This window comes from Nilaparvata lugens, chromosome 6, assembly GCF_014356525.2.
Source record: "Nilaparvata lugens isolate BPH chromosome 6, ASM1435652v1, whole genome shotgun sequence".
Lineage (NCBI taxonomy): Eukaryota > Metazoa > Arthropoda > Insecta > Hemiptera > Delphacidae > Nilaparvata > Nilaparvata lugens.
Window position 1 is genome coordinate 11,000,456 of NC_052509.1, and position 72,089 is coordinate 11,072,544.

Below are 72,089 nucleotides of genomic sequence, written 5' to 3' on the forward strand. Positions count from 1 at the left end.
AGACACCCGTTCAGACGACAGGTCTAGGGACGTAAGAGGACGTCGCCGTCAAGCCAAATTCAACCGGTAAAAGCTCACCGCCAAAACCAAGGTACTGTAACCCCGAAGATAAAGCAACGTACAGACCAACGAAAGTGCAGTGTAGTGAAACAAAGGTTCATTCGAGAATGTCAATCAAAAGTGGGGATTCAAAATTATTATGAAATGGGTTATATGGGTTACTATCGACGAAATTTGGGTTCAACGGGTTTTTTTTCTTTCTTGAGTAATTTCATGTTGAAATTAATTGGTTATTTTATGACTGATCTTGTTTGGTTTTGTGACGTATTGCTATCTAAACGGGGATAGTAATGCGCCCCCGAATCAGATGAAGAATGTCAACAAAGTAACATGATATTGTTGTTTCTGTTGTTCGATTTTAGTTGCCACTGTTTATTGAAGTTGTTTGTATTTTTTTTTAATTATTTCAAATTGTAGTGTTATTCTATAGTATAAACCTATTAAATCAGGCATGGCAAGATTAATTGAAGTTTTCTTGACTCTAGCCCGTTCACCTGCATGAATTAGGTATAGACTCAGGTATTTTCTAGATGTGTCGGCCTATTTCTAAATTCTAAATTTTATTCAAAATTATCTTCTTTGGCACACAACTGCGCCGACTCTGCTGTCTAGAGATATTTAAATCTCTGGAATTCAAATTTCCTAAAAAAATTAAATTTTTCATAACTTACTCTAATCATACTAGATCAATTTTTCTGAGTCTATACTTAATAATTCATTCTGTGAACGTGTTAACTGTCAATATTTTGGGTTTGGAGTTGAATGAATAATTTATAGTTGCTACTCCAATTTTTCTGATGTTTAAATAATTGTAGATGAAATAGGAAAGTTATTCAGTTATGTTAAACCATTAAAATGATAATCTTTTGAAGTGCTTAAAGATAAAGTCAAGTATCATTGATGCTTAAGTTGAAAGTATTCTGAAACTTCATATTGAAATTGATTATTGAGAAATTAAAGGTTTTACGGTAGAATAAAATTGGTAGAAGAAACTAAGATAGGTGAAAAACAACTGATTCTAAGTACTGAATAAAATTTTTGTATTCTGTAATTCCGTGAATGATGATAGAAATTATTGTAATGTCAACGTACGTATTCTGGTCTCACGTCTGGTAGTGGAATATCATTATAGTAGTAGTGAAAGTGAATATTGAGATTTTAAAGGTCAACCCAAGTAAATTAGGAAAATTGGGAAATTATTATGGGAGAATGTTTGAGGAAAATAGGAAATTTTTTTGATAAGTTTAGGTAGATCGAAGGTCATCAGAGAATAAATAGGAAACTGTTTTATTAGTTATTGTTGATATGTAGTTTTGAAAAGTTGATGAGTAGTTTTGGCCTTGAGATGTTTAAACTAAATAATTGGGTATTGTAGATTAAAGTTGAAACGATAATCAAATGGGAATTTGTATGAAAATAAATTGATTCAGATGAGGCTGTTAAGTCCCTTTATCAGTAATGTTTATTCTCGAAAAGGTGAATCAGTTTTATTATTGGAAATATTTTTTTTTAGGTGTGATTTTTGCGGTAGGCATGCGTAGTTATAGTGTAAAGATCCGTTGTGTTGGTAACGTTTCCTGTAGACTGTGGGGAATTTTTTTGTTTGTTTAGTTGAGACTCAAGATTTAGAGGAGGACAAGGGGATGTCCTGCCTGTGTGTGTTGTTGTTGAATTTAGGTAATCGGCGCGAGTGTAGGCCCGTGTCCAGAGAGAACGGAGCACTGCCCGAAAGCTGTCCATGTAACAAATCAAGGAATTTAGCTGTGACTAACCTTGCAAATTTGTACGGTGGGAATTGTATAATTTTAGCGAAAGGCACCGAAGATGGTGTGAGCTAAGATTTAATTGTATCTAGTAAACGGTCTGGTTCATTCGAGAGTTATGGGGCTCGTCAGTAGAATAACGTAAACCGAAATCTAGAATATTTAGTGAGTCTTCGTAGTGATTGTAAGGAAAACAATCAGCGTAATGCAGTTTAGGAAGCCCAGTCAAAGGTTCGTTAATGTTTGGTAGGAAAGTCAGCCGCAAAAACACAAGTAAAAATTGGTAAAAAAGGGTATTATTGAGTTTAAAGTTGCTTAGAAATTTGGTATGGTAACGAAAATTGAAGGTTTTAGACAATGAATATTTAAAGTGATTAGTTAGGTATACAAATAAAATAACAGAGAAACTTTTTCGAGTACCTAGGTAATGTTAAATGGTTATCAGTGAAAGTAGAAATAAATATTGGAACACTAATGAACGGGTTAAATTAAAATAAAATTAACAGTGAAATTCTTCTAGTTGAATTTGAAATGAAAAGGGAAAAATCTATTGAGTTAAGCATGAGTTTAAATTATTCTGTAGTTGAGAGTTGAAAGGTTGATTAAAAATTTAAATGGGGATATAAGGTAGAAATATGTAGGGAAATTCGTGTCAAAAAGGAAATAGAATTTTTGTTGGGAAAATTAAATTGAGGTAATTAACAGTAGTAGGACCCTTTAGAGATAAGTAGTCAAAAAGAATTAATAAATAAAAAAAATAGGAAAATCTTTAATGAAATGATAAATTTTTTAATGATGAATAGTAAAATTGCAATCAAGTTTTCCATGTGAATAAGTTGGAATGTTTTGAGATCTAGTTAAATATGAAGTCTATAGTTGAGAAATAATTATGTGAGGCTCCAGTAAGGTTGAAAATGTCAGTGAACTTGAGAATCAGTAATAGTGTAATAGTAGTCTATTAATGTGTTAATGTATTGGTAAATTTCATAATGTTGATGATCAGAAGTCAAGCATTAGCAGTCCCAAGCTAGTTGATCGAGTTGAATTTCCATATTATTAAATCATACGATGAAAAGTATGCTTCCAGTGTTTAGAGAAAATGTCACGTACTCTAGTGAGAAGCGAAATACAGAATTATTATTGTCGATTAAAGCCTGGCACCCGATATCATAGTTTTGTTTTGACTGGCGTTCTGTGGTAAAGGTTTCCTACTGGAATATTATAATGAAAAGTGATTTTCTCATGATTGTGGAATGCAAAATCGCGCTTGTGTCATATAGCTCTCGCGTTGATCTAATAATGCAATTTCAATCATTGTTATCTTTGAATCGTAGCCTATGTAGAATAGTATTGCCTACTGAATTGCTTTATATTGTTGAAAATATATTGCACTCTCAACTCTATAGTAATGATAGTTAGATTTCAATACATTCAGCTGAGTGAAAAAGTTTCATCCTTTACTATTATGATCAAACGTACTTCATATTTTACAACAGCAGAGTAACATAGAACCAATTAAAACTATGATGTCTTTTAAACGTTTTCCCTTGTTAGAGTTTGCCAAGAAAAACCAGGGACTCAATAAGTGATTGAAGTATTCAAGATTATTATACTCGGTCCGTCTTTAGTACCTACTTAAAGGGTGGACACGTCCATATTGTTTTGTCCTGACTCTTGCCACAGTTTTAAAGACTCTTGCCACAAATCTCAATTAGATATACATTTTGCTGAATTTCGGAATGATTAAAGAGATTTCTTTTGAAGAGGGCCCGCTTCAAATTGGATCCTACTATCAATCCAGAAATTCGACTCTCCAAATCATACAGAATGCCTCTATGGTAACATATCCTGATTAGATTTCTTTTTGCGTGTTTCACACCGTAAGGAAGGGGAGTGTGCCGAGCACTCCTTTTAATTCAGGCCTTTTCCCAAGTTATAATAGTAAATTTAATACGCAATAGACTAGAGCCATTATTGTAAGTGAGTTAGCGAAATAAATTATTTTCTCTCTCTATTATGAACGGCCATGACTTCGAGTTTCCCATGATAGATATTTAAAATTGTGGCTCCGAGTCGTCGAGGAATGTAGATTATGGAATTATCTCTAAAACTTAGCCTTCTTGTCGCGACATAAGTGCGATAAGTTGGAAAACAGCAAGCATTGAAATTATAACAAACTACCGATTTTGCAGTTACTATTTGGTCCAAAGGCTCTAGAAGCCACGCGACGATTGGTCAAATTGATTCCATTCGCCAATAGGAGACCTGTTTCTAATACAGTAGTGGGGATTCCCCAGTCGAGAGACCAGATTACGTTCCGGAGGACACTTTGCTAGGAGCACTACGGGAGTAAAGATGTAGTCACTTTGTTTCCCCCTTTTTGGGCAGGTTTATAAGTTTATTTCAGTAGTTAATGTAGGAGCTAGTTTTATTTTTTATTAATGTTTAAATTTACTAGTAGTGCCATGTCCTGAAAGGTTTAATTGTGTTTCTTCATCATGTACAAATAATTGTTTCTTCAAATAACCGCTAAGCGGTTCATGTGTGTCCCCAAACCAACTTCTTGTACTACCACCCCTTTGGTTCCGCAACTTTATGTAAAACCGCTTCAAGACACCGTTCAGACGACAGGTCTAGGGACGTAAGAGGACGTCGCCGTCAAGCCAAATTCAACCGGTAAAAGCTCACCGCCAAAAACAAGGTACTGTAACCCCGAAGATAAAGCAACGTACAGACCAACGAAAGTGCAGTGTAGTGAAACAAGGTTCATTCGAGAATGTCAATCAAAAGTGGGGATTCAAAATTATTATGAAATGGTTATATGGGTTACTATCGACGAAATTTGGGTTCAACGGGTTTTTTCTTTCTTAAGTAATTTCATGTTGAAATTAATTGGTTATTTTATGACTGATCTTGTTTGGTTTTGTGACGTATTGCTATCTAAACGGGGATAGTAATGCGCCCCCGAATCAGATGAAGATGTCAACAAGTAACATGATATTGTTGTTTCTGTTGTTCGATTTAGTTGCCACTGTTTATTGAAGTTGTTTGTATTTTTTTTAATTTTCTTTGATAGTTTGATCTGTATAATATTCTCGTGCATTGCCCACCGTTTCTTGCATTTTCTTTTTACATTTATTAGGTAGCCTAATATTTTTTGGCTTACTTGCATTCTATTCTTACCTCCAATTTGTAATATTTTTTTGGCTTTCCAAACTGTGCTACCTGTATCAGATTAAACTTTTTATTCGTGATATTTTTCAAAGTTTTTTGATTTGTATATCATCAAGCTATCAAAATGGAAAAGGTTTCTCAGGAAAACATTTTTTTCTGATCATTACTTTTTGAGATATGAGCGCCTAAAGTTTAAATTTTTGGGACAGAACATTTCAAATTCGATAAGAGATAAATCCATGAGATTTAGAGGATAGATCTTTCATGGTATTGTCGATCTAGTAAAACAAAAATTTTCTGAAAATATCAATTTTTAAGATAGTTATTCAATTTACCAAAAATAACTTTTAGTTGAGTTATTTTTGGTAAATTGAATAACTTTTCCAAAAATTGATATTTTCAGAAAATTTTTGTTTTACTAGATCAACAATACCATGAAGAATCCATCCTTTAAATCTCATGGATTTATATCGTGCTGAATTTGAAATGTTCTGTCCTAAAAATTCAAACTTTTGTCGCTCATATCTTAAATGATCGGAAAAAAATGTTTTCCTGAGAAAACTTTATCATTTTGATAGTTTGATGATATACAAATTGAAAAACTTTGAAAAATATCACGAGTAGAAAGTTTATTTTTAGCCTTTGCACAGCCTTGAAACGTTTGGACAAATTATATTTGTTGTTTGTTTTGTATATATTATATTTACTAATATTTCTTGCAAAGATACATATTTTTATATCTTGCTTTCTCTTCATTGATATCTGTTTTTTTTTTTTTTGTTCTTGTTCGTTCTAACCCCAGCATGTGGATTAGGAAATCGAATGAAGAAAATTATACTGTATTAGGCGGGATATAGTAATACTCATCCATTATAATTAAAGCACTAGAATATTCTCTGAAATCACAAATTTATTTCGAAAACATTTTATACATGTTTAAACACATTTGGTGTCTACAGTGTCAGTCACTATAGACAATTTAAGGGGGTGTCGAAACATGTGTGTAATTTTTAAAAACAAATTCGTGAAATTGAATAACATTCTAGTGTTTTCACTAATAAAAAATCTTTTATGATTTTTCTTTAAGAATAATTTGAAACAAACTTCCAAGATGAAATACTAGGACGCATCAATAATTATTGAAGCTCCTAAAACTGCAGATATTTTATCTGTAATTCATTCACTTGTACAACATAACGAAATAATAATCGATACACAAAATAATCAATTAATGAAATTCCAATAAATTATATATTATGCTATCAAGTAGACGGAAGAATCCTGAAACTGCAGATATTGATAACTAGCACAAAGAATAGCCAGATGAGAATTATAATCTAAATTCTGGAACCCTAATTTACCTCTACTATATTTATTCTAATTTACTTTGAGCTATTTTCCCCCTTGATGTGAATATTTGTTTTTCAACAGTGTTCAGTTTACTTCATAGTAAACATACTAGCATATTTTCATTTTTGTAACTAGCAGGTCAGGTAACCCGTGCTCCGCAAGGGGCTATTTTAAAATTTGACGAACTGAACACTTGACGTGATGAAATCTTGAAGAATTGAAAATAGGCCTATAACCATCCCTGGTTAATTAATAATCTATTTGCAAAATTTCAAGTTAATCAGTCCAGTAGTTCAGATGTGATGATGCGTCAAACATAATTTTTCTATCCCGTGCGTCTATAAGCCAGTATTTCCTTTATCATAGTATAGATTTTGTCTATTTGTTACTATTTGTATACATGAGCATTTGAACTATTGCAATTTAGTTTTAATTTATAGCCTACCTTTAACAACACTTTCACCCGGTTGTACAAAAGTCTGTTAACTTTTAATCCTGATTAAATGCCACGAGAATCAATCAGAGAAGTTATCTTCTCTGAAAAACCTTCTCTGGTTCTTGTGGTATTTAATCATGATTTAAATTCAACAGGCTTTTGTGCTACTGGGCATTTGTAGATTTTCTATGTGTTCTTCTATCAAATAGGTACTGTACTCTTGTTTTCAAATAAATTATTAATTTGAATTCTACTTCTTTTCCAGATGTACTTCACATTCGAGAACAATATGGATTTCTACAACGGGAACTATCCTCCTAAAATCCATAGGAGTTATTCTGCTAAAATCTAAGACATCTATGGCTTTCTTCATGTTAGAAATAAATTATTCATAAACCTGTAGTCATAAATGTGTCATAAGTTCATAAAGTAGCCTGTAGTCATACATTCGTCATAATACCATGACACTGTTGTCTTCCATTGACTTATGACATTCAAATTATCCATAAAAATCAGCTTTACTTGGTATAGTAACTCATCATATCTTCAATGAAATATAAACCCTGATGGAATTGAGATATTATTTAAATTTCTTAAGAAATTTTCTTGATTATAATCAATTTTATATTGATAAATTCAGTTTAATGTAATCAATATTGATGATAATAATTACTTATCAATGACCTAATAAGAGGGTACAAATTATTCGTATCAGCGTATCAGTATAACTATTATAGTTTCTCTAATCATATCACAATATACATAAGACTAGTCACAAAATATGGAAACTGTATTGTAGTATTATAAAAACACTGTATTTTCTTCCAGTATTAAGAGTATAATAATATTCATAACGAGGCAGCTATTCTTATAGATTTTATAAAATCGATTATTTGCCATAGTAAATTAATGTAATTATATGAAGTGAGTGATTAATGAGAAAGTGTGGTAAAGTTTTTGTGGAAATTTTAAATTTAGGTATACAAATTATTTTTAAATTGGATGATTTGAATGAAAATAGAAATGAAATAAGAAAGTAGAAAAGGATAATTTAGAACGAATGTAGAAGACAAAATTTGAAACGAAATATAGAATTGTAAGTTTTTATAAAAATGAATATGAAATGAAAGTGAAAAATGGAAATGTATTGATTTCATAAAAAACTATTCAATTTAAAAAAATGAATAATTTATCCAAATGTCTTTGCTTCTAAAACTTATTCACATTTTACTTGAATTTTAAATAAGTTTAGAAATGAAACACAGTGCAATAATATATGGTATTTTACTTGTTAAACCAGTTTGGAATTTTACAGACAATTTATATATTATTTTTTTGATTTTACTAGGAGCTAGAAGATGACAATTTGCTGTGTCTATCATTTTATTGTACTTATTTATTTTATTGATATTTTATAATAAATGAATGAACTTGAGTAAAATATCATTGGGCGTTTCAGTAAAGATGTTATCATTTTGAAGAGTTTGTACGGTTATCCAACCTTGTTTATTTTCATAATAGTTCTTTTTTAAAATCCAAATTTTTTACTAATGGATTCTTTGCAAAATTTATTACCAGGATAATATTATTTGAAAAAATGTTCTAATTCTACTGAGAGAGTTTTCAATTTGTGTACACCCTAATTCACTGCTTGTGACCAGTTTTTAATATATTTTTCAGCAAACGGTATTTTCATATTTCATTTTAAGTTTTATATCTCATATTATTCAATTCAGTTTTAATCGCTCTTTAATGTTAAATTTGTTATAATCTGTTTTCATGGATCCTTTAAATTAAATTGAACAATAAGTTAGTAATAATAGAATCTTAACGTAGTCATAACTACAGTATATGATTTATAACTGTATTAATAAATTTATAAATACATAATCCATGATATGACCATTCTAATAGTGCAATGAAATTACGGACTAAGAAAATGTTTGTACCGTGTTTATAATTCAAGTATTTATCAGGTAATCATATCATTATTGATAATATCATTATAATTGATGAATTCAAATTATTATAAACAAATTGTATTGCTATATTAAGATGGTGAACTAGGAAAATTATAGTCTTGCCTTACTACGTTGAAATCGCGTTTAATTGATTAGAAGACTAATCAACTGTTTTAATTTAATTTTACTTTAATAAAATTATAGTCTTGCCATACTAAGTTAAAATCACCTTCAATTGTTTAGGAGTTTAATTGCGTCCAATTGGATTTCAATCATTTCAGTCTCAATTATTTATAAAACATACCTACTAACCTCTTTTTTCATAAAAACCTAACTTACCTTTGGTAGCGTACTTCTTTATTTTGAAATAACTTATTGTCATCTCTTGAATAACATATTTTCCCTTGAATATTCTAGAATGCAGTACTTTTATTGATATTACAACTGATGGAGAAATATTAATAGTAGATTAAAAATCAATGTTAATTATTTTTCTTATTTTAGACTTATCTAAGTAATTTATTATTAATTTTAAAATTTTATTTTTCAGTGCATCAGTATTCTAAAATGTGATTTTTTAGTGTATCAGTTTTCCCTATTGCTTTAACTTATAATCCTGTTGATTTTGGCCTATCTTAATGTACAGAACTACTTTAAACCAAGACCAAAATTATTTTTCTATCAATATAAATATTTCTTCATTTAAATAGTTTTTGTTAATAAGACCAAATATTCAGTTTTATTAGTATTCTCAAGTTAATTAAATTCAAAAAATTAAATTTAAAATTAAGGAGTGGCCGTAGTAGAGTGGATCAGATGCTGGCTTTATGATTCAGAGGCCCGGGTTCAAATCCCGGCCCGGGCAAGATATTTATATCGGGCCACTCCCGTGTTTCGGATGGACACGTTAAGCCGTCGGTCCCGGCTGCCTAAAAAGCAGTCGTTAGGTCATGTCAGAGGCCCTGAAATTGATCAGCTGCGACCTGAAAACTCTGACACCAGACCTGAGCCAGCCAGGTTACTCGATATTATTATTATTATTATTAATTCAAATTGAATTAAATTGCTCCAATTTCGTACACAAAACAAAAATACATTTTTTATTCGTTTCTTTGCTGAACAATGCTTGTTATCTGCTCGTTTTTATACTTCCCACTTTTTTGTTTTTATTCACCATCTTTCATCAAATCCTTACAAGAATATTATAGTGTATTTCTATCTTTCCCATATCCTTCTCTCATCCTCCATCATTCATCACTTATTTTTAATCAATTCTCTTTCCAAATGTTTTTCTAGTCTAGCTCCAGGTTTTAGATCTAGAATGAAGAAGTGATACCAAACTCAATGAAATTAATAGATTATACACTTATTTTCCAAAGTTTTCTTTAAAATATGTTATGCTTTGAATTGAAAATTCAGTGCTCTCTAGAACAATAATTCATATATTTTATTGTATCCTACTGTATTTATCTACTATGAACTGTCTTTAATTATCTTCCTATTTTATCTAATTACAATTACTGTACTGTGATCTACTGTGTAATGGGAAAGTGATCAATCTTAATTTCCCAAGAACATTAATAATTTTCTATTGTATTAGAATGTATTAAATTGTATTGTATTAAATTGATTTGCTCATTTTTATAAATTAACTTATTAGATTAGTACCTATCTATGTTATTTTCTTTTCAATCTAAGTTACTCCCTTCATTTTAAACAAAATTTTGATTTGTCAAATTAAAATTTGAAGAACAAAAGTACTTAGCAGTGATAATGATATATTATCTTACCAATAGATTATCCAATAAGAAGTAACATGTCCTCTCCCAATCATATTATTGTATAATATAATGATTTGGGATTGTCAATAAGTCTCATACAGAGTGTTACAAAATTACCTGTACTTTACACTTTAAAAATTCATAAATATTACAAAATCAAAGCTAAAGAACTGGTTTCATTATTGCTTTGCAACATTTGGAGTATTATATTTACAAACGATTCATTAGAATGTTCTTAGTCATGCATACGTTTTGATTGGCTAGCAATCAATAACAGGAACCAATAGGAATCGTGGATCAAGATACCGTAATATATAGAAACGTTCCGATTTTGGTTTACCATTGCTGAGAAGAAAAGAACACCATTCATTCTTATAGAGGTGCTCACACACACTTGGAGTCTTCTAATGTGTGAAAACCTCCATAAGAATTAATGGAAATCTCTTCATAGATACGGACCTGAGAAGTTGTTTCTTCTGTGAACTGTTATAATTTATCAGGAATTCTTCTAACTGTTTTGATTGAATATTATTATGTAGAAGAATTTATAAATATTTATCCAGTTCAAGTCACACCCAAACTAGTTCTTTAGGATTATTCAACGTTTCATTTTTCTCAAACTATAGAACCATTTTTGAAATTATTAGACTATGTTGTTTCATTCTTGATCAATGGTATTTCTACAATGTTTAATGTATTTTTAAACTAAAGAATCATTTTTGAATTATTACACAATGTTTTTTCATTCTTGATCAACGGTCTTTCTAAACAATAAAATAGCCTACAACATACTGCACCAATACCAGTAAATAATAATTGTATTCTATTTTTATATTATATCTCCATTTTTCGACAATATCAATAATAATTATTGTAATAAATGTATAATTGCCGATAAGATACCTACCGTATGTAAGATACTATATAAATATTGGTCTACAGTATCATCTATAGTTTATAATTTAGTGTAAAGTTTTGTATAATATTTATGCACGTGTTTGTTACCGTACCTTGTATTGTGATTTTGTAATAAATTGAGCGAAACATTTGTAGGCAATAAAGTTATTTCTACTATTATTCTAGTGTTTTATTTCCTCAATTCATCAGTAGCTGAGCTGATATTTAATTCAAAAGGCTCCGCTGCACAACATCCTGTTTAATTTTAACCGTGATTAAATGCCACGAGGAGCATTCAAAGAAGCCTTCTCTGATTGGTTCTGGTGACTTTTAATCAGGATTAAAATTTAACATGCTTCTGTGCAACTCTTTTTTAGGGACAAAACCTAGTAGAAAACTGAGTTCTTAATCAAATGAATACCATGGGATCTTATGAGAGCGTTCATACATTGGTAGACTGCGGATGTGTGAAAACTCTCACCAACAGTTTTATCAATCAATCAATCATCTTTATTCAAATATACATAAAAATGTACAAGAATGCGTCAATTAAAAAAAATATTTCCTTGAAGATATAGCATGACAGTCATAACAAATACATAAAAATTTACAATACTTATCTAATAGTCTTCAAGGATGGTTTTCCAGAAACTCATCCACCGAGTAATAGGCTTTTTCTATAAGGAATTTATGAAGGTTAGCTTTGAATTTTCTCAATCCACAGTTAGTTGATAATAGTTTCAAAAAGCTTGGAAGTCTATTATAAAATTTGCACCCTGCTTAGCTAGGCTTCCTCTCAAATAATTTCCTCCTATGAGGCTGAGTTACAAAGTTTTCTCTCCCTCTAGTGTTATATGAATGTGTATCGGCTCTAATTCGGAAATTCGTTTTATTTTGGACAGAATGCACAATCAGCCTGAAAATGTAAATAGAGGGTACTGTTAGTAGGGATAGTGATTGGAATGTTTCTCTACAAGGGTGGTTGTATCCGAGCCCCGCCATATACCTTATCGCTTTCTTCTGTTGTACAAATACTCTTTGAATATTTTCCTTTGAAGTACCACCCCAAAGCTCTATACCGTACACAACATAGGAATAAAATGTAGCAAAGTACGCTACTTTAACGGTGTTGTGTGGAACATACTTCACCATATTTCTGATAAGGAAGAGACTTTTACTTATTTTCCTGATCATACTATCAACATGTAAAGACCATGTCAGCCTTTCATCAAAATTTACCCCTAGCATATTAACAGAGTCAGTGCTTTCAATTTCATTATCACCAATATATAATTGGGGAAGTATAGGAACATTTTTAAAATGTATAAAAAATTTGGCTTTTCATAGAGTTTATTGATAGACAGACATTATTGAAATACTGGACCACAGCGTTGGTTGAGATGTTCATGTCTATTTCAAGATTATTTACATTTTCATCAGTAAATAAAAGAGTAGTTGTGTCATCAGCGTAGAGTGTAAAATGGACATCATCTGATACAGCTGAATGCAGATCTGATATGTACAAAAGGAAAAGTAGTGGAGCCAGGATTGAGCCCTGAGGGACTCCAGTTTTTAGTTCTAATTTAAAGGATGAAACTTCTCCAAAGGGCGAAGTTAGACAGACATACTGAGTACGCTCAATCATATATATGATTCCATTAGTGTGTGAGAGATACCTCTTACTCCTAAGCTACGCAATTTATTCAAGGGGATATCAAAATCGACGCAATCAAAAGCTTTTGAGAGGTCCAGCAGTACAGCTGAAGAGAAATTCCCCTTATCTAATTCATCCAGTACTTTTTCATATAAGTTTATAGCTGCACCAATAGTTGATCGCCCCTTGACAAAACCATACTGGTAGGAAGGAATAAGCTTGAATTTAGTTACCTAAGTAACTAGTCAGACGCAAATATATTATTTTTACAAAGATTTTCGAAAGAGCAGGCAGGATAGAAATAGGGCGATAATTTGAAATTTTAGTTTTTTCACCTTTTCTATTCTCTTTCTACACAGCAGAGTCATAGATTAAAGTTTATTCTATGACTTTGCTGTGTAGAAAGAGAATAGATTGTTTAACAATCTAGTATAGAAGTTTTATTTGGCAGAGTTAAAATAACTGGTATGCATGAATTTTGCCAATCCTTCAGTTTGTTAATAAGACTGTACATTATTGGCTGGAATAACTCACCCTGTATTTTAGCGAAACGTATCATATTATAGCATGATACTTGTTTGGTCAACCTCTATCCATAGCCCAAAATATCAACCAAATCTTAGAGATTTGCATTTTTCATGATATCCAAGAATAAAAAATACATCATGGATTTTTGCAAAAATGGTCAGAAATTGAAATCGCTCAAACTCTCAGGAATGATAGTACTTGACGAGAGGAACAATAATATGTCATCACATTGATGAAATTCACTCCTATTCTTGAGTTATAATAATTTTAAGATAAGTGATTTTTCTGCTTCCAGAGAGTGGAGTAAAGATTTTATGTTTCAGTAAATAACTCACCCTGTATTGTAGCGAAATGCCTCATATTATAGCATGACACTTGTTAGGTCAACCTCTATCCATAGCCCGAATATCAACAAAATCTGGGAGATTTGCATTTTTCATGAAATCCATGAATCAAACATCATGGATTTTTGCAAAAATGGTCAGAATTAAAATAGCTAAAACTCTCATTGTTAATGATCCATTCGGGCTTGAAACAAGTTCAATCAAATAAAAATTTAAAATTTTGATTTGAAAGATCAGTAGAAAATTTAGTATTATACCTTTCTTATACAAGAACTAGAGTGAAAAAATTCTCGATATTCTTGTTGAAGAAAACTTCAGTTCAAACTGAATTTATTACCAGTGTTACAAAAAAAACGTACCGTAGGGTTCAAATAATTTTCAAAAAATAATGTTTAGTTTTTATTGTGGACGGCCTATAGCCCTATTAATTAATAGGTACCGTAGTCATTTTATAATAAATATTAATCAATATTTTTTGTCTGATATATCAAGCTCCAATATTGAGAAGAGCTGTTTAGAACGTTTTTGTTATTGACATTTTTAGTTTAGATTATTTTGCGGTCTTTCTTACTCTATACATTAGACCTACTATACAGTTTACACCAACATTTTATTTTGAAATTTCACAAAAATTCAAGGTCTCTGGAAGCTTTTAGAAATCTATAATGTGTAAAAGGATTCATACAGTTTGATGTCTCTATTTCTGTATATTCGAGTAAAATTTTGATAATTAATTAATTAAATTGCCGAGTAATTAGACCCTTGACCTTTTTTATAATTTATTATTGTGAGTGATTCAAAAATGTTTTTCTTTGCGAATTTATAGGAGAGTACAAAAGGAAAATTAATTGAATAATTCTCAAATTTTAATGTGTTGTCAAAAATATCAAAAATATAAATAGATGATGATGGTGAAGAATGAAAATTCGATCAAGATTCTCATACATTTTTTTTCAATATTACCGGACATACAAAGACACAAGGTAGAGAAATAAGTACTCCTACGTACAGGAAATACAGCGATGCTTTTCGATGCGACGCTAGCGATCCTTGTAGTCAAAGCTAGAACTATCAAAGCAGAGTATTTTCACTTTCAATGAATAAAATAAAACCACTCTCACTTTCCGTACTTGAGACCGGCATCCAATTAATTTTATCTACTCAATCAAATCTATTTTTAAAACAGAAAATTGAGAATAATTCAGCAAAGAAAGGACATCAGTACACCTGCTATGATGAAAGATTACATGGTTTTCGAGTGTAATTAAAAAATTATATTGATCACATTGATTTCTTTCCAAAATAATAGCCCACTGGCTGATAAAATTGGCAAGAGAGTTTTTAATTTTTTTGTTTCATCTCACAACATGGAAGTTTAGGAACGAGTTGGAATTTTGAGTTTACAATGAAAGGTGGATTTCAATATTAAATAATTACCGTAGGTCTATAATAAAGAATTTTCGGATTCAAAAATGTATAAGCCTAATTTTTTTTGTAAAGTGTAGGCTATTAGCTATATCTTGCTCTTTACCAAAATACCGGTTGATGGTTCACTTCATTTAAAAAATATTCTATCAGTATTTATTTATTAGATTGAAATTAATAATATAATTCATAAAATATAACTATAGTACCTTTTTTTAATTAATAAAATAATAGAATAAAAATACAAATTATAACAACTATATAGTTTCATCCTGTTCCACACCATCTTCAGGTTTTAGGAAATGATTTTCAAATAATACATAAATTTTAGGAAGTATAAGATAATTTAATTAATTATTCAAGATAATTCATATATGTTAATAATTATAATAAATAATAGGCTATAAGATTATTTATTTATCAATATTATTTATTCAATACGGTATTATTAATACCGCTACCGGTATGCAATTCAATATATTGCATGATGAGGTGCCTTTTTAAATACATTTTAATGCTTTCACATTTTCTTTGCAAAACTGTAACTTATTTTTAATTTTGCAAATGAAAATTATCACTCACTTTGAAATATGCACTTTTAATGGATGTTTGTTTTTAATTATTCATTTATTAAATAATTAAATTCATCCTATTTTGAAAACTATAATTCACTTTTCAATTGTATAATTTACAATTTTTAGTCATCTCAATAATTTATTGAAAACGTCTCATCGGAATAAGCTGTATAGGCTTATCCGAATATAAACGCTTATAGGCCTGAAGTTGTATAGGATATCACCGTTCTAACGGTAGGCTCTTGAACGAATCAATAATCGAATAATGGAGTGTTGGAAGATAATTTTCTATCAAACCTATCTCCAGCAAATGCGTTCATTCAAATTTATGAATGAAAGAAAATTAATTTTCCTATCCATTGACACTATTTTCTCCTCATGTGACAATTATTTTTAGCTGTAATAATTTTTTATTTTCAAAGGCTAACTGCAACAAGGATGGTTTTGGAAGAAGCATTCAAAAATGAGCTTTCAATGAAGGATCTGTGTAATTTATTTAGAAGCTGAATGTTCGTGTAAAAATTCTGTAGACCTTGCAAATGAAAAGTTGAATTTTTTTGTGGGTGGATCTGTTGTGTTTGTATTTTTAGAGTGCGTATCGATTGTGTAATTTGGATAAATATTAGTGAAATAGACGGTTTTTGGTTCTAGTATTCAAAACCGATTTGGGCGCTAAAGCAGAATCGAAATGGAGCATGCTGGTATTTCCTATACGCAAGCGCAGTAACAGCAACCCCTCTGCTCGTTTACAAAATACGTTGAGAGTGAGTGGATCTGCGCAAGCAAAGCGTCAGTAAGTATTTTTCTCATTTATTTTTATAAATTATCAAAATTTCCTAGAAACCTGTCGATTTTTCTGAAGCATCTACGATTTTTATTCGATTTTTCCCTTAAAATTTCACCAGTCTCCGTGTATTTATTTGCCAGAATCGTCTAAACCAAAACTGAGCTATGAGCTTGGGTTTTTGGATGGCGTCTCTACCGATCGAAGCCTCAGCGAAGCTTCACTCCGTTTACAAATTATTTACACTTACAGCTCGTCCTCCACAATTATCTCAAAATTTCTAATCTATTCCGCCAACTTTTAACTGCAAATTAAACCCGCAATACCTTGCTACTAAATTATTATTCAATGTAAATAGGATAATTCTAGTATTCAAACATGAAGCTGATTATGAAGGGGGAGAGAAGATGCTTCTCAAACAAAAGGGCGGGCTAAACGTCATAGTTTTCAAACTTACGATTTTTTTCACTCGCATAACTTTTACCAAACAAACTTTTTTGGTAGTGTTTCCTTCCAGTTTGATTTGCTATAAATCGATAAGTGCGTTATGTGATTGAATTCATAAACACTATAGACGTTATAATCTAGTATACTATCCATAAAATGCAGAAATACGTGTAAAATTAGCGGTAGTTCCACAGTAGATTCATTCTATGTGCATAATTACAGTACCAGATTAATTATAGGCATTTGGAGGCAATTCTGACTTCAAATAAACTACTTTCTTTTGTGTAAGATACTCTGAGTGTGATCTTTGTAATGTATGCCGGTATGCTATATTCCAATTTTTGTTTTGGGCCTAGGCTACAAGCCTATCGTACATTGATTTTCTTCTAATAAAGTATTCTAATAGGGCTATTACATGTTCACTTATTGTTTAATTACCTGTTTAATTATAGAAAGCACTGGTAACTTACCCTCTATACTTTTTATATAAACAAAAGAAAAAAGCATGAGTGCTCAATACTAGTAGCCTATATTTAAAAAAATATTAAGAGGGTACCGTACTCGTCATTTCTATAATAATTGTTTTTTACTTTCCTTGCCCTACTACCATAGGTAAGGAAAGTATTGCTTTCCAAAAAAAATTAAGGTACCCCAATTTCAAGTTTTCTATACGTTTCAAGGTCCCCTGAGTCCAAAAACATGATTTTTGGGTATTGGTCTGTGTGTGTGTATGTGTGTGTGTGTGTGTGTATGTCTGTGAACACGATAACTCCATTCCTAATTAACCGATCGACTTGAAATTTTAATTTGGTCCCTATACCATGAGGACCCGACAATAAGAAATTCAATTCAAGATGGCGGAAAAAATGGCGGATAATTACTAAAAAACCATGTTTTTCACGTTTTTCTCGAAAATGGCTCTAACGATTTTCTTCAAATTTATATCATGGATAGCTATTTATAAGCCCTATCAACTAGCATAAGTCTCATTTCTGGGAAAATTTCAGGAGCTCCGTAATATTCTTGAGAAGAATGGCGGAAAATGACTAAAAAACCATGTTTTTCACGGTTTTCTCGAAAACGGCTCCAACGATTTTCTTCAAATTTATACCATGGATAGCTATTTTTAAGCCCTATCAACTGGCATGAGTCTCATTTCTGGGAAAATTTCAGGAGCTCCGTAATATTCTTGAGAAAAATGGCGGATAATGACTAAAAAGCCATGTTTTTCTCGGTTTTCTCGATAACGGCTCTAACGATTTTCTTCAAATTCATACCATGGATAGCTATTTATAAGCCTTATCAACTGGCATGAGTCTTATTTCTGAGAAAATTGCAGGAGCTCCGTAATATTCTTGAGAAAAATGACAATTACTGAAAAACCATGTTTTTCACGATTTTCTCAAAAACGGCTCTAACGATTTTTTCAAATCCATACCCTGTATAGTTATATATATTATATTATATAATTTTATAATTAAATATAATTATATTATATATTTATTAGCTCTATCAACTGACATGAGTCTTTTTCCTGGGTTACTAATGGGGGGTCAACCCAATCCTTGAGAAATAGACTTTGTATCCTCCTTCTCGTGCATGAGGTAGGTAGGTACACGGTTTTTACTTTTTCTTCTTCCATATACCGTGGGTAGGTAGAGCAGTTTATAGAAAGAACACAGTCATAGTCAAGATATTTCATCTGTAGAACAGCTGTTTTGACGAATTTCAAAAAAATCATCGAATTTCACAATTTACATGAAGGAAAAAGTACTCTGAAAACAATTGTATATACACATATATACTGATTGTAGTTGCAAATATGTTGGCGTCAATCGTCATTATGTTATTCCCCCAAATTATTCTCCTTTGATAATGAGGCTTATAGTTCAATGAGCAAGGAAAGTTGTGTGAGTGTACCACACCAGATTTTTTATAAATCATTTCAAGTTCTAGGATATGAAATGGAGGCAATTGCAATTGTAGGCCTAACAATGTACTTTCAACTTTTTCCATTACACTTTTCATTTACATGGTGAGTAAATTGAGCCAATCTAAACTAGCTTTACTATTAAGTAAGTTAGCTATCTACTCATAATAGAGTAAAGTCATCATCTTCAGTTAGTTATCTACTCATTCTATTGATTAATTTGTTTTTCAATTCCAGATTAGATCAGTAAATTCCAAAAAAACAAATCAAGATGTCTGATGATGGAAGTGCAACAGTTGAGAAGAAGAGGGGTAGACCGAGTAAGGCTGCCGAAGTAAGTATAAACCAAGCATATAAAAATGTTGTGAAAGAAATGACGATATTAATAAGTTACTGTCGACTACTGTCTTCTATTACTGTTTTGTTAGGGTAAGAGTGTAAGTTTGGCACAGTATGAGAGGCTAACAGCGTCACATAGCTCCACCCAAAAAAAATCTGGCTCTATCGGCTTGAGTCAACACTGAAATTTGGAACATAAACGACCTATACAATAGGATTATCTTCTTAGGCAATCTTTACTCTATGATACCACCATAAATGATACAGTATCGTCACAGAATAATACTGTAAAACCATTAATGATACAGTATCACCTTATACCATCATGATACAGTATCACCATTCATGATACAGTATCACATTATACCATCATGATACAGTATCACCTTATGATACTGTATCACCATTCATGATACAGTATCACCTTATACCATCATGATACAGTATCACCATTCATGATACAGTATCACCCTATAATGATACTGTATCACCATTCATGATACAGTATCACCTTATAATGATACTGTATCACCATTCTTGATACAGTATCAACACAAAATCACTACGCTTATATGGGCTACATGATTCAATTAAAAAAATATAACAATTTTTAATACCCTTTTATTAAAAAATTGAAAAAAAATAGTTAATAGTATATCGAGTCACAAGTACGGGAAGGGGTCTTTTGCAGGCGAGAATGTTGTTTCTAGTCGAGGCGTTACCCGAGACTAGGAGTTCATTCGAGCACTGCAAAAGACATTCACGTCCAAGTAACTTACACTATTTTTTGTCATAATAATCTAGAAAAGAATAGCTGAGAAACAGAAAACATTTCACCTGCTTGTGCTGACATCACTACATGCATTCTATAAACATAATCTAGTTTACAAGTTTCGAATCAGGAATTTCATGACAAAACTTCCACCTGGAGCGCTAAAAGGCGGTTTTTGTTCCAGTTTTTCCGTTCCTAATTCGGAACTAGGAAACATACTCGACTGTAAAGAAAACATATGATTTTATTTCAGTATAATATGCTGTAATGAGAATCATATGTTTATTTGTTCTACAATCAGCTGTTTACCGGCTTGATTTCATGGATGTAAAACAGCTGAAATTGAATGACTGACAAAAAATATTTCAAAGTTTTTAATAAAAGGGGACTAAAATTCTTTATATTGTTTTTAGTATCAACACAGTACGATACAGTATCATCTCTAAATGTTACACAACACCATAATTTGATACAAAACTTCCAAACAAAATTCTTCAAGTCATAGGATATCTTCTCGTGCTATATTTTCTCTATGTATTTTTATTTTTCTATTTTTTAATCTTTCTTGGGTTTTCAGGAAGTGAAAAAGACACCTGAGAAGCGCGCGGAAAAGCGCCCCGCCGAGAAGAAGGAGGTGAAGAAGGCAGATGACGGAGAAGCGCCGGCCAAGAGGGGACGCGGAAGGCCCAAGGGGTCCGTGAAGAAGTCGAAAGCAAAGGCCAAGGTTTGTCAAATTCATCATAAATGTATGTTACATACTTAAAGTATTAAACTTTTGAAACTTGAATACATATTACATTATTTTTAACGAGAATGAACAGTTCAAATTACATCAGATGTACCGGTATCAGCTATCCTCTATAGATGTCAGTGACAAAGAAGAGAATTGACAACGCTGTTCTCCTATATTCCTCCACTGCCATTTTAACGTGGACCTCAGGTATAGTTATAGTCACTGGTCTTGGGCCAAATCTTGGAGCAAAAACAGCAACCAATCAGTTGAGTCCTGCACACACAAATTGATTTTTGTTTGTACGATATTTTGCCGTCGTTATGAATTCTATCATATTAAACAGATATTGACAAACATCATCTGTTTAATCTAACAGAATTTATAAGGACGGCAAAATATCGTACGAACAAAAATCGGCGTGTGTGTGTAGCTAGCCTAAGATCCCAGTACTTGAATGCTAGGCAACAAAATCTTTCTAAACTAAGTTTTGATCGAAGCATCCTTAGGGCCGTTTGCATAATACCAGTTAAAACTGAACGTCAGCTTAAACTTGAGCAAATTCTATACTATTAAACGAGCAATTTCTGTTTGTATGTTTGTATTTCACCGGATCTCGAAAACGTCTCTAACGATTCTCACAAAATTCAGAACATATATAAATATATATAATATATATACATAGAATTTATAATATACAAATTCGATTTCACTAGGTCTCATCCCTGGGAAAACTCGCTGAATGACATCAAAAGGATAATTGAGTGAGAAAGTGAGAGTGATGGAAGTGAGTGAGCGAGTTCATGTGTGTGGGACTGTGTCAAAATTATGACTCAGCTGTTGAACTTTTGTAATCATTCAATTGGGTACTTAGTGCCGTTTGCAAAAAAGCCAGGTTATTTTCAATCCTGAATAATTCCAGTAGATCCATCTTTTTGAAATGGTCTTCTCTGATTTGGTTCACGTGAAATTAATCAGGATTAAAATTTAACCGGCTTTTGTGCAACCGGGCCTTTGTAAGGGAAATTTTTGCATTCCTCTGGGAATTAATCTCAATTTACTGTGATTAGATAGAACATTTCTGTATAAACTATGAATGTTATTATAATTTCTTGTGTCGTAATACATTTATGCTTTTGTACCCCGATATTCTATATTAAGTCTCATTTCGTTTAATGTGATTCATTCTAAAATTAAACTACAAGCTGATTCAATATAGTTAGAGCTTTCACTATGTAAATGGCCCGATAAATTTCTACTTGATGATCTAAATAGTGGAAAAAATGTAAGTTGTGTTTTTTTCTGAAAGATGCTTCTGCATCCTGGGAACGAGTGTCGTTACCACAAGAAAAATAATAAGTTTCTGTTCATGGCGTGGTCATAGGTATGGTCACATAAATTCCTGACCCTCAAGTTAATGCGAGTTATGGGTTGTTGAAGTGCTAAACTCCGTTTTCTTTCCAGATCATAAACAGTTTCGAATTTTCCACTGGAGTTTTTTTAATACATTAAGTATATCATTGGCTTTGTTCTAATATGCGGTTTTTCACTATTAATGCCAAAATAATCATCGTTATCGATAAAAATAAGTTATCGAATTTACAAAAAATGTTACTTTTTTATTTATGGGGAATAAAATGTTTTAGTTTGGAAAGATACATTATTTTTATTTTTTAAGAGAAGTTCTAAATAATATAGTCCAATCCGTTTATGATCTGGAAAGAAAACGGAATCTGGAAAGTTAGCACTTCAACAACCCATAACGCGCTTATTAGACCACTTAAAAATTCTAGTTGCCACTTATTCTCACTCTTATAATGATCTTAACAATTACATTGAAAAAGATTATCCAATTTAAATAATGAAAAGTGTACCGAGCAGCCTCAAGGGTTTGTGTTAAGGTGCGTACAGATATACGCGCCGCGAACATGAGCAATTCACTTTTAATCAGCTGATTATATCTGTATTTTTACAGAAACGGTAAGATACAGATATAAAAAGCTTGGCATCAGCTGATTAAAAGTGAATTGCTCATGTTCGCGGTGCGTAAATCTGTACGCACCTTTCTTATACACACATCAATTTTTGGACGTTCGATTTTTTGCCGTCCTTATGAATTCTATCAGATCAAACGAAACTTGACACAAATCATCTGTTCAATCTAATAGAATTTATAAGGACCCAGGTTGAAATTCTACCTCCAAAAATCTGTGTAACTAGCTTCAGAGCTTGAACGATAACAGTCACTTGACTAGAAATTGATTTTTTAGAAATACAAAGCTTATTTTATGTTAGTATAGTTTATTTTATGTATTTCTATATCGTCTTTCAAATAGGTAGATGATCTACACAGGAATACTATAATTTATCATCAATTCTGAAACTTCTTCTTCTTCTTTGGCTGTGCCTTATCCCATTTAAATTATCATCAATTCTGAATAAATAAATAAATTCTTTTTTCCTCTCTTTCTAGCCCAAGTCGAGCTCAGGATCAGGAAGAGGTCGCGGACGCCCCAAGAAGGAAGAGAAGAAAGCAGAATCGGCCGAAGATGAGGAGGAAGAAGGAGATGAAGAAGATTAAACAAAACAAAAAACTAAAAACTTTCTTCGATAAGAAAATAAATAACTAAGTGTTCATTGTGTTCTTAGGCTCCAGTATATATGTGTATTACTAAGTAATATGAATGGCAATTTTATATCATATATATAAGCATTACAACGTGGATTCTATGATGTGTGTATTAGAAAAATCTAACATTTTAGGATTGAAATGTTTGCCAGGTTTTTACATGTTTAGGAAATCTTGTAAAGTTGATATACTACACTCACAGGTACAACTCAAATGAAATCTAGTTAATAAAATTAATTATTTATTTGTAAAAAAGTTGTATTTTAATCTGTGACCAAAGAACAAATTTTATGAAATGATTTTATGTCCCACGTACACACACACACAAAATTATCTTGATATAAAATTCATAGAATCTTATTAATTTCAACTATAGCACACTATACCAGTAACATATACAACTCTAAATACCTTTTTTCTAGTTCTAAGTTATAGCTTTAACTTTCCTGTAAGCAATCTCATTTAGGATTATTTTGTAAACTAGTTATGTGTTACTATTTGAGTGTAACAGGTTATACGTAAATGATTTTCCTTGAGGAATATTTGTTTGACAAATTGTGAATGAACACTTGGGAAAATGAGTGGTAATAATATTATTTAGTACGATTAACCCCCACCGAAAGTAGTTCATGTTTAGAAGACATTGTTCAATGTCAAAAAAAAGGAATTTTAAAGTTTTTTCACTTTTTTCTAGATTGTTTTAGAAATAACATCAAATGATAGCTCTAGTATTCAACAGTATTTAGATCTATCAGTATTGCTTTTATTCCTTTTTATTTTTTTGCCACAATAATTTTCCTCAATTATTTTTTATGTTCTAGAATAATTTATTTATTATACTTACTGGTAATGTGCTTCTCTTTTATCTTCCGACTATGTGTACCTTCAGGCATATAATGTTAAATTACATTTAATCATGTAAATTATGTTTTACTTGTGAATGTAATAAAATGTCATCTAAATCTGCCATTGGATGTAAGATAGAATTAAGCAGGTTCTAAAATAGTACAAAGTACAATGATTCAATAAACATTTTCCAAGTGGTTTAATAAAGAATAATTAAATAAAACTGGAAAGGTTTCTGTTTTTTGAGAGTTTTCCCACATCTTGACATTTGTACAATAAGTTGGGAAAATATAATTCCCATAAGTTCTAATTGGACTGTTCACACTCAGCCCGGCTGAGCGAGTATGAATAGGCCCATAAGAACGTATGGGAATTATATTTTCACTGTGCCGGTAACGTTCAGTGATACTGATATATGAAAATCAAGCTTTATAATATTCATTAAGGAATATCTATCACACAATCAAATTAATGATAGGGACAGAATCAATATAGGATAAACTAATAAGGGGGTTCTCTCACTGATAGTTAATACAGAGGTTTTTGCAGTTTAAATATTATATACTTGCTGGTAACCCGTGCTCCGCAAGGGTCCAATTAAGAACTCTACCTACTGAAATCTTGAAGGATTTAAATGAGCATAAAACCCTCATGGGTAAATTAATTCATGGATTTCATGAAAAATGCAAATCTCCCAGATTTGTATGATATTCGGGCTATGGGTAGAGGTTGACCTAACGAGTGTTGCATGTCCTAAAATGTTTTAAATTTAATTGACTCCTGAATTTCACAGGAGTGTTGTGCTAAAATTTGAGACGTTTTGCTACAATACAGGGTGAGTTATTTACTGGAACATAAAATCTTTCCTCTACTCTTAGAACAGAAAAATCAGTCATCTTCAAATGCTTACAACTCAAGGATGGGAGTGAATTTCGCCAATGTGATGACATATTATTGTTCCTATCGTCAAGTACTATCATTCCTGAGAGTTTGAGCGATTTTAAATTTTGACCATTTTTGCAAAAATCCATGATGTTTTTTGATTCAAGGATTTCATGAAAAATGCAAGGATTGCTAAAATTTCTGCTTACCTGTGAATTTCAACTCTGCCAGAGAAAACTTCTATACTAGATTGTTTATTCTGACTCACTGTGTACGAAGAGAATAGGGACCGTTAGTTCTTATGAGAGTTTTCACACATTCGCAGTCTACCAATGTATGAACGCTCTCATAAGAATCCATGGTATTCATTTGGCTAAAAATGATCACTGATACTGATATCTGAAAATCAAGCTTTATAATATTCATTTAGGAATATCTCTATGCTATTATTTATTTTATTTAACTTGACAATCTCTCATCAAGTAACTATCATTCCTGATAATCATTGCTAGAGGAAGATTAAGTATTTTTCTCAAATCATTATAATAACATGTATATAGATATCAGTAGTTATCTTCCCCCATTACTGATAATAATTATTGATATATTTATAATTTTCAAACCTAAAATGTGATAATATTTTATATAAATTTGCTATTGGAAGAGCATAGATAACTGTAATATATAAATTATTATATAATAATGTATTGCTGTGTATAGTTCTTATAGGAAATAGCACTTTCATCTCCCTAATTTCCTAGCGATTGTTCAACAAAAACATACCGTACCATTCTCTACTCCTCGATACACCGCAGTTTATTCAGGGGTGTAGAATTAACTCCTTGACTTTTCCTTATAGTGATTACTCATTATCTCATTCAGTAGACTGTCTAATAAATTTTGAAATGAATGATGACAAGATGAAACATATCCATTATTACTCACAAGAGTCTTAGACTTTTTGCGACAAAAAAGTAGTTGAGAACATTATAAGATCCAGTTAACATCATGTACTATTTTTTGGGTTTGGTCTACTACTGCTTCTTCAAGATGTCTCAGTTTTATTTCATACTCAAGTCCCGCTCTGGAATCCTGTTCATAATTTTTGCTGCAACTTTCCTTGTTCAGGAGGGGAGTTCATTAATCCTTGGAATTGAACATCGCTTGGGTCAATTAATAAAAATGTATTTATTCATAGAAGTCTTAAGGAAAAACTTCTCCTTATTTCCAAAGAATGAACTAATAAATTATTAAATCTTCCTCCTTCCAGATAAGAACTATAACAATTGAATTCCATTCTATATTGCTCACTCTATAGAGCTCTTTCAACTTTTCCTTGTATAAATTGATATTCCATCAAATAATATTCCACTTTATTCTCATCAACCATCATTAGAAAATGCATCTAGCAGGTTGCTGATAAGTTCTTGATGAAGTGATATTATTTTTAATTATCAATTATTTAAGCTGTTCAATTAAGCTTCGTCTGAGAAACCTTTTTTTTATTTGTAAAGTTGAATGAAAATTATTTTCGTTTAAGATTATTTTCAGAAAACAGTTATGATTTGAAAAGATGAAGTAATCATTCACAATTATTGATCATTTAAGCTGTTCAATTAAGCTTTGTCTGAGAAACCATTTTTTTAATTAAAAAGTTGAATAAAAATTATTTTCGTTCAAGATTATTTTCAGAAAACTGTTATGATTTGAAAAGTTTCTTTATTATTTTTCTACATATTTACACTCAGAACACAACATATTATTGACAAAGTTTCTTCTTAAGTTATCTATTTAATTATAAATTGTGTGTTGTTGGAAAGGATATTATTTATATAGCCTACTTTTCAAAAAATCGACAATCATATTATTTGTTGAAACACCGCCGACTTATGCAGTTACATCACAATCCTATTACCTATATTAAGTGAGCAATTTCTGTATTTATATATCTGATTATTTTTATATCTGGCTATTTTTATATCTGGTTATTTATGTTTTACGGATCTCGAAAACGGCTCTAACGATTTTCACGAAATTTGGAACAAAGTAGGTTTATGATATAAAAATTCGATTGCACTAGGTAAGCCAGTAATGTATGTAATAATTTATGAATAGCACAAGGTTACCTTATTTTTTCTCTCCCTATCATTTCGATTATGTACTTATTGTATAAATGAATGAATAAAGAATAAAAAAGAATACAGAAGAGCAAGTGTATATTCAAATCAAATAGTTTTATATTATTTGTTCTTGAGCAAGTACTCATACAAATAGGAGTTGCTATCCTAATCAGATACTTGATACATTCTTGATTTGATTAACAGAACAATAATGATCAGAACACGAACATTACAAAAAATCCTGCTACGATAATTTAATAACAATATTCAAAATTAACATTAGAAATAATTACAAAAAATACACAATAAATAGTTTGAGAAAGAATTCGATAGAAATTTCCAAATATAGCAATAACAAAACTAACCGACAATGTGATGTTAGATTAGGTATTTTGTAGCTACATTAATGTGTGATAATTCTAAAGGTTTAATTATTACCATCACAAATATACCAAATTCAATATGTGAGAAACTATAAAAACAAGTAATAAAATGACCAGTAAATTCGTGAATGACAAGAAAAGAGTTAATTTTAACAAGTGATCTTTGAAACAAATTAGGCCTAAATCATCTTAAATACAAGATTTTTTTGAATACACTACCATATATGTGAAAATACTTCAATTTCCGTTCTTCGATCCCAAATTACAATGAATATAATATGAAAAATTAAGTGCAAGTGTATATTATGATAACAACTCATCTGAAGAAAATAAAAACTTTCCAAATCATTTATAAGACTATTTATTCAAACAAACAATATGTATCTCTTCACACATATTCCTCACCATCCATTATTATTTATCCAATTAATTTCACATCCACATTTTGGAGCTAGGGAGTACTTCCAGAGCTCCTAAGTCTTAAGTTCCTTTATTGAAGTTCACTATTTTAATTTTCGACTAGGAACTAGATTCCATGGAGGCCTGCAACACTTAAATCTAGCTGTTGACGATGCCATACTCTCGCTTGATAATCTTGTTTGCCAAACTTAGTACGAGGTATTTTAGCTTACTGAATTTTTGGTACCGTAAGTTTGTTATACATAGTGATCAGTTTCTAGTTTACCTCTGTGTGTTATAGTGCTGTAAGTAATGAATCTAACCAGTATAAATCGCCTCAAGTGTTTTATTAGTACAGAAACCCGTAACAATAGGCCTACTGTTGTATATCCTTGTATTTTGCTGTTCGCACCATACGCATAAATATATATTTTTTCGACTACTTTTCGTTTTGTTTCTCTTTTCTAAATGATTTGAAATAGCTTTCTAAAAGGTTTCTATTTATTTTTTTTATTTAATGCTAAAGTTCATTCAATTCTTTTAGTTAAAATGTTTTAAAGTATATTCATTTGTTTGAATTTATCGAAGTTAATTAAATTCCACGAACCCATCACTTGTTTTCTTAGTTTTTATCCAGAGAATGTGATATTTGAGTTGATGTGATACGGTAAGGAGAGTTTGAGAAATTGAAGTAATGTCGTAGCAGAAGTTTTCTTATAAATTTAATCTAATAAATCAGGGTATTCCACACATTCCATCAAATGTATCCTATCTTTCATCTTCTTTATTTATTTGTACATTGATAAATACAATATCATTCTCAACTATGGATGATTGGAAAAGGAACAACAGGCTTAAAGCCCAAAACTTCTCCTTTCCCAAATTTTATTTATTACTTTAATCAAATTATACCTTTCACATTCGATACTGTAGCTTCGATATCAAAGTATCGATTCAACGATATGGATCCAAGAAATTAATATAATATAGCTTATTGAAGCATGATCTATACAAAGACAATCAAATTGATATTACCAATATTATACATACTATACTCCTTGGTCCTTACTAAATTAATGATTACTCTCCTTATCACACATCAGCTCGATACTAGACCAACCTCAATACTAAGTATCGATACACGACAACTTCGATACGAAATATCGATACTCGACTCCACCCGGTGCGGCTTTATAAAACACCGGTTTTGAAAAGCGGTTCGCTCCAAACCACTCTCATCTCCGGCACAGAGAAGGAATAAGGAATCTTTTTACTTTGTGTCGAGGGATTTGCAATGTTGAGACCTATTAGCTGCACTGCTGCGGTCGGTGTACTTTTCTTCATTTCTAGCAGTTTGGCAGCCAGCGACTTCTGCTGGAAGGACTCGTATACAAGGGGAGCCGGTGTGGTTCCACAGGGATGCGCACAAAATCAGGTGAGTGTTTTCAAATTTCTTCTTCTATATGATTCTACTTTATTCTTTCTTCTTTCATTTATTCACTCTCACTAATTATTATTCGACAACTAATTTTGTGATTCTCGTTCCCCACAGTTCATTTGATTCTTTCTCTCTTTATTATCTTCCTCTACTTTTTTATCAACTTTCTCTTTTCTTGTTCTCTTTTATTTAATTCCTATTCGTCTTGCTATTTTAGTGTTCCACTCCTTCTACCATTTCTTCTTCTATTAATATTATTCTATTCAGCCAAAATAAATTTTACTGTCATAAACCAGCATTGGCAAAGTAACACAGTAAACAAAATATAGAACATAAAATACATTCATTTAGGTACCATCAGAAAAATTTGTTCAAACAATAAAACGGTTGAATGAAAAAGACTAAGAAATTGTCAAAAAACACTGATTTATTGATAATCAGAAAGACCGGTTTCGGTTATTACACCATTGTCAATCAACAGATTGATCAGACAGATCAAATTACAGATTGACAATGGTGTAATAACCGAAACCGGTCTTTCTAATTATCAATAAATCAGTTGTTTTTTTGACAATTTCTTAGTCTTTTTCATCCAATATGAATAATTACCACAATATCAACTTCTCAACTACACAAAAAGTGCAATAAAACGGTCTTTCAACTAGCCAATTAAATAGGTAGTAATTTCTTGGATTGATGTTAGCACAACATATTTGATCTGTAATAACTTATTATAGATTCTCAGTCCTATGCTGTCATAATGTTTCATGCTTGTGGGAAAACGTTGATATGGTATATCAATATTCGATGTTTATACCTTGTATCATGAGCATTAACTTTGCATCTTGTCTTCAAATTAGGTAAGTTTATCATAAAATATAAAGAAAAAGAAAAATCTCAGTAGGCCTACCCTTTTTGAATTATTTTATCACAACATGTTTCAACATTGATGCCATTTTCTTTTTCAATGTTAAAACATGTTGTGATAAAATAATTCAAAAGTCTACTAATAAGATTTTTATTTTATTTCTATTTTTATTACAAGTAGCCCTATACAGAAAAGAGATGAGTTTATCACTGTATGGAAAAACCTAGGCTATTCATAACGAACAATTTTCTTCTTCTTCTTCTTCTTCTTCTTCTTCTTCTTCTTCTTCTTCTTTTATTACAGCTCGATGTGAGTCTTTTATCAGCCTCCGACACAATAAGAACCCTTCCTCTACACAACACACGTTCACAATAATCCCTTCGTCTCCATACCATAATTATTGATAATTTCCATCTTCCGGAGATCAGCCATTTATCCTGCACACATTCATCACTCCATCGTTTTTGCAAGGCCTCCCCTACTGTCTTCCTCCACCCTTTTTCCTGGTCCTACCAATTGCTTTTAACATTCTATGTTTTGCCATTCTCTCAATCAGTTCAAATCTTATTTATTCCAATTCACAAAAAATATAGCCTATTCAGAATCGTGAGCAATACTAGTAGTTCTGTGAACAGTAAACCTCACGCAGTTTTCTCATCCACAAGTTGAATCATAATTTACTCTTAAAAACTGTTATTTGTTTTCTCCAAGATCAAAAACTCACTTATCATAAACTCAGTTCACGTTTGAATTTGTATCCCATATGATAATTTATCCAGTCACGTGATAATCTTTCCATATGGTAAAAATATTTCTCAGCTATTTTAAAATAATTTTTTTTTCAATCAGGAATATTATAATTCCTTCAGCATTATTAGTTCATTTAATCATTTTTATTTTATCTTCTATCACCTATCAAATTTGTTTTTCAAATGTGAGAATATTGATAGTGATGGGCACGCATCATAAAAATATTGAAACCCTACCTTATAGAAATAGACACGGCCAGACATCTGTGTAATGCATGCAATAAATAATCCACTTGTCAGCTGATTGATTATGAATAATTCTATAGTCTGATTAATCAAATCTTCAGAGTAGATGATAATATAGTGATATCGGAGGAAATTCCTTTTCCTTTCATTTTATCATTAAAATGCAAAATTTCATTAAACCTTGTGTATACATCGACGCGCAGTTTAAAAAGGAATATTTCTGCCAAATCTCATCGAATTCTATCTACTCGTTTTGGCCGTAATCGCGTTACATACAGACAGACAAAAGAAAATCCTAGTTGAAACATATAAACCTCACTACGTTCGGTCAATGATAACAAAAACACACAGCTCTGCAACATGAAAAATAATAGATGTACTAGTACCGTAGTTCTGTGAACAGTAGACCTCGCGCAGTTATAACGACGTCCCAAACCATAAGCACATCCACACTGATACACTAACTATTTATTTGATCAGATCATGTTCACACAAGATTTAATTATCATATAACGCTTTCCGGAATTTAGCGCGAGAAAACCAGAAGACATCTAGGCGCCCAGACGAGCTGTTATAAGTTCTTTTGCATCCTATTTAATATAGTGCATAAAAATTGCATTCAATGAGGCATGCAATTTATAGTCTACACAGCTGCTAATTTTTTACCAAGTTACATTGAGATATCGAATTGCATGCGTCATGGCATGCAATTTATAGTCAATTCGACAACTGATTTATGATGAATAATTAATTCTATTAGTCTGATTTTCACTCTAATATTGACGTATGAAGGAGGCTCCTTTTTCCTTTTATATTATCCTTGAAATGCAAAATTTCCAAAAACCTTGTATATACGTCGACGCGAAATTTAAAAAGGAACATATCTGTCAAATTTCATGAAAATCTATTACCGCGTTTCGCCGTAAATGCGCAACATATAACCATTTAAACATTAAGAGAAATGCCAAACCGTCGACTTGAATCTTAGACTTCACTTCGCTCGGTCAATAAATACCTAATGAATAAAAATGTATTTAGTGATAAGTAGGCTATACGATGAACAATGATGATTGAATTACTGTATATGTTTTATCAGGAAAAATTGGGGAATTAGGAGTAAAGAATATAGACGTACTTACTTGCTGAAGTATATACAGTACTCTGCCTCTGCAAGTAGGAATGAATTCAACTTTGGTTCGACTGAGTCACTGTCAATGTAGAACCGTTCCATATTAATGGAATAAAAACACAAATATATTGTCAAATTCCACCGTTTTATTTCAAGTCAGCTTGAAAATGTGACCTTTGTGGTCACGAAACCATTGTACTGTACTAAAAAAAAATTGCATGATTGCCTGTAAAGTTGGTATACGGGCGAAAGTTTTACGTGACAACGACTTTGAGTGGTAAAATAATTTTAATGTGAATATCCATTCCTATAGTAGGAAGAAGGATGAAATAATAGTAACAATTTAAAACATTATTTATACAAAGAATTATATTTAAACATTAATTTATACAAAGAATCTCGCACTGAATTTCATATTAACAAAATTTTATTTTACCTTCACACATCCTCAACAAAATCACTCTGTCTCTCTCGCTCTTAGGCGGGCTAACTGTGCTCGATTCAATTTTTTACATAGCAAGTCGCGCTCATTTTTTCAAGTTAAACAAATTATTATTGGCTGAGAAACGATTTATACTACTTTTGTGATTGAAAACTACCACAACATTGGTATTATTACAACATAACCTATTCACTTATACCTATTATACTTACACTTATACCTATTCACTTATACATATTCACATAACCTATTCACTAAGTAGTGGCGCAGTCGCAGGAGATTGCTCCGTTTCACTCTCTCTCCAGGTGAATGCTTCGGGTCGCTGCTGGTTGCTCGCCACTGCTCCTATTCGTGCTCTTTCCAGACGACCGTGAACCGAAACGAACGCTCTCACTCGCTCTCATTGTGAGCGCATAACGTGGGAACGTAACGCAGTTTCTTGAAGTGTCACCCGGAACCAATTTATAAGACGTTGTCACGTCAATAAAACTGTAGAATTTAACAATATATTTGTGATTTTATTTCATAACTTTGATTCATTTTCAATTCCTGGAGAAGAGGAGAGAAGAATAAGAAGAGAGAGAAGACTATCATCCAATCACTCTCTCATTCACTCACCTTGCACACTTTTCAATATAATTATAACAGAGTTCATTTTCCCAATGCATATTGCATGCCACCAAAATCACAATATTAAAACTACGAAATTACATCACTGTAGATAAAGTCTCTAAAAATAATCAGGCATAATAAGACCTCTAATATAAGGCATAAGACTTTTTTTAGGGCTATCGTGCTGAAAATATTGAAACAAATAAAAGTTGCCTAGTACCATTCTATTTGATTAAAACTAGTCTCAACTCTTCAAGAGGCATTTGCAAGTGTAAGGCCAGGCGCACACTAGTTAGTCACGACAAGACAAGACATGATCAGACACGTTTAGACACAATACTTCACATTGTTGCTTATGACGAAAATCACACTGATTAGTCATTGCAATTAGACATGTCTTCATAAGCAACTATGTGAATTAATGTGACTAAACGTGACTAGTCTTGACTTGACTAATCAGTGTGTGGCCAGTGTAAGGCTAGAGGCGTACACCAGTTAGTCAAGAGGAGACAAGACATGATCAGACACGTTTAGTCACAATATTTCACATTGTTGCTTATGACGCAACTCACACTGATTAGTCATTGCAATTCTAGACATGTCTTCATAAGCAACTACGTGAAGTAATGTGACTGAACGTGTCTTGCCTTGTCTTGACTAACCGGTGTACGCCCAGCCTAAATGTTGTTATAAAATGAAATGGTAATTAGGGTAATTTACATATAGACAAAGCTTGAACTAAATTTAATCAGTTATTCTTGAACTCAAAATTAACCACATATAGAACGAGAATATATGGATTTAATCCAGTCCACAATAGAATTTAGTTTAAATTGGCACTGTGCGAATGGCACTTATTGTGTTTCTATATGTCAAGACTGATATAAATAAAAATAGAAATCCAAATAGCCTACCCTTTTATAAATTATTTAAATGATAATGATAATGATAGCCAAAGCATGTTGTGACTAAATAATTTGGAAAACGGTAGCCTCTACTTAGATTTCTATTTTCATTTATATTCAAGAGTAGCCCTAAAAAAAGACAATTTCATTACTGATGTTTGTTCAGAATTATTGTTCGATGAATTCTAGATTAGAATAGAATAAGTTTTATTGTAACCGCTTCTGAGCTCTTATTCAGAAGCATTACCTCAGTCATAATATACAACAATAATGTCATACAATGATTGAAAAGATACTATTCTAAAAGAACTACAATATTATGAAATATAATTATTATCCAATTATGGGAATGTCCAAATAAATAACAAAGTGAGAGATTGAAAAGTATTCAAATATAAGATATTCTGGTCTTGAGATACAATGCAGTCCACAAATAAAAATAACAAAGTAAAATAAAAAGATTAAAGATTGATTGAATGTGTCATTTGATTTATCCTGAATTAAAGTTTGATTGATTGTTTGTTCCAGGATGGAATCGGCGCCTTCTGCTACGACAGATGTCCCGAGGGATACTCGCGATTCGGCTTCGACTGCCACACAAATTGTCCCGAGGGGATGAGGGATGACGGTCTCTTCTGTCGGCGAGCCGAATACGGACGAGGGGCCGGCTACCCCTGGCACTTTGGGGATGCCCTCAACGACGAGGGGATGTTCCAACGGTGCCGCGCAGAGAATCCCCAGGGTTGCGAGAAGAACGGGTTGGTGGTTTACCCAAAATGTGAAGAGGGCTACTCGGCGTTCGGGTGTTGTATCTGCAGACCAGCTCAACCAGATTGTCCGTCGTTAGGACTCAACCGGGGGATTGATTTATCCTGCGCAAAACGCATCCAAATCGGAAACCCTCAAATCGGAACTTGTGCTGAAGGGTATGAACTTGATGCAGGGTTATGTTACCCGAAATGTAGGAACGGTTACAAAGGGGTTGGGTTTGTCTGTTGGTCAAGAGCGCCCCAAAATTGGGTCGAGTGCGGTATGGGGGCCGCTGCAAGCTCCGCCACATGTGGAACAACCGTTTTCAGTCAAGTCACGTCGGTCGGCCAATTGGCTTTCAACATAGCCACCGCGGGAGCATCGTCCAGTGTGACACAACTTCAGGCGCCTGCAGATCCTGATAAGTTGGCTAAACTGAAAGCGGCCTGGGAAACTATCAAGAATAATGAGTATGTGAAGAAGGCAGTAGACGCTTATGAGACGGGGAAGGTGGTTGGCAAGACTTATGTCACTGTTAATACGGCTCTGAAGGCTACGACCACTGAGGACCTCGTGAGGTTGTCGGCCATGATTGCATCGTTCACCGACCCTACCGGTGTGGCGGGTGTGGTATCCTCCTACACTTACCCCAAATGTAGCAAACTGTTCGGACAGTAATTTAATGATTTGGAATCATTTTAAGACGAAGTCCCAATATAGTGAGGTCCACGTTATTATGGCAGAATCCATTTTATAGCCTGAGTGAATTTCTTGATAGTAAGATGACATTTTGAAACTTTCTTATGACATGTATTAGGCTATAAACCCTTGTCACAGTCCATCCAGCAGCGCTGGTCAATGACTTGGAATGAAACTAAAACTAAAACTATTGCATGGGAGTTATAATTTCAATGAACTAGTCTTACCGGTCCTGATATTTGTGAATCCTTCTTTATTGACAACATCTTTTACGATACAAAAATATAGATCAATATGCTTGAATGAGTCAAATGATTTTTTTCACTTTAATGAGGTCCACGTTATAATTGCAGTGAAGAAAGATAGGAGAACAACGTTGCCGATCCTTGTCTTGTAGCCTTCTATAGACGGTAGCTGATACAGGTTTATTGATGTAATATTAACTGTGTTCATTCTCGTTTGAAAGAATCAATTATATTTTATTAAGCAAGAAATTATAATTTTCAATTATTTCATAATGAATTTTCATGATTGAGATGTAATATTTTATTAATTAATTATCAATGATACATTATGAGAATATCTGGCAACGAAAAGACGATCTTGCAACAGAGCAAAGCTAGAAAGAGATAGCGCGCTTTGTAATATTAACTGTGTTCATTCTCGTTTAAAATAATCAATAAATTATATTTTATTAAGCAAGAAATTATATTTTTCAATTATTTTCATAATAATTTTTACTATTAAAAAGAAATAATAATTTGTTATATTTTATTAGGCAAGAAATTATATTTTTCAATTATTTTCAAAATTAAGATGATATAATTTGTTAATTAATTATTAGTTCTACATTGTTGAAAGACGATCTGGCAGAATAGCAAAGCGAGAAAGAAATAGCTTCCATCCGCTTTGTTGAATGATAGACAAGGATAGCAATACCATTGCTATTCAAACACTGCCATTATAACGTGGACCTCACTCACTACCTACCTCCGTAAACAGAGGTAGTGCCTCACTATAGTCTATACTCTATAATATTATAGTCTATATTTATTTTTGAAATGAATTACCTCTACTGTGATTTAGTTTCAGCTTACTTTGTAAACGACCCTGAATAAACTATCAAACTATTTTTAATACTAGCAAATATGATATAGAGATTCATTTAGAATTCTTTGGAACACTCTAGTATTCATCAACAGTTGGAGATACTTTCTACATCTGGGTTCATCACTCAATTTCTCTGTAATCGCATCTCATTCACCAATATTCACATCTATATATGTTTCAATTCTTGATCTTTCTCATTTTCCCTTCAAAACTTTTGATTGGCTTTTATTCGACGTGAAACATGAAACTTGTATATGAGGAATTTCAACGATAATTATTGATTTGTTAACTTGACGCTTGAATAAATAGAGCTTTTTATATTTCAAATATATTATATCATTCTTTTTTTACTGATGAATAAATATATTCTCCTGCATTTTTGTATTTAAGATTTCTTTTCAATTACCACTTTTCTCCTGTAATATAAAAATAGGAACTATGAAAAACCAATCCTCTGTAATGTCCTATATATAATACAGGAAAATGCAACTCTCACATACATTATAACCGAGAATTTCAGAAAATTTCCCATTCTATTTGCTGATCGTTTAGTCAATAATTTGATATTCTCTAGTATTATTGATACAGTGTTGGTAAACTATGTGATAAAAATTGTCAATCACACGCAGTTACATTATTTTGGAATAAAGATATCAATCTTTTTTCCAAGTTCAAGTAATAATTGATTAAGTTATAATATAATTTACTGATTTAAAATAAGTGGAGTTCTCCATATTTCAAATGATGGTATTTTTTTATTATTTATCAAAAAGTGTCACAAGAAAAAAACATATAACTAAATACTGAAACGGAATCTAGAGAAAATACTTTTTTCTTGAGAAAACCAGCTTTGGGAATTTCAATTCAGATATTTTTATGATATTCATATTATATTATGATATAATGATTATTCAAATCAATTCAGATATTATGTTAGCATACTCTTGGAAGCTCCTTTAAAACCTTGATGTTTAATGTCGCTCCTACTTTCCTTGTTCCGGAGAAAAGGAAACTCATCCTTGGAATTCAATAATGCATATTGAATTAATTGGAAAAAGTTCAAGGAAAGTATTGAGGAAAACTCAATTATTCTTATTATAATTTCTCATCACTCTTCTGATTTGAAAAAGATGAACTAATATTGTATCCTCTATCCTTCTCCCAGACAAAGAAACCTACAATAGAATTTCTTCAAACATTTCTTAGCTTATAAATAAGCCTTTGAAGCTCTGATCTTTCCTCATTTTTTCTTATCAAAGATCATTTCCCATATTTATTTTAATTCTTCTATTGTGGAAAACACAGATATGAGACTATTTAATTAATATACAGAGTGAGTCATATATGTATGGTACCGGTAACCCTTCATTAAGTTGAAGACTGTTGTAGATATAATACTGTAACTTTCAGGAAAGTTATTGGTAAAATACTCTACCTTTTAACGTACAACTGAAACCCCTCATAAGGGGGTGACTTAGGGGTTGTAACTCGAATATTTTAAATGTAAACACCTATTGTGTGGTACATCATTTACAAGGCCTTCTAAAACAAGAAAGATGACATCAATAAAAAAGTTCTATGATACTCTTATCCAAAATGGCGGCTGATTGAACTTTATCAATTATTTCTTTAAAAACTAAAACTTCAATCAACTGCCATTTTAGATAAAAGTATCATAGAACATTTTTCTTGATGCCATCTTTCTTGTTTCTAAAAGGCCTTTAAATGATGTTCCACACAATGGGTGTTTACGTTTAAAATATTCGAGTTAAAACCCTTAAGTCACCCCCTTATGAGGTGATTGAAATTCAGTTGTACGTCGAAAGGTAGATTATTTGACGAATAGTTTATCCTGAAAGATAAAGTATTATATCTACAACAATCTCCAATTTATTGAATGGTTTCCATACATATGACTCACTCTATATATAGGGCCTACTAGTGAATGACTTCAGTGGTATGAGCTTTGAGCTTAATAGTCCAGCTCCTGATAACGAATGCTCAAAAAAAGATGAAGAGGAAGATTTTGGGACACAAATTTTGAACCTCTGCAGCTCTGAGATAACTTATTTGTGGGATGGACTTAATATATGAAAAGCTTCCAACACCACGAACCTTCAGTGCTGAAAAGGTAGAGGTACCATTTTTTGGATTTCCGCATCTATCTCGGAAACTATGTGTCTCACAGACAGGACCAACTCATACAAAATAAAAGTATGGAGAACTCACAAGTGTAAATGAAAATAGAAATCCAAGAACCCTGCTTTTTAAAATTGTTTATTCACAACATGTTTCAGCTATATGATGCCATTATCAAATAAATAAAAAGAGTACTTAGATTTCTATTTTTATTTATATTCGAGAGTAGCCCCAACGAAAAAAAATAATTCAAGAGTGCTCACAAAAATGTGTATATCTTTTGAAGAATCCGCTCTTGAAAGTGTACTGTAACATTTTTGGAAAAAAGCAGCTTTGCTTCCAGTTTTATGTTTTTTTTTTAGCTTGAGTATAGCTTCATTAGCTTGTTCTAAGTAGGGCATAGAAAGTAATGTGGGTAGAATTTTTAATTTATTTTAAAGTAATATGCATAATAGTATATCGAAACGGCTCAGTTGAGTTGAAAATTACTATTATTATTATTATTTGTATGTTTATACTGCAATCATATAGATAATCATATATATATATATTTTTTTTTTCATATTTTACTTTCAATATTCCAAACCATGTTCAAGTATCATAATTTCCTTAATTCAAACCAGTGTATTTCAACTGTCTGATTTTGTTCGACTCCTCCCTGCACACGGACAAATCATCCTCGCAGGGAGTATATTCTTTATCTTTTTATCATTGTTACACTATTATTTTGTGAATATGTCTTTTTTGATGAATAAATTTGAATTTGAATTTGAGCTTTATTAGCTTGATTGGAGTAGGACACAAGTCGTACGGTAATGTGGGAAAATTTCACAACTACACAAAATTTTTGCATTTAAAACATGGATAAATTTTATATTAATTATATGGAATAAAAAAAATGTTACGTCCATTCATAAGCTTCTTTTGAGAGGAAAGAGCTAATATATTGCTATTACAGCATTGCCAAAACGTGAATGAAATTTGAAGAAGCTTTTCAGAAATATGTGATGATAAATTTTACAGTGATAATAATAGGTTCACATATAGTTCATCAAATATCCTATAAACATACAATAAGTATTTCATGATGATTGACATATTAGATATAACATGATGAAACTGCAGTGATGAGGTCCATACTATAATGGTACCGTACGGTAGTGGAGAAAGATAGGAGAACAACACCGCTGATTCTCTGCCTTGTCACTGCCCTCTATAATACAGTGATGTCTAAATATGGTTCATCAAAATATCAATAGGTATGAAAATTCAATAAGTATATCATGATGATAGACATATTAGATAACATGATGAAACTATAGTGAGGTCCATGCTATAATGGTATACGGTAGTGAAGAAAGATAGGAGAACAACTCTGCCTTGTCACTGCCTTCTATAAAGGATACAGTGTTCATTCTTGTATAAAATAATAAATTATATTTTATTGGTCAAGAAAATAGGTTTTTTCAATGAGTAAATAATAAATTTTCTCAATTGAGATTGAATATGTTTTTTATTTATTATATTTACGAGATTGTTGAAAAACGATCTAGCAACATTGCAGAGCTATAGAAAAGGATAGCGCGAAATGTCAATGAACTATATATCTACATTGTTAAAGCACGATTTGGCACCGTTGCAGGGCTGAAAAGGATAGCGCTATCTGCTTTGTTGAATGTTAGACAAGGATAGCAACACCAATGTTGATCTAATAATACTGATGCCATTATAACGTGGACCTCACTATTTTTTAAAAACGATTATTTTTAAAAGCTTCACCATCTCGTAGAGACAGTAACAACGTTGAACCTCATTAAGTAAAAACCAATGAGGATATAATACTACAGTTTTGTATTTTCTATTCCCCTATGATATAACATAGACCTTGCAGCAATAAGGGAAAAGTTATTCAATACAGACTACAATAACAATGAACAAATTTTTTACAGAATCTCATGCTACATTCCTTAACGTTGATTATAATTAGAGGTGGAAATGTTCATTATCCATTGAATCATTGGAAGTAGGCTGATTGTTCTTATTGATGTTATCAACTCTATGAAGATAATATTGAATGGAAATGAATGAACCGTTGTATATTATGAAGCTTCTCACCAGGTTCATAATTAAATAATATCAAATAGGAATAAATGAACCATTGTACCGTATATTATGAAGCTTCTTATCATAATCAAATAATTTTCTCTATGTCAATATTGCATGTGATGTTATCAACTCTATGAATATAATATTAAATAGAAATAAATGAACCGTTGTATTTTATGAAGCTTTTAACCAGGATCACAATTAAATAATATTAAATAGGAATAAATGAACCATTGCATATTATGAAGCTTCTTATCATGATCATAACTAAATCATTTTCTCTAAGTCAATATTGCATAATTGATAAAAAAATATTGAATAAATTTGATTGAAAATTTTGAAATAATTATAAAGACATTGATAATTTACAAGATTCAAACATAAATATCATGAATAAATAGAGCATAATAGCCTAATTAGAGTAAGTTTTTGGATGCTATATAGCCTACCTCATAATTAAGATTGGGTAGGCTACATCATAGTGTGGGATGCAATTTTATTCTGGGAAACACTGGAATGTTGGATAGAGATATCATGAATATTTTGGAAAATTACATACATATGTTTCAAAAGCTTCAGTGTCTATGAAGACACTAAAGATGAGACCATAGTGTAGATACAATAAATCAATGATACTACTCTTTTTCAATTAATAATATTATCATCAATTACTTGCCAATAACCTCGGTAATTCGTAATTCGATGTTTTATCTTACTTATTTGAAAAGTAAGCAATATTGCTATAAATGTATTAAGCGTTCAATACATCTTGTGTTCATAGCAATTTACTAATATTTTGAAACATCAGTCTCCATTTTTTGAGGAACGTAACGTTGAAATCTCCGAATCATGAAGTGAGATGTTCAACCTTTTGACCTTAATTTTATGACTCATCATCGTAATGAAATTTATGGAATTTTATTATAACGCTACTTCCTTAACATCAGTGTCATAAAAATTATAAATATTGACATTCTTCAGTAAGGAACATGTAATTTGCATTCACTGATATAGTTTTATTCAAACAAAATTTCTAAATGGATTTGTTGAATATGAATCATAGAGTTCCAAATATTTGCCAGAATGGAATAGAATAGAACAGAGTTTTATTAGTCATTAAATATTAGTGGAATAAAATAGAACAGAATTCTATTAGTCATTGAATATTAGACAATTATTATATTATTTTCTGTGCATTTATATTTTGTTTATCAAGTACTTGGATTATTGATAAAATTTAATAGGTATCCATAGTTTATCATCCATCAACAGAATTGTTTCATTTGTACTGCTGTTATAAGATTAAAAAAAATGTATTTCTTATTTTTAGAACTCGTGGGCTCGTGGCTGGGGCTCAAGGCTTCTTTTCCCAGTCACACCAGAAACTATTGTATTTTTTTTTATTTGTCTGAAAAATAATAATATCTTCTTATGAGTCGATACTTTGACTTCGTCAAATGATTCTATTTTTTAAATAACCAATATTCATCAGTCAGAATTAAAAATACAAATATTTAAGATTATAAATGTTATAACAAGAAATTATTTACAAAATTATTTTGTTTGTTGTCTGTTTGTCTTGCTAGATTCTAAATTTCTTTGCGTTACTCAATAAAAATATAAAATGGATGCATGAGCCTTCTCATATTCTATTTTAATGTTCCCATCAATATTCTACGCTTCTACTGATTTTTCACTTTGATTATTTCCTCAGCTTTTTTATTCATTCTTCAAGATTGATGAAAATATATTTTCTCCTATGTTTGTTTGGTTTTGAAGCATTTAAATTTAAAAATCTACTTTGTGAAAATAATAAGGGACTGAAAACTTTGTGAAGTGAACAACTACAAGACCTGACCTACTTCGGACTATGTGTAACCTTATCCAAATTTGGGAGAGGAATAGCACAAGGTTACCTTATTTTTTCTCTACGTTTCATTTTGATGATGTACTTATTGTATGAATCAATTATTCAGTTACATCTTCACAGAGGCAGACCCAAAATCATACTGATTATTGAATAAAAACATAAATATGTTGTCAAATTCTACACAGTCTTATTCGGTACACCACCATGGTTTCGTGATCACACCGGTCACAAAACAGTGTAGAATTTGACAACATATTTGTGTTTTTATTCAATTATTATGGAACGGTTCTACAATATTGACAATGACTCAGTCGAATATTGATTATTTTTTAATTCAATTTAATTCATCCATAACACACAAGAATAGAGTGAGAAACAACAATATTACCTACCTAAACAAAGTAGTTGTTATATTCCATGAAATATTATATGAATATTACAAGAAAAACCAGTGTTCCAGAATAAGCTTATTTGTGAATGAACAAGAAAATAAGCCTACCAGCCACTCCAGTGAGGTCCACTTTAAAACTATATGTCTTTAGATAAAATCTTTTCACTTGTATTGGCTACTTAATTAAAATTAATTCATTGTTTGAAATATTTCAAATAAATTGGGACTTCATGTTTTTATATTGTTTTTATTAATTTTCGCTTTAGATATTCCAAATATTTTGAATATTCACATAAACATTCCAATCCACCTCAACCTTCTTGAAGTCAATAAAACCGGAAAACTCTCAACTTTATACTCGAAAAACACTGGAAAAACTCTAAGTTTTCCACTTGATGTTCCCACTTCTTTTCCTTCCTCATTCCATTTCTCTTCCCCTTTCTCGTTTCCACTTTCTTCTTCTTTGTTTCTTCTTCCACTTACTTTGCCACGCCCATTTTCTGCCCGATTTTTTCCACCAATTAACTCCAAAATACTTATTCCTGCATTGTAATTTTCATTCAATACCTCCAAATTACCAGCACTTTCTGGATGGTGATTTCCATTCAACACCTCTAAATCACTACTCCTTTGATCGTCATTTTCATTGAGTACCTCCAAATTACTCCTACCTGCATGGTAATTTTTATTCATTAAATCCAAATTACTATCATCTGCTTTGTAATTTTCATTCAACACCCCCAAATTACCACTTTCTGCATGGTGATTTCCATTCAATACCTCCAAATTTACACTAATTTTTACGTCATTTTCAGTCAACACCTCCAAATTACTACCTCCTGCATAGTAATTTCCATTCAACACTTCCAAATTACTACTACCTACTGCATAGTAATTTCCATTCAAGTCATTTTCATTCAATATCTCCAAATCACTACCTCTTGCATTGTCATTTCCATTCAACACTTCCAAATTACTACTACCTGCATAGTAATTCCCATTCAAGTCATTTTTATTCAGTATCTCCAAATCACTACTTCTTTCATTGTCACTTTCATTCAACACTACTTTCAAATTACCACTTCCTTTATAGTAATTCTCATTCAATTCCTTCAACTTACTACATTTTGGATAACTGTAAGCAACAATTACATTTGCCACACCTGTAGGATCCGTGAATGCGGCAATCATTGCTGCCAACCGCACCATATCCTCGACCGTTGTAGCCTGCATGGCTGTATCAATGGAAATGTACCCTTTCTTGAAATTGTTAGCTTTCTCGTAAGCTTCCACCGCTTTCTTGATATTCTCATTGTTTTTAATAGAGTTGTAGGCCTGTTTCAAGTGTGCTAATTTGTCAGGATCAGCGGGGGTTTTCAGTTCTTGAACACTGGAAGTTGAGAATCCTGATGCGATATTGATACAGAGTTGCCCAACTGACGTAATCTGTCCACAGATCATGGAGGCACATGTTTTGGGAGTTGTGGCAGCCCCCATACCGCATTCGACCCAGGTCGGGGGTGGTTGGCTCCAGCAAACGAACCCCACACCGTGGTAGCCTGGGTTGCATTGTGGGTAGCATAAGCCGGCGTCCAGTTCAAACCCTGGTGAACAGGTTCCGATTTGAGGGTTTCCTATCTGGATGCGTTTGGCACAGCTGAGGTCAATACCCGGGTTTAGACCATGGCTGGGACAGTCAGGGGGGTTGGGTCGACAGATACAGCAACCGAACGGGGAGTAACCTGAAATTTTTTTGGAAAAACACATTTTTTTGGTCATATCCACATTAAATTGTATGACTATAGAAGGCAAAGGGTGGGCACACACCGGTTAGACAAGACAAGACAAGTCACGATTATCACATAGTTGCTTATGAAGCTTCACACACCGATTAGTCATTGCAATTAGACATGTCTTCATAAGAAACTATTTGAAGTATTGTGACTAAACGTGTCTTGTCTCTTCTTGACTAACTGGTGTGTGCCTAGCCTTAATAAGAAGAATATAGATTGGAGACAATAGAGGAACTTTTACAGTTTCTTTGAGATCTGATAAAACTTACTCATTAGTTGCAACAATTAATTGATTGATCGGTTTTAATTTGATGATAGGCTGTAACGTTTTCTCTATAACAGTTTGTACAGTCCAATTTCAATTAATTTTGAATTCTTAATAGTCATTAAACATTATAAAAACATGCAATAGGCTTCATTACTATAAGAACAATACATTTAAAAACAATACATTAAAGTCCAAATTTATTTATTTACTTATTTATTTATTTATTTATTAGAACAGTCACAAACACGATATTTGGAAAGAGAAACAGGCAATTGCCCAAAACTTCTTCAATTCCTTGATTTTGGCACATAAATAGTCCAAAGTGAGGTTAAGTTTAAAAGTTCTGTTTTCACCAAAGATTAACACTCAGAGAATACGTATTCGAGATATGACTGATGAATTTTGAATTTCGAAGGGTTGATAAGAGTTGAATAAATTATAAAACATTTAAACTTCAATGAATTTTCAACACAATCAGGTAACAATATTAACATCACAATCCATAAATTCATCTAAATTACAAAAATGTAACAACTGGTTTTTACTTTCCTTGCCCCATTACCATAGGTAATATGAAAATATAACTGGTTTTCTCAATTATGAAAAAAATTCCAGAATATCTACTAGTACTCTCATTCAACAAATTTAATTTTAAGATATTTTGTTGACAAAATTAATTGAAATTGCACTGTACAAACTGTTATAGAGAAAACGCTATAGCCTCTCATCAAATTGAAATCGATCAATCAATTATTGTTGCAACGAATGAGTAAGTTACATCAGATCTCAAAGAAACTGTAGAAGTTCTTCTATTGTCTTCAATCTATAGTCTTCTTAAGGCTAGGCACATACCAGTTAGTCAAGGCTAGACAAGACATGATCAGACACGTTCAGTCACAATACTTCACATAGTTGTTTATGAAGACATGTCCAATTGCAATGACTAATCGGTGTGTGTTGCTTCATAAGCAACTATATGAAGTATTGTGATTAATAATGACTAGTCTTGTCTTGATTGATTGGTGTGTGCCCACACTTAGTCTTCTATATTAATTATTAATATATATTATTATCAATTAATTGTTTCAACGAATGAGTACCGTACATCATATCTCAAAGAACCTGTGAAAGTTCTTCTATTATTTGTCTTCTATAGTCCTCTCAAGTCTTCTATAGTCATGTAGTATTCCATAAAAACATTTCACTTATTGGGCTACTTATGTACAAATGAATAAAAACAATATGAGAACTTGCAGTACCTTTTATTATTAAAAACTTAGAAATATTTCAACCACTATAGTTTCGACCATAATTTGAGTCATTTTCAAGTTGACATTTCAACTATACTTTTGTACAATATTTCTCTCCCAAATTTAAATAACATGTTAATAAAAAATAAAACCCTAAAATAGGGTTATGATTTCACTCAAAAAGAAAAAAAAAATTATTTTCAGTTTTTTTAAAAAACTACTCCTCTTGATACGTTTATCAACGTTTTGTTCGAATTCACTGCCGGCGCACAAGTTGTTCTTTGCCGGTAGTGTCATATTGTATCAACTTGTGATCACTTTATGGAAAATAAATGAGTTTAAATTTGACAGGCACACCAGTGATTAATGTTAAGTCGGACCTAGGCCACAAACTCAAGTTCTGTCGTAAATTTGTCAAACTCTTTGAATAAGGATGATGTTGAAATATTTTAAGGTTTTTAATAACTAATAAAGGGTAAGCCTACTACAAGTTTTTATATTGTTTATCATGTAGTATTCTATAATTTTCTATAGTCTTCCAAAGTTTTTTATAGTTTTCAATCTGTAGTCGTCTTCTCTCCACTATAGTCTTCTTTAGATTCAATTTGTTATAACTATCGTAACTATCTGTAAGATAATATCTTTATCCCACCAATTCTCTTAGCTAGTTGAATAGCCTAGGCTACATAAGTTTGTTGATATCAATAGTTTTATACATTTTATGACATAGAATAATAATATTTTCGTATGGCTTTTATTGGTGGGGAGTTCCTGACGGAAGTTCCACCTCGCCTGAATATAACATAATTTATGCCGTCAATGGGCCTTACGACTGTCATACTTCAGCCGGGACCGACAGTTTAACGTGACATAGAATGTGAATAATTAACAAAAATCCTCATATTTATCTTCCTGGAGTTTTTGAAGTTCCATTATTATCCTCATATTGTCATATGAATGAATGAATGAACTTATTTGACAAAAATAAATACAAAAAAGTGTTACAAAAATATAAAAGCTACTGCACTCAACTAAAATAAATACATGAAAATAAAGGAACTGCTAATACTTATCCAATTAGAAATAATAACGGAATGATATCCTCATTCATAACATTATGAATGAAAATGTTATTATTATTCTTTGACTGACTCTCCTTTCTGTGAGTGTGGAGCAGTCCAGACTGTGAGGCACATAGTGGAGGAGTGTCGAGTGCCGCAGATCAGCATACACGGGTGCACATGAAGATTTCCTGGTGGCTAAACCAGCATCAATAGCCTACTTTAATACCCTGGAAGCATGTCTCTAATTTCCAGGCCAAAAGTGACTGCTATAGTAATTTGTGCAACTAGTGCGCAAAGTGACAGTTTGCTGCACCGAAAGAAACGTTCACGCACGAGCCATAGGCGAGGGCGGAATGACTTCTTGAGTGCAGCGGAGGAACTTTGCGCACATATTTCACATTAAATTTTTCCTTCAGTTACCATTGAATATGAGAAGTGGTTGATTATGGGTAAAATGATGGCCGAGATCCATCAAATGTTTGTCTGTATAATTTTGTTATTAATAACAACTCTAATCTATTTTAAACTTGATAATCCAATTGAAAATTAATAATCGATCATTTATTCAAATTAAATTAATCCAATTAATTTGAAAATTTGAATAGTTTTGAGTAAATCTTAATTTCTAAATAATTTTTTAACCAATCAATTTATGAATGAAAAAAATATTATTTGAAATAATGAAAAATTAATAATATTCAATATGTATAATTTAATGAGTTCTCATTTTTATTTATTCGAAAATTAGAAAAAATATAGATAGAACAAATTTGCATTCAAAATCCACGCCAACAATGTCAACAGCTGATTGGGATGGCTGCAAGATAATACTCAAAGTATTAAGAGTAAGTTTCACAAAGTAATACTTTGCACACTAGAGCGGAAAAGTGATTCTTTGCGTTCTGTAATCAGTGCAGGAATAGTCTCTTTCCAAGGTAACTGTAGGAAAAGATAATTTTATCGATTTATCTATGAGTTTTCTATTTTTTATTTTTTTGCAAATTTTGTGATTATAGATGTGTTGTGTATATATGCTGTCATACGCTAAATAATAAATAAAATAAATAATAATTATTAAACGAAGAATATGATCATATTATGATGATAATGATTATCATAGCAGTATCATAAACCAAATTGAAAGCGTAAACTTGTATATCTAGTTTTGGGTTTCTAAAATGAAGTCATTGAAGAATATTATTGACAATGCATTTGCATAAACCTCCATTCGAAATAGTTCTCAAAACTGGTATTTTCTCCTAAATTTAGCTTTGAGATAGAGTAGGCCTATATATCTATTATCTACAGTGAGGTGCACGTTATAATGGCAGTGTTTAATTGGCAATGGTATTGCTATCCTTGTCTATCATTCAACAAAGCGGATAGCGTTATCTCTTTCTCGCTTTGCTCTGTTGCCAGATCGTCTTCCAACAATGTAGAATTAATAATAAATTAACAAAATATTTCATATTAACTATGAAAAACTATTATGAAATTATTGAAAAATATGATTTCTTGTCTTATAAAATATACCGTAATTGATTATTTCAGTTGAGAATGAACAGTTAATATCACATCAATAAACCTGTGTCAGCTACCGTCTATATAGTAGGTATTGCAGATACCTATATTCTATATAGTAGGCTAAATACAAGGCAGAGGATCGGCAACATTTTTCTCCTATCTTTCTCCACTACCATTATAACGTGGACCTCACTATAGTATATTTTGAATATCAATAGCATTTAGGGGGTGAGCACCACTCCCTGATATTTAATAAAAAAGACATTGTCAAATAACCACATATTTATTGATACTTAGAAAGACCGGTTTCGGTTATTACACCATTGTCAATCTCTGATAAACTTCAAACTTCTGATAAACAGTTTATCAGAGATTGACAATGGTGTAATAACCGAAGCCGGTCTTTCTAAGTATCAATAAATCTGTCGTTTTTTGACAATTTCGTAGTATTTTTAATTCAATATGAATAATTACCACCATATCAACTTCTCAACTACACAAAAACACCTCCTTGATTTGTTGAGAACCTACCTGGAGCACACTTGGGGTACACAATCAACCCCCACTTCTCGCAGCCCTGGGGGTGATCGTGCAGACAGCGTTGCCACTGCTTGCTGTCGTTTAGGGGGTCTCCGAACCGCCACGGGTAACCGGCTCCCCGTCCGTATTCGGTCAGTCTGCAGAACAGGCCGTCATCCCTGAATCCTTGTGGGCAAACCGAGTGACAGTCGAAGCCGAATCGAGCAAAGCCGGCTGGACAGTTGTCGTAGCAGAATAGGCCTATACGAACCTGCAAAATTTATTATAATAGTAGACAATAATTCTAGATCTTTTTTAATCTATTTTTTACAACACTACAGTCTGATTTTTGAATAATAGGTAGTTATTGGAGACTAGTTTCATAGATTAGTATCAAATGAAAACTATATTTTTCATTATTATTAAACGAAAATCCAAATTAAATGCTGTAATTCTCCCCGAAGACTTCTGCTACTGCAAATATTGACAACAGGGTAAACAGCTAGATGGAAATTCGATGAGCGCTACCATTCAAAAATTATTTGTCAGCCCGGGAATAGAACCCAGTACCTCCCAATTACCGGTCAGGAATGCTTACCCTTACACCAAACTGACAATCTCCGGATAGCAGCGCTCATTTATACAAAGCCATAGCGGCCAGCCAGTCTACAGATGGAAATTAGAGCATTTAATTTGGATTTCGTTTACTAATAATAATAATCAATTCATTAGCATTTGAATAATTGCAATATCGCTGTAATTTCCATCTGTAGACTGGCTGGCCGCTAAGGCTTCGTATTAAGTGAGTGATTGTCAGTTTGGTGTAAGGGTAAGCATTCCTGACCGGTAATTGGGAGGTACTGGGTTCGATTCCCGAGCTGACAAATTTATTTATTTAATTAGGTTAGCAGAAACAAATAATTTTTGAATAGTACTTCGAAATTCCATCTAGCTGTTTACCCTGTTGTCTATATTTTGCAGTAGCAGAAGTCTTCGGGGTGTATTACAGCATTTAATTTCGATTTTCGTTTAATAATAATAAGTAATTTCCATCTGTAGACTATATTTTTTGTTCATCTCTGCATAAGTGGATATCCCTTGATATAGGGCGTTTATGTTCCAGACTTCACTGTTAACTCAAGCTGATAGTCCAAGAATAGGTACCACTTATAAGAATACATGCTTGTATCTTTGTATCTGTTATGTATGTATTAGAAGAAGAAGAAGAAGAAGAGGAAGAAGAAGAAGAAGAAGAAGAAGAAGAAGAAGAAGAAAAAAAAGAAGAAGAAGGAGAAGAAGAAGAAGAAGAAGAAGAAAAAGAAGAAGAAGAAGAAAAAAAAGAAGAAGAAGAAGAAGAAAAAGAAGAAGAAGAAGAAGAAGAAAAAGAAGAAGAAGAAGAAGAAGAAGAAAAAGAAGAAGAAGAAGAAGAAGAAGAAGAAGAAGAAGAAGAAAAAGTATAAGAGGAAGAATAAGATTAATACAGTACCTGGTTTGGAGCGCAACTCTCAGGAACTTTTCCAATATTCCGAGTGTATGTGTCTCGCCAACAAAACGAGTCATCACCACTTGCACTTACAATAATAGTGAAAAATGTGAGTAAAATTATAGAACAACTTGTTTGCAGCATTGTTGAACCAATTATGAGCTACAATTCAAATAAGGAATGTTGTGTTGGATGAGTTATCAGTGATACCATAACTACTGATAACTTTGAATTTTAATTTGATGTAATTTATTGTCAAATCTCCAATGATCGATTTCGTTTACATTTGAAAATCTTGTCAATTTTCCAATATTTAGGAATGTGGCTTCTATATGTATAAGAAGCATTTGCTATGCAGTTGTTATTGTATTGATAAGTTATGGAAGTGTATTTTTTTCAGATGAATAATATTATTGTTGTTATAGATTTCAGATTTTATTGAACGTCAAACTTGACTCTTTCAAATAAAAGTTTTTTGAACGCTGTTGTATTTTAGAGTATTGATGAGACAAAGAAATGGTTTGACTTATGAGATGCATGTTTCTACTGTTTGATGGTTGTATTGGAAATTAATTCAGAATAATCAATGGAATGAGTTATTTAAAATAAAAATACTACGAAATTGTCAAAATACCACAGATTCATTTGTTTTTTGACAATTTCATAGTATTTTCATTCATTGATGTTGCTTTCCATGACGAAACACTACATAATAACTTTGTTGTAGTTCAGACACTGTGTTATGTACTTGTAAATATTTGAAAAACACTTACTTTTCTTGGAGTATTGAACTCTGATGAGAGGCTGATGAAGCTCCTCTTCAGGAGTGAAATGCATTCCTCAATACACCAACAAAAGTAAGTGTTTTTCAAATATTTACAAGTAACACAGTGTCAGAACTACAACAGAGCTATTTTCATTTAATATGAGTATAATCATTACAATATCAACTTCTCAACTACCCGTACACAAAAAGGGAATAAAGTTATTTGATATTTTTCACAATATAAGGTTACTCTTACATCGTCTCTTACGGAAGAGCATCCAATCAATATGTATGTTCATGTCTGAAATATTAAATTGAAATTTTCTAAACAATTATTTGACACTTCAAATACTGTTTCTGGGGAGATGTTGTGATATGTAACACAAATATATGTGTTGGACTATGTGTTATCTAAATTTGGGAGAGGAATAGCTCAAAGTTACCTTATTTTTTCTCTCCATATCATTTTGATGATGTACTTATATTGCATCAACTAGTAGTTCTGTGAACAGTAGACCTCACGCAGTATTCTCATCCACAAGTACCTGATTGAAACTATAGACCTTATGGAAATACAGCAATAGACTGGCTTTTCCTCACATCTGTGTAATCACTTGTCAGCTGATTTATGATGAATAATTCTATAGTCTGATTTTTACTCCAATATTGGCGTATGAAGGAGGCTCCTTTTTCCTTTTATATTAGCCTTGAAATGCAAAATTTCCAAAAACCTTGTATATACGTCGATGCGCAATTGAAAAAGGAACATACCTGTCAAATTTTATGAAAATCTATTACCGCGTTTCGCCGTAAATGCGCAACATATAAACATGTGAACATTCAAACATTTAAACATTAAGAGAAATGCCAAACCGTCGACTTGAATCTTAGACCTCACTTCGCTTGGTCAATCAATAAAGAACTTGAATCAATAATAAAAGCACTGGGTTGTTGTTAAAAATATCACTTATTTATTGTGAAAATTACAAACATGTTTCAACACCAATGGTGTCATCTTCAGTTTCACACTGAAATAAATCAGACTCAGACATCTCCAGACAATAACAACTAATACATCTCCAGTGTGACACTGAAGATGACAAAATTGGCGTTAAAACATGTTTGTAGTTTTTACAATAAATAAGTGATATTTTTGACAAAATCCTAGTGTTTCCATTTTGGATAGATATCACAACATCTGACCAGCAACACTATCTGAAGTGTTAAATAATTGTTTAGAAAATGGTAATTTGATTTTTCAGACATGATATTTTTGACAATAAGACAGTGTTCCAATGATTTAACATTACATGTTATCATTTCATGTGAGTGAATATAACTTATTAAGTGACTTGTGAATGGCATAATTTGTCGAAAGATGTCGTGAAGAATAAATTTTTAGAAAGTGTACTTTGATTTTTCAATTCCCAGATAAATAAGATTATTGAGTAGTCCTCAACAAAAACGTTGGTAACTTCTAATCAATTGCCATAAACAACGTACTGCATATCTATTTATTTATTTAGGCTACATCAATAGAAAAATTACAACAACATATAGGGGCTTACAGCTTTACGCCAAAACAAGCCTCATTGAAAATCAATTGTTTGCACAAACTGAAACTAAATTAGTAAGAAAGAAAAAACGAAAAATAGCAATAAAATTAGTTTAAAAGAAACATTATATAAATAGAAAATGACACAAGACACAATAGAAAGTAGAAAAAAGACTGAAGAATATTCATCTCAACAAAAAATATTGAAAACATTGGATTTTGTCAAAAGATATCAGTTATTTATTGTAAAATAACAAACATGTTTGTATCACAATAAATAAGTGATATCTTTTGACAAAATCCCAGTGTTTCCATTATGGATAGATATCACAACATTTCACCAGCAATAGTATCTGCGAAGTGAAAAATATATTGTACCCTATCACATCATGACACTTTATATATTAGATGTGGAAAAAATACCATACTATTATCATAAGGAGCATTTATAGTGGTTTTATAAAACTTTATTATTCGCGTGTATCACCTTACAAGAATATGATGGAACATAGGAAACAGATAATGGGATTAAGTTAGTTACTCATGAGATAGAATAACACAACAAGAATATTGAGGTTTGTAAATCGCTTTGAATTTAATCACTGCCTCATAAATTTTACTTTAGAACGCTAATTTTCAAAAAAAGTATTTGAGTGATATCATGAAGTGTTCCTGGTATAAAGATAGAAAGACTTGTAGTGAGGTCCAAGGTATGGCAGTGCTTGATTAGCAATGGTATTGCTATCCTTGTCTATCATTCAAAAAAGCAGATAGCGCTATCTCTTTCTCGCTTTGCGCTGTTGTCAGATCGTCTTTTAACAATGTAGAATAAAATTAATAATTAATCATCAAAATATTTCATCTTTATTATGAAACTTCATCATGAAATCATTGAAAAATATAATTTCTTGCTTGATAAAATATAATTGGTTATTTCAAACGAGAATGAACAGGTGATATTACATCAATAAACCTGTAGACAATCAATAAACATCAATAAACCTGTGTAATATTACATTTTTCTTCTCACATTGGAATCGAATCTTCAATTCGAGATCTATGGAACTTTATAATAAATGTCAGAGTTATCAATAGACGGATAAACTTTTTGACGGAGAATTTATTATCGTGAATGTTTGTTGCATTGTTCCATGATGTCACCGAGGCAGGGTTAACAAATTACTGGATAAATGGTTTATTTAAATCGAGATATATATAAAAATTTAAAATAACATTTTCAAAATAAAGTTTTATTGAGAACAGATGTAGAATGTGAATTCTAAACTTATAAGTTATAATTTTTTGATGACGTGTCTGTGGAGATCGATATTGAACAGGGCGTTGGTTTCGTGACTTTCAACTTTGCTTTTCCTGTTCTGCCCTTCTTCTGAAAACATGGCTGGCTGTTGCTTGTGTAATTTTGTGCTCTGAATTATTGTCTGTTTAAGTGAATTTATTAATGTTTTAGATTGAGTTTTAAACAGTTTATAGTGTTCTTTTTTGTGGATAATTTGTTTTTTCTGTATCCAAGCCAATAGCCACTGTGTTTCAACTGTAAACTAGATAAGTATTTTAGTTCGTAGTTACTTGAAATAATTAGGCTTAATAGATATTTTCTCTTTCTGTATTTTGTGAAATTTTATCTGAAGATTATAAGTAAATTTGCTCTGAAAACTGGATTTCTCATTCATAGGCAATAGATCCGTTCACAGTTTATCAAGAATCTATTTTATTGGAGCCGACAACTATTCTTAGGTTGATAGGTGTTAAATGCTATTCCAACCGTTTAAGGAAAATTGGTAGCACGGCAAATGTTACCCCTGTGGTGGGACAGAATTACAAAATAAATATGTCCCAAATGGTACACCATGAAATCCCTGGTTATAGAAATTATTAGTAGGATAGATATCTTGATAGGTTATGAATGGTTTGTTGCTGAGTGGGAAATCAGTTCAAGAGAGATCAAGTCCTAATGAATATATTATCTGTGCAGACCAGCAAAATGGCATACAATATGAAAAATATTAAAATTGATGATGAATTAATAGCTGCCTTAACACAACTGTTTGATAAGCAAGATGCTAAGTTAGACCAAATGTTTGAAAATCAAAATGCTATGTTTAATGCTAGGTTTGATGAGATGAAGCAAGAATTTGCTAGCATAAGACTAGAGCAGGTTAGTATAAACCTTCTATTGAAAAATGCAAATGAAACAGTGAAAGATAATCATGAAGATGAAAACAAATTGAAGCAGGATGATAGTAGTGTTAAGTTACAAGATCAACTCATTCAAGTTTCTGACAATGTAGGCCTAGTTACTGTTGTTGAAAGGGTCAACCATAGTGAAAGTGTAGAATTGAGTAAAGAAGTAGGTAGGGAGTTGTCTTCATTGAAAGTCAACTATCAAGAAAGTACTATTGCTACATTGAAGGTTAAGAAAACAGTAAACAAATCGAATGTTTCTATGGATCAGATTACTACATTGAAGGTTAGGAAAACTATAAATAAAATGAATGATTACATGAGACAGGTTTCTGTGGAGGTTAGGAATAATGTCAACAAAATGAATGTTGCTTTGAGTCAAGTTGATGAGTTCAACTTTCAACTGAGAATTGAAAAGGTGTATGCTATGCATTCTCAAGTGAACATGACTAACGTTTGTAGGCAAAACTGCTTGGTTGAAACAAATGAACCTATGAATAAAATCATGCTATTGAAGAAAACAAAACGCAAAGTCTCCATTGATGTGTTAGTATTCAAAGGTTGTTTCAAGTTGCTTACTTACAAGATGATAACTGTGAATCACATGATGGAAGGGTATTCCCCAACACACAATGATTAGGAATCCTGTGTCATGCCGGGATTCAGAATAGCAATGACCGTAAATACTACGTATGGTAAGAGTCCATAATTGTATCTTTTTTCTTTCCTGTAGCCTATTTTCTTGGCCCTTAATCTTTTCAATTTTCGATTCTTTCCTGTCTTTGTGTAATATTCAGTAAATTTCTTCTATGATACATATCTTAACCAATCTTGTCCATAGTCATTTAAATTTGTATTTTTTCTGAAATAATATTAGAAGTTGAAATAGTAGCTTATTTTCCTAATCTTTAAATTGTTGATAAAACTTAACTTTTCTAAAATCTATCCTTTGTTGTGTAAATAATTGTTTGCTTGCGGTATATTTTTTCATCATGTATTACATATTTTAATCATGTCTATTTTTTTTCAGGTATCATATTAGGTAATTAGGTTTTTCAGAGCAATTATGTCCCATGTTCTCATCTTTCATTGCATATTGTGCCATAAGCCATATGTAATTAGGTTATAGTTTTCTTCTGGGCTTTTAACCCATTTTGCATTTTATTTTTTCTTTGCTGTCCTTTACTTTGGATTTTTGGTAGACAAGTAGGTGTGATTTTTTTTTAGAGGTGTGGGCGTGAACCACATACGGCTGGACTCGATTATCTGACCTACTTGTTTGCGATATAAAAACCTTATGACTGCAACAACAAATGTTTGTAAAACCTTTTGCATACTTTTGTTTTTGTGGTCCGATACTAGAGTCTGCTATCACATTGCCTTACAGACATCTAGGAACTTTCCACCCAGTCACAATAGTCAACACATTTTTTCCTTCACCAGTTGTTTTTGTGGGAGTGATAGCTCACAATTATAACAAATTAGAGTCATACTTGGAATTTACAAAATTCCATAGTAGTATATTTTATTAAATATACTTCCTCATGAAAGTTCAGTACTGACATGTAGGATAGGCTCTAATTAATCTTTCTCTTCTTTGTATTGTTTTAGGGAATTTATTTACCCAGTTTTCTTTTTCTCTTGTTTGTATTTTTTAGGGAACTTATTTACCCAGTATTTCATCTTGATCATCTTTGTATCATAATCTTGAAATGTTTATACTTATTATACAGTCTTTAAATTTTAAATTATTTTAAAAAATATTGGTTTAATTTAAAACGTTGTGTTATATTATCAATTGAAATGAGTTAAAGGCTAAAATTTTTCTGAAGTGTTTTGTAATTGATATTTTTTTTTCAAATTTTAAAACTGTTTGTTCTATAAATTTTGATATGATTGATTATCGTTTGAAATGGATGCTGGAGTGTATGTAGAATTTTTAGTGGGGTTTGTTGATTGGAATTTTGCTGGTATGTGATTGTTTTTTTGAGATGGAAACCCATTATTGCCTAAAGAAGGAATAACAGAGGTTATGACTTAGAGAGGCAGTAATGAGATAATATTTTTTGTGTTGATTAATAATGTTGATTGCCATAGATGCAAAATGATGATTACTTATGAATATTGTTTGCCTTTGAAGCAAAATATTATTGATGTTTTGAATGGTTTCTTGTTTAATGATTGATAGTAAAGTTTTGTCATGAAATGTAGTTTGTGTTTAGAACATTGAAGAGTCGAAATAAACTATAGTATCCAACAAACGATGATTAATAATATTAAATAATTTGTTTTTTATACAATTTTTGAACAAAATTAAAACTAAATAATTTTGAAACCCTGAATGATAAATCATAAATGTGAAATGAACATGCTATAAATGAAATGTTATACTAAATGATAATGAAATGCAGATATATTATGAAATGATTGTGAATAGAAGACCAATTGTCTGAAATTATTGATATAATGTATTGAAATTATATTTTGTTGTGATGATCTGATGTTTTTTTTTTTACAATTTTGATAATGATACAGGGTGTTATGAAATTCTATTTCTATTTTGAAGAATGGATTAAAATTTGATATTTGAACAGTGAATAGATGAAAATGAATTTTTTTTAAATTTATCATTGATATGTCCATATTTCACAATTTATGTATTGCTGACTGTATAATAAGATGTTAACAAATTTCAATTGCATAGATACTTAAAATAATTTTTATGTGTATTAGATTGTATTGATAGCCTAATCAAGTTTTTCTTTTTAGTTTATAAGCATTTTAAGATAACAGGTACAGCACAGACATTAACATTGAAATAGTTATCATGTGAATCTCGAAATCAGTAACAAGTGAACGCCATGAAGAGTGTTAAGAACATTTGGGTGATTTTCGAACTAGTGTGACATAACTACGCCAATATCTATGCCTAAATCTACGCTGCGGCCTACACTAATACCTACAACAATATCAACACTAATAGCTACGCCAATATCTGTGCCAATGCTGATGCCAAAATCTGCGCCAATGCTGATGCCAACACCAAAATCTACGCCGATGCCTGTGCTGATGTCAACGCCAATATCTACGCCGATGCCTGCGCCGAAGCCAATATCTGCGCCAATGCTGATGCCAAAATCTGCGCCAATGCTGATGCCAACAACAAAAATCAATGCCAATGCCTGCGCCAATGCCAATAGCTACGCCAATGCCAAAATCTGCGCCAATGCTGCACCAATGCCAATAGCTACGCCAATGCCTGCGCCAATGCTGATGCCAACACCAAAATCAACGCCGATGCCTGTGCTAATGCCAATGCCTGCGCCAATGCCAATGCCTGCACCAATGCCAATGTCAACGCCGATGCCAAAGCCGACACCAAAGCATACGCCAATAGCAATGCCAATGCTTATTGCTGACTCTGTATCTCAAACTTCAACACTACTGCATTACCTGGAGGTAATTGCCATCCATGTTCACATTCACAACTTTGAATTCAGAAGAACAGTCACAGTATCATGAAAGAATTGATTCAAAAAATCCTCTCCTAAATTATTCCTGTATGCAGAACTCTAAACCTTGAAAGCTGAAAATATCAAAAAACCAAACCTTACCTAAATTAATCCTCACCTAAATTAATCCTGTATGCAGCGTCTATCTCTTTTCCAAAAAACGAATTACATTGTCATTTCAAGCCTGAAATGTACATTGTATAATTACAAATATGATACAAAATTTATGTGACTCTGTATTGAATTTGGAATGCAGCCGTCTACTACAAACATGAAGCAATGCTAACTGAGATGTCACCGGTATCAAGTTTGGAATGCAGCCGTCTACTACAAACATGAAGCAATGCTAATTGAGATGTCACCTGTATCGAGTTTGGTATGCAGCAGTCGACTACAAGTATCAGCCCAACACTACGTGCATCCAGATCAGCCCAACACTTAACGTCATCACATTGGAGTCACACTTAACTGAAAATCATACTGAGTGCCTTAACGGACTGTTTTCCAAAATGTGCATCAATAAAATCAACCGCGTCAATAGTGAAAGAAATGAACATTTTTTGATTTATTGAAATTTTATGTGAAAGTTAAATGTAACAATTCATCAATTCATTTAAAAAAAAAAAAATAAATAATAATAATAAATTTTTTTATTCAACATACTAAATTTTTTTTATGCAATAAAAATTAAATTTTCTATCTATTAAATTTATGTGCAATTTCAAAAAAAAAAAAAAAAAACTATTCTTTACATATTAAACTTTCTGTTGAGATATTTTTCTTTAAATTATAAAGCTAAATCAAAAGTAATATTGATATTCTATATTTTGAGATATTGTTTGGAAACATATAACAAACGCTATTGATGAATTTTTATAATAATTTTCAATATTTTTGGATGACATGTAATGTTTTTCTAGAAAAAATTGTTACTGTTCTCAAATTTAAATTTCAACAATTTTCATTAGGGTCAATGTAAATTTTTTCTTTAAATTTTCAAACAGTAAAATTTTTTTATGTCAAGAGGGGGGTATTTGTAATATTACATTTTTCTTCTCACATTGGAATCGAATCTTCAATTCGAGATCTATGGAACTTTATAATAAATGTCAGAGTTATCAATAGACGGATAAACTTTTTGACGGAGAATTTATTATCGTAAATGTTTGTTGCATTGTTCCATGATGTCACCGAGGCAGGGTTAACAAATTACTGGATAAATGGTTTATTTAAATCGAGATATATATAAAAATTTAAAATAACATTTTCAAAATAAAGTTTTATTGAGAACAGATGTAGAATGTGAATTCTAAACTTATAAGTTATAATTTTTTGATGACGTGTCTGTGGAGATCGATATTGAACAGGGCGTTGGTTTCGTGACTTTCAACTTTGCTTTTCCTGTTCTGCCCTTCTTCTGAAAACATGGCTGGCTGTTGCTTGTGTAATTTTGTGCTCTGAATTATTGTCTGTTTAAGTGAATTTATTAATGTTTTAGATTGAGTTTTAAACAGTTTATAGTGTTCTTTTTTGTGGATAATTTGTTTTTTCTGTATCCAAGCCAATAGCCACTGTGTTTCAACTGTAAACTAGATAAGTATTTTAGTTCGTAGTTACTTGAAATAATTAGGCTTAATAGATATTTTCTCTTTCTGTATTTTGTGAAATTTTATCTGAAGATTATAAGTAAATTTGCTCTGAAAACTGGATTTCTCATTCATAGGCAATAGATCCGTTCACAGTTTATCAAGAATCTATTTTATTGGAGCCGACAACTATTCTTAGGTTGATAGGTGTTAAATGCTATTCCAACCGTTTAAGGAAAAATTGGTAGCACGGCACCTGACAGAGGATTGGCAACGTTGTTCTCCTATCTTTCTCCACTGCCATTATAACGTGGACCTCACTATATAGGACTTTTTCATTCGATGACGTGATGTGATGACGTGATATTAATAAATATGATATCAAGATGGGTACCCTTCTACAATAAATATTTTGTAGACTATAATACAATATTATGAATAAAGATGTTAAGGTGTAGCCTACTTGAGAAATATTCAGAATCTTTTCACAAGATTGAAGCAGAAGGATACCTGCACTTATCAACTATAACTTCCCCATAATTCAAATGATTTATTATGAGTTTACAGTAAATTACTCTGTATTAGGCCAATAAACCACTTCACTTCTCAAAACATCTGCAGTCATTGATGATATCCAACATAATAAGTTATTTATTTAAACTTCCTCCTTTCCCTTAAGATAATTATAAGAGGGTGTAATCATCACCCAGCCGTAAAGGCCAAGGTAAAAGAGTGAATCTTGAAGTTTTGATTGATTTGCAGATCTTGAACTTGCTTACATTGAACTCAAATTTCCTAGTAGATCTTCAATCTTCATCGAGACTCAATCAACAGTTAGAAAAAGGCTAATGTGTGTAATGAATCTGAGAAATAATAATAATACCTTACAATTAGATTACTTCGAATGAATAATGAAGTTATTGTCAAATAGGAGAAATATTTTTACAAATGAAAAAAATCATTGAGAATACTTTAGGTTTTGGCGTGACTGGAAAAAGTGAGGCCTTGAGTTCAAGCCACGAGTTCTAAAAATAAGAAATACATTTTTTAATCTAATAACAGCAGTACAAATGAAACAACTCTATGGGTGATGGATGATAATCTATGGATGTTGAATTTTATCAATAATCCAAGTAGGTACTTGATAAACAAAATATAAGTGTACGGAAAAATAATATAATAATATTGTCAAGTTTTAATAATTTTTACACAATGATGAATAATCAATTATTTTTTTCCGTATAGGACTACTTTTCATAGAAATAGAAATAAAAATAAAAATCTCAGTACCCTTTTTGAATTATAAAAATAATAATATATATTAAATAATTCAAAAAGGGTACTGAGGTTTTTATTTTTATTTCTATGAATAATTAATTTTGCTAAAATAAACTAGCTAAACTGGTACTGAAAATACTTCAGTTTCTGTTAGGCTTGAAGTTTGGTTTGAATCAAATAAAACAAAGAGGGAATAAGAACGAATAAGATAAGGAAGAGGAGATGGAGGGAATAAGACAAAGATAACCTGATAGAGTAGATGGGAAAGCTAATAAAACAAAGGTAACCTGATAAAGAAGAAGGTGATGAAGCGTATAAGAAGAAAAACTTAAAAATGAAGAACGGGCAAACTAATAAGAAAAACCTGATAAACAGAGTAGATGGGAAAGCTAATAAAACAAAGATTACCTGATAAAGAAGAAGGAGATGAAGCGTTTAAGAAAAAGAAAACTAGATGAGAGAGTATAGATGGGAGAGCTAATAAAACAAAGATTACCTGATAAAGAAGAAGGGGATGAAGCGTATAAGAAAAAGGAAACTTGAAAATGAAGAAAGATAAACGAAACATAATATCAGCATGAAACGGACACATCAAAGAATGTGAGTGTTTTTTCACTTTAAAGTTTTATGAAATACGATAGTAATAACTAAACTAATCCATGTTTGAATGAGATTTAATCATTTCAGCTTACTTTTTTAATTATTATCATGTTATTTTCTCAATTTCGCCCACATCACTACTTTTAATATTGTAAGTGTGAATAAGAAGGCATTTATCTATCCATCTATCCTACAGTAGCCTATGTTGTGATTTTGCTCAAAAGCCCTTCCACAATATCAAATATCAAATATTGATAATTATTTTATGATATGGATCAATAAATAAAAAATCTGTGATACCGTAAGTAAAGAATTTGTAGTTGTTCAATTCTTGTCCGTATGACTCATTATTATAGCTCATCAGTATATAGCTCATGAGTGTTTAACATAAGAAGCTCTTTATTACATTTGAATTAAAATGCACAACGCAGTTATTATCCTAGCTATCATTCTTCATTATCAACTTGTTCAAAATCTACCCATGCAATGAGGATTTGGATTGCAATATTCAACGTCAGTATAAATATAAATTCTACTCTTTTAGAGACTTGATAACTTTTTTCAACTTCTGCTCACGTACAAAAGCTTTCTGTTTTTTGTGAGTGGTGAAATTGTATTGTTTACTTTATTATTATTTGTCATATTCATTGTCATCATCATAATCATCATTGTTAATAACTGATCACCAATATTTCGTGGTGGAAGTCATATGTATTTTCATCAAATTTAATTACCCATTAAACTGCTTTCACTGATGATATTTATGATTGTGTATAGACGAATGAGCTGTTCTGTTACAAGCAATAATGTAAACAATACAAATTGTTCTACAGATGAAAATTACTGTGATATTGCATTCTATTCAAATGCTGATGAATTAATAATAAAAAAAATTATTTTATTTCATATCCATCCTTATCAAAAGGCTATGGAATCTGACAGAGTATTCTAACTATATTCATCAAAAGGTTCTCCAGTAAATATTGTTTTTAATCATTGAACCTACTTTATAGTTCCATAACAAACCATACCGGTATCTTATATCATGTTATGTATATTAAAGAACTTCATCATCTCTATATAGTTTCATAGCAAACCATATCTCATTATTTAATGTATTTCAAATAGTACTTCCTCATCCATTTTCACTTTGTTCAAAATAAAATCACCTCTCACCGTGTCTGATAAGGAATAGAACTGTAAAATTCAACAATTAATCTGCTCTTGATTTATAGATGTTCTTCTTCTCACCTTGTGTTGAAGATTCTTTCAGGCTATTAATAATACTGCTTCTTAGAAAGGAAAAATCAACTGTTCCAACATACAAAACAGGTCCTGATGATTCACAAATTGTTAGTAAAAATTGTAATAGTTTTTACAAGTAATAGTAGTTATTTCAATATAAAACACTATAGATAAATAAATCAAAACTCATCAGGTTTGTTGAGTCAGATTGCAACTTGCAGTGAGGTTATTTACTTGCTTTAAATTGTCAGCATCTATTGAATTGGAAGATTGGATGCTATCTGACAATAAGAATCAAATGTTACTATAGTTTGTGTATGTATAGAATACTTAATAGGTAGTTCATTCCTCATTATAAGCCTTTATATTATTGTATAGTTCTTTGGTATAGATCCTAGATCATTTGTTTCAATGTTATTTTACAGTTCTCTGCTGTAAATTGAGACAGTTCAAGGTTTTCTGGTGTTGAAATAAAACATAATACTCTCATTATCCCATATACAATCTTCTCTTTCCCCCATACATCTTCTTACCCTCTCATGCATCTACCAACTCTTTCTTTCTCTCTCTCTCTCTCTCTCATACTTTATCTTGTTTCTATCGTCCTCCAAATTTATTACCCACAATTTCCACTGTGTTGAAGATCTTATACGGTACGTCCACTTCTGATAAAAATTGGTGTTTCAAAACCCTCAAAAACAATTCATAGGATCACTGTATCAACAAGAATTATTCAAAATAATTCACAAAATCACTATTAAAACAACATAAGGCTTCTTTGATAAAACTAAAATAAGTTTGTTTCTCTAGCAGGCGGTGGAAAATAGAAATTGGCAACTTTGCCGTTCTACCTTTTCCACTGACTCTATAACGTGAATCTAAATCTCACTGTAGTATAATCACCACTGTAAGATCCTCCAACACTCTATAGTGAGGTCCACGTTATAATGGCAGTGGAGAAAGATAGGAGAACAGCGTTGCCGACTCTCTGCCTTACCACTGCCTTCTATAGAGGATAGCTGATACCGGTATATCTGATGTAATATTAACTGTTCATCTTGTTAAAAATAATCAATTATAGGCTATCTCATTTGTCAAGAAAATATATTTCTCAATGATTTGAGAATATACTTCCATAATTGAAATTTAGTATTTTGTTGATTAGTTATATATTTCTACATTGTTGAAAAACGTCCTGGCACCGTTACAGGCTTGAAAAAGATCAAGAGCTATTTGCTGTGTTGTTTGATGAAAAAAGAAAGTAACACCAATGTTAATCAATGATTTAATAATACATTTAAATATGTATAGTGTTTCAAAATTAAAAATAGTGTTTCAAAACCCTCAAAATATAATAATTCAGAGAATCACTGAATTATCACTGGATAACTGAATTATTTACTAATTTTTGTACATTTTCATAATCGAGATTGAATATATTGTTAATCAATAATATTCCTACATTGTTAGAAAACTATCTGGCAAGGTTGTGGAGGTAGAAAAGGACAGCGCTCTCTGCTTTGTGGAATAAAAGACAAGGATAACAACACCGATGTGAATCAGATTCTGCAAATTATAACGTGGATCTCACTATAGGAAGATGATAAAAAAAAATATCTAAATTTGGGAGAGGAAAAGCACAAGGTTACCTTATTTCTTATTTTTCCTCTCCCTATCATTTTGATCAAAAAACAAAACAAAAAAAAAACAAAATAAAAAACCTTTATTTTGCCAAAATACAAAATCATTTGAAATACTTCAAATCATTAATACAATAATAACTGAAATATTCAGTAGATACATACTGTAATCATCAAAATGAATAATACATTTCGATTGAATAAATAGAATTGGCACAGCTAGCAAAGCGAACTTGTGCGCTAGCTGTGAGTTCATTTTCGATATATATATTTTTTAAACTTTCTTGCAAAATTATAAAACTACAAACAATAAGATTAGAGAAAATAAAAATATAAAGGCAAAAACAAAAATAAGATATCCCATCCGGCTACAAACCAAAACAACAAAATGAACTATCAATTAAACGCCAATATTCTGTCAACAATCATTGCTCAATACCACGTGATATTATCAATGCCATAACTGATTGACAACAGTATCGTGGGCTTCATCTATGAGAATAATTGTTCCATATCTTTACATTATAAATTATTACATTAAATTATTAGAATTTGAGAAGTGTTGAATAAATATTTTCCTCAGCCCATTCAGATATTTTTTCAAGAAGATTTTTAGTTAATATTACTATTGATGGAATATATCGGAATTTTGTTAGAAAATATGTTACAAAAATAAAAAACTGATGTCTACATACTACTAGTCTTACTAAATCTATATTAAACATATTTGAAACTGATGGGCGCGTCGGGTAGGGTGTATTTATGGTTTCCAAATCACTCACATTTTTATTCAGATGCAAAATAATCTTCATTATATAAATTTGTCTGAGGGTGGGTACATCCAATTCTTCAAAAAGGGTCCGACTTGGGTATCGTCTTGGTCTACCCAACGCTTGGTCTACCCAATGTGAACACTTTATTATATACTGATAATATACTTATTGTGTAAATGAATAAAGAATGAATGAATAAAGATAATAAGAAGATGTTACAAAGATGACACAAAGATGATACGAAGATGATAATAAAAGAAGATAGACATATCAATACCAATTCTAATCAAATACTACGATTATAACGTGGACCTCACCACAGTATACTATAATGACTATAATCCTCCAACTACAATCTGAGATTATTCTTATTAAATCTGGTATTTGCAGCGCGAAATGATCGAGATTAAAGCCATAAAACCGATCGAGATTTCCTCCTTCTTGATTAGCTCTGACCATCTCCAATTTTTCCTCCGTCAAATCGATGATATTTGTGTCAAGTTTATCCTTTGTGTATCCTTTGTGTGTCCTGGAGTAAGGTGTGTGGCAATATCCTTTCGTGTCCTTGACTGATATTATCCTTAATGCAGGAGTAGATCGTCACTGATGACATTTGAGGAAGATAGTTGCATTTTGAGTTGCGTCGAAAATTGGAGAATATTATGGAAAAAGATTGATTGTAATCTGAGTTGATGGAATTGGATACGGGTAGAGCTTGTGTTCAGCTCTCAGTTTCGAATGTAACATAAGGTCCCCAATCCAACAGAAACAAATTTATTGAAAAAATATGTTTCAATCACATGCAATCGCTCGTGATAACGGTACCATAGAGAAACAATAGCATAAGTAGATATCCCATGGTATAGGGCGTTTATGTCGCAACTTTTATTGTTATCTCAACCCGATAGTTCACTTAGTTCTTTCCCGTGAAGCTGGTAGTCTCTCATATTGTGATGTTCATACCCGGCCAAAACAGTAAAATCGACAGTAATCTACAATATTATCGGCTTGAGTTAACAGTAAACGTTGCGACATAAATGCCCTATATCATGGGATATCTACTCACGCTGTTTATTCTCTATGACGGTACGTAACACTATGTTCACTCCCTTGCTTTACAGTATGTTTATGTGTAGCTTCTTACGGACTCACGCGCTGCGCGGCAAACGCGCGTTTCTAGAAAAAGTTTTGTGATCGAGATCAGAGCGTGGACTTACCACGTTGTTGGCGGGATCTTGATCAGTACAGTTCGTTGCGCGCGAGCCGGAATCGCCCGTCCTGCGATCATCCTGCGTACTGCTCGCGGTCCGTTTGTGTGTCGCGCCACAGCACGTGAGTGTCTGTACGCATAGAGATCGATCACGAGCGCGATCTGAACTGAAAGCATAGCAACCACCTGACCATTCTGATCGTATCCGTATTTTGTGTATTGTATTGTATACAGGAGTGGAGAAAAAGGAAAAAAAGAGAGAAGAAGAAGAAGAAGAAAAAATAATAAGCTTTCCTGTCTTGTGTTGACAAGTGACTTGTGTCACTTTTGTGATGCTGAAAAACAAAAAAAAAAAGAAGGAGAGAGGTATTGAGAGAAAATTGAGAAGTGAACAAGAAAGAAGATTTGGAGAGAAACAAAACATGAAGATGAAAGCAAGGATATGAAGAAGGGGTGGGAGAAGAAAGAGAAGAAGAAAGAGGAGGAAGAGGAACTTAGAAATGGACAGGAAAACTGTAGGGATGACTATAGAACTGAGGTGGGAGAAGAAGATGATGAAGAAGAAGAAGAGGAAGAAGAAGAAGAAGAAGAAGAAGAAGAAGAAGAAGAAAAAATAATAAGCTTTCCTGTCTTGTGTTGACAAGTGACTTGTGTCACTTTTGTGATGCTGAAAAACAAAAAAAAAAAAGAAGGAGAGAGGTATTGAGAGAAAATTGAGAAGTGAACAAGAAAGAAGATTTGGAGAGAAACAAAACATGAAGATGAAAGCAAGGATATGAAGAAGGGGTGGGAGAAGAAAGAGAAGAAGAAAGAGGAGGAAGAGGAACTTAGAAATGGACAGGAAAACTGTAGGGATGACTATAGAACTGAGGTGGGAGAAGAAGATGATGAAGAAGAAGAAGAAGAAGAAGAAGAAGAAGAAGAAAGAAGAAGAAGAAGAAGAAAAGAAGTTTAACCCTACAGAGACACACTTACTTTATCCTAACACAGTAGACACTCTAGGGTGTTGAACACCCCAATTTAATTTTGCATTTTTCTTTGAAAAATATGAGAAAAACAAGTATTTGGACCATACTTTATCATTTCTTAATCATTCTTGTTCCAAGTGCATACAGAAATCAAAAGTAAAGCACTGCTTATCAATATTTATACTAATTTTAGAAGTACGTATGTTCCGCCTAAGTGTTGGAGCTCCTAATCCGGTTTGAACGAATGGCTAGATCATTGCCAATATTACAACTTCATCAAAAACTCACATCTCTTCATTTTATTGTTTTGAATCTCAAGTTGTAGAGAATCATAGCATTTATTCCAATCTGATCCATCATCCCATACCACATTTGTAGTGACAATACAAGTAAATATTTGTCATAAAAGTGTTTGATAAAAGTCCTAAGTAGAAGACACTCTGGGGTGTTAGACACCCCAAACGAAGAACAAGATGAGCTGGTGACCTTGTAGAATGCTATTACTGACTGGAAGTGGTGGAGACTAGTTGATTACAAACCTAATTTAGACTGGGCATAAATTCCCATCTGTTTGATATTGTCAACTGCAGAACAGAAAAGAAAATCCCTGGGGTGTGAAAGACCCCAGTGTGTCGTCTCTTTAGGGATAAGAAGAAGAAGTGGGAGAAGAAGAAGAATAAATTAATTAAAAATATTCTTCCTTTTTGGTGTATTTTAAGCCTTCTTCAACACTCAACTTCAGAGAAGAAGAAGAAGAAGAAGGTGAATAAGAATCTATGCTCTCCAAAAGTGAATGTACAATAACATCTACTATAGGAGCAGAGTAGTGGTATATTACAGAGTACTGTAGGCTACTGAATCATTTTGAAGATGGTAGACGGTGATTTCAAGGCTTGATCCTATTAACGTTAATAACACAAATCATCTTTCAACATTCATTACACTTCAGACTGAAATGTGAACGCATATTATATTGATTACTTCTTGAGTGCATTACTTTTATATAGGCTGCGAGGTCTTGGTTATTTCAAATTATCCTACACTGCACGAATTCCCTAGCACAATTGCACAAATGCTATTGGTAATTGGTAATGGTAATAAATTGGTGATTGGTAATAGTGTTAAATTGGTAATAGATGCTTGCAATAGTAAATGTGATTGGATCAATGATCAGGTAGGAATTAAAATTTACGCTTCAGTAATCAACCTAGATAATAAAATTGAGTTTTGGGCCTAGTTGTATAAGTAGCAAAATTCCAAAAAAACCTCATGTATACGTCGACGCGTTATTCAAAAATCTGGTATGGCGCATTCACACAACTTTCCTTGCCGGTATGAAAATTGATGACCTGACGCTAGTGTTCACGCGCATCGCAAGTCTACTATTCAAAGATCTGAGCCAGCTGGTGACAGGACAATAACGCTGGAGACACACGAGGTCTACTATCTCTTCATAGTGGATGATTCAATAGAATCAACAGTTGCAAACAGTTTGCAATTGAATAATCACATTTTCTCGAATTTCGATCTTATTTTCAATTTTAGGTGGAAATGTTACTGAACATCAATTGTAGAGATTTCCATGCTCAATCTTTTCCACTTGAATTTTTTTGTTTAAGTTGTATCTTAAGCCTGATAATTGGGAATCTAAATTCAAACTTTGCATAGATGGGGCGGAGCTCCTGGAATTTTTACAGATATGGGACTTGTGGCAGTTGAGTTTAAATTGTATCTGAAGCCTGATAATTGAGAATTTAAAATCAAACTTTGCATAGATGGGGCGGAGCTCCTGGAATTTTTACAGATATGGGACTTGTGGCAGTTGATAGAGCTTTATCTATGAGTATTTTAGGTATAAATTTGATCAAAATCGTTGGAGCTGTTTTCGATACAATCGCGAAAAACCCTGTTTTTGACAACATTTTCGCCATTTTAGCAGCCATCTTGGATTGCATTTGATCGAAATTGTTCATGTCGGATCATTATAAGTAAGATCATTGTAAGTACCTTAAGTTCAAAATTTCAAGTCATTCCGTTAATTGGGAGATGAGATATCATGTACACAGACACAAATACACTCATACACACACACACATACAGACCAATACCCAAAAACCACTTTTTTAGACTCAGGGGACCTTGAAACGTATAAAAATTTTGAAATTGGGGTACCTTAATTTTTTTCGGAAAGCAATATTTTCCTTACCTATGGTAATAGGGCAAGGAAAGTAAAAAGGAGCATACCTGTCAAATTTCATGAAAACCTATTTCCGCGTTTTGACGTTAAAGAGAAATGCAAAAACGTCGACTTGAATCTTAGACCTCACTTGGCTCGGTCAATCAACTATCACTTTCGTGATAAACAGTGCCGGTTGCTCGTACGTCGGTTAAATTTCAACCGTGATTAATTTTACTAGAAACAATAAGAGAAGGCGTCTTTTCAAAAGGCCTGATTGGCTCTCGTGAAATTAATCACGGTTAAAATTTAACCGTCTTTTGTGCAACCGGGCTATAGTCTACTACACGGATACTAGAACACTATATTTGTATAAAATGTATAATGTACCTATTCTAGTATCTGTGAGTCTACTATATGCCCCATCTTTTTTTTCCTATCGATGGGTCTGTCTGGCTGTATTACGTCGATGCTCTGCGACTGTTACGTTCTGTTCTGCGACCTGTACGCTGTGTGTGAGGTTGCATCCTAATAGCTGCAACTGTTATCAGTAACGCGCTATCAGTAGTAATATTGTTACAAGTCCGGTTGTGAAATGAGAGGCCTCACACACTCTCTCTGTCCAAAGGTCACTGGCTGGCTCTCAAATTGGCCACCGCCACACCAATCACTTTATCCATCCTGATTGTTTCGTCTTTCTTCTCATTCTTCTCCTTCTTCTTCTTCTCCTTCTTCATCTCGTTTCTCGGCCATTCTCTTCTCTATTGTATTTTGTGACTGATAATAATTGCAGATCCTGACTTAATCTTGATAGAGATCTCTTTACTGTGCCGCCGTACAATAACCACAAATAAGTTGGCAGTATAATAATTCAAGACAAGTGGAGAAGCCAGTGATCTGAGATTTTCTGCGTTATATCCTCACTATAAATTAATACAGAGTGTCCCACGAAAGGTGTTACAATCGAAGATCGTGATTCATCATGAAATTTGTGACAAAAAATGTCTATAGTGA

At 32.0% G+C, this 72,089-nt stretch overlaps 4 protein-coding genes across 4 annotated transcripts in view; 3 read left to right on the top strand and 1 right to left on the bottom strand.

Moving 5' to 3' along the window:
* LOC120351788 overlaps positions 1-11,019 on the top strand; it is a 20,786-nt gene extending 9,767 nt beyond the window's left edge. Inside the window, exon 4 of the mRNA XM_039430086.1 lies at positions 7,049-11,019. Within this exon, the coding sequence (XP_039286020.1) occupies positions 7,049-7,135 (87 nt within the window). The 3' untranslated portion in view covers positions 7,136-11,019. The remainder of the gene's footprint in view (positions 1-7,048) is intronic.
* A 5,616-nt stretch (positions 11,020-16,635) lies between these two features.
* On the top strand, positions 16,636-24,655 carry LOC111054208 (high mobility group protein I). The gene is made up of 4 exons (XM_022341186.2): positions 16,636-16,741; positions 19,347-19,443; positions 20,798-20,944; positions 23,424-24,655. Exons 2-4 carry the CDS (start codon positions 19,381-19,383, stop codon positions 23,529-23,531), a joined length of 318 nt encoding a protein of 105 aa, XP_022196878.2. The 5' UTR covers positions 16,636-16,741; positions 19,347-19,380; the 3' UTR covers positions 23,532-24,655.
* Positions 24,656-29,410: 4,755 nt separating this feature from the next.
* On the top strand, positions 29,411-37,533 carry LOC111054207. The gene is made up of 2 exons (XM_022341185.2): positions 29,411-29,644; positions 35,127-37,533. Exons 1-2 carry the CDS (start codon positions 29,504-29,506, stop codon positions 36,024-36,026), a joined length of 1,041 nt encoding a protein of 346 aa, XP_022196877.1. The 5' UTR covers positions 29,411-29,503; the 3' UTR covers positions 36,027-37,533.
* A 6,055-nt stretch (positions 37,534-43,588) lies between these two features.
* On the bottom strand, positions 43,589-51,746 carry LOC111054203. The gene is made up of 3 exons (XM_022341181.2): positions 51,568-51,746; positions 50,094-50,352; positions 43,589-45,405 (listed from the first exon to the last, which is right to left on the bottom strand). Exons 1-3 carry the CDS (start codon positions 51,706-51,708, stop codon positions 43,952-43,954), a joined length of 1,854 nt encoding a protein of 617 aa, XP_022196873.2. The 5' UTR covers positions 51,709-51,746; the 3' UTR covers positions 43,589-43,951.
* Positions 51,747-72,089: the final 20,343 nt, after the last annotated feature.

Excerpts from the sequence above, each read along its gene's own strand:
- LOC111054208 (XM_022341186.2), top strand. The coding sequence starts at position 19,381 with ATGTCTGATGATGGAAGTGCAACAGTTGAGAAGAAGAGGGGTAGACCG. Across the intron at positions 19,444-20,797 it reads GACCGAGTAAGGCTGCCGAA|GAAGTGAAAAAGACACCTGA; the intron begins GTAAGTATAAAC and ends TTGGGTTTTCAG. Across the intron at positions 20,945-23,423 it reads AGTCGAAAGCAAAGGCCAAG|CCCAAGTCGAGCTCAGGATC; the intron begins GTTTGTCAAATT and ends CTCTCTTTCTAG.
- LOC111054207 (XM_022341185.2), top strand. The coding sequence starts at position 29,504 with ATGTTGAGACCTATTAGCTGCACTGCTGCGGTCGGTGTACTTTTCTTC. Across the intron at positions 29,645-35,126 it reads AGGGATGCGCACAAAATCAG|GATGGAATCGGCGCCTTCTG; the intron begins GTGAGTGTTTTC and ends TGTTTGTTCCAG.
- LOC111054203 (XM_022341181.2), bottom strand. The coding sequence starts at position 51,708 with ATGCTGCAAACAAGTTGTTCTATAATTTTACTCACATTTTTCACTATT. Across the intron at positions 50,353-51,567 it reads AGAGTTGCGCTCCAAACCAG|GTTCGTATAGGCCTATTCTG; the intron begins GTACTGTATTAA and ends TAAATTTTGCAG. Across the intron at positions 45,406-50,093 it reads GTACCCCAAGTGTGCTCCAG|GTTACTCCCCGTTCGGTTGC; the intron begins GTAGGTTCTCAA and ends AAAAAATTTCAG.